At 36.5% G+C, this 72,089-nt stretch overlaps 3 protein-coding genes across 3 annotated transcripts; 1 reads left to right on the forward strand and 2 right to left on the reverse strand.

Moving 5' to 3' along the window:
- Positions 1–11,296: 11,296 nt before the first annotated feature.
- ABCG8 (ATP binding cassette subfamily G member 8) lies at positions 11,297–26,532 on the reverse strand. The gene is given in 13 exon segments (XM_072410468.1): positions 11,297–12,246; positions 13,249–13,376; positions 14,099–14,366; positions 15,061–15,137; positions 16,393–16,592; positions 17,736–17,773; positions 18,693–18,886; positions 20,108–20,377; positions 21,043–21,175; positions 22,250–22,488; positions 23,782–23,932; positions 24,083–24,187; positions 26,437–26,532. Coding segments are annotated over 13 exon segments (2,001 nt in total). The 5' UTR covers positions 26,497–26,532; the 3' UTR covers positions 11,297–12,108.
- A 249-nt stretch (positions 26,533–26,781) lies between these two features.
- Positions 26,782–44,389, forward strand: ABCG5 (ATP binding cassette subfamily G member 5). Its single transcript, XM_072409775.1, has 14 exons — positions 26,782–26,862; positions 30,209–30,345; positions 31,992–32,113; positions 32,848–32,984; positions 33,178–33,276; positions 36,055–36,187; positions 37,219–37,358; positions 38,578–38,707; positions 39,623–39,836; positions 40,716–40,921; positions 41,889–42,027; positions 42,115–42,300; positions 42,770–42,882; positions 44,146–44,389. Exons 2-14 carry the CDS (start codon positions 30,251–30,253, stop codon positions 44,337–44,339), a joined length of 1,908 nt encoding a protein of 635 aa, XP_072265876.1. The 5' UTR covers positions 26,782–26,862; positions 30,209–30,250; the 3' UTR covers positions 44,340–44,389.
- Positions 44,390–46,736: 2,347 nt separating this feature from the next.
- Positions 46,737–68,076, reverse strand: DYNC2LI1 (dynein cytoplasmic 2 light intermediate chain 1). Its single transcript, XM_072409776.1, has 13 exons — positions 68,034–68,076; positions 65,330–65,447; positions 64,647–64,681; positions 63,773–63,842; positions 62,340–62,428; positions 61,003–61,189; positions 60,515–60,583; positions 59,189–59,266; positions 57,706–57,782; positions 54,161–54,231; positions 53,982–54,079; positions 52,030–52,122; positions 46,737–47,070 (listed from the first exon to the last, which is right to left on the reverse strand). Exons 1-13 carry the CDS (start codon positions 68,045–68,047, stop codon positions 47,002–47,004), a joined length of 1,068 nt encoding a protein of 355 aa, XP_072265877.1. The 5' UTR covers positions 68,048–68,076; the 3' UTR covers positions 46,737–47,001.
- Between the last annotated feature and the right edge of the window lie 4,013 nt (positions 68,077–72,089).

A 72,089-nucleotide genomic window follows, 5' to 3' on the forward strand; every position in this document is an offset into this window, starting at 1 on the left:
ATTCCATAACCCTTCTCTTTGACATGGAGAAAATATTAGCATTACCGGAATATAAGTATTAAAAAAATATCTAGTAACTGTTAAGGGATACGCCTGCACTATTACAGAATAATGGAGATTTAGGCTTTTACAGATGCCAAATAGTGACAGTTTCTCTTTAAATTTCTAGTCCATCTAAAAGATCTATTTTTGTATGCTAATCATGCTTTCATGTTTTTGTATTTTTTTTTGTTTTGTCCCCCTTTGCCCAAATTTTTTTTCTTGACAACCCCCCTTCTCACACCTTCTTCTATACACAGGACATCAAACCCGCAACAAAACACAGATTCTTGCCGTGTTTATGGAAAGAGAATCAGACAAATTGATTTGACTTCCGTACTCTGCAAAAGTTTTAACCTACTTTCCATTCAAGCTGACAATTTACCATTTGAATGAAGGCATGCATTACACTTCAATTAAATGATCACAACAGCAAACGTACATATAGTTAAAAGCACATTCTTATTATGAGCCCTTATAAAAAAATCTGTCTCAATCATATGTTTTTTTTTAAAGGTCTATTAGATAGCTCGTCTTGCAAAATACATTCTCTCTCTTAGACGGCCCATTCAACTGGTAATTGCAAATGATGATAACAATTCGAAATCTGTAATATATTTCAGATAAAATTGTAATTTCCCGAATTACATCTATTGTTAATTTCACTGAGCGATGCAGCCAACAAACAAAGAGGAGCCTATAATTTCAGATCTAATTATATTACATTTGTATTGAGCTTTTATTTTAAGATTTTTTCCAATGACACGTATATTCTGTGAATTACCTGGACTCCTGCTGGCCTGCCATTCTCAAATGGTAATAGTGAGATTTCATTCAATATAAGTCCAAAGAGAGCACAATCAGAACACTAGAGAGGGTTAAGATGAGAAAATATGCGAAACGTGACATTAACCTGCATTTCTGTAAAAAGAAAAAGAAAAGGTCACTGGTAAATTGAAGCAAGGAAAATTTTTTTTCAGTGCTTAAAGGGGCGAAGAACAAAAAATGATTTGCTTCTTCTCGTTTTCTTTTAAAATATTTCAAAGTGGGCCAATTTGCAAGAGATTAGACTCCTTCACAGAAGTATATTTTCAGCAAATAATTGGCTGGGATTGGAACTGGTTTTCAGGGACATGAGCTTAAAGGCTAAATGCAGTATTATGAACAATTGCAGGGTTTGGGGGTCTGTAATGGGCAGACCCGGATGGTTTACACTGCCTAGCTTATAGGGGACAACTTGGGTCCTATGGAGCAACTATATATATATATATATATATATATATATATATATATATATATATATACCATGTATTATTATTATTATGCTATGGTAAAATGTTTGTTCTTGTATTTGATTTGTAGCTACTTTTTTTTCGTTTTGTAGACAAAGATATATTCTGCTCTTATTTCTTAATACATATCTCCAACTGCTCCTGATGAAGCTGACTTAATATCTGTGAAACGGGTTGAGTGGTTGTCAAGATATTTGAAATATTGTATTGCACAGTATTGTATTTTATGGAATTTTGTTGTTGTTGTTTGGTTTTGTTTAATAAAATTTAGATTTGAGCGGACTTGTTGATTAAATTTGGTGCTTTAAAAGTCCCATTGACAATACTTTCTATCCTATTGCGAACACCCATGGCTATGGTACCATAATGCAATTTCAATAAAAAGAAGTATGCCAGTTAAGACTTTGGTTTTCAATACCTTGTGCCACCAGTACTAATTCCTTAATGTCACACCCTGTTTGCTATGGTCTGTAGTTTGGGGACTTCCGTCACATCTACAAAATATTCAACCAAGGCCCCATTATCCCCAACCTACCCCTTATAATATATTGGTTCAAGAGCTGGACATTGCATCTAGAAACTCCCCACAACATCTTGTTCTTCTTCCACATCCTATTACCACCCCAGAATAGACCAAGCGCATGTATGCATTAGAGTAATGCGGGGTAAAATGTGCAACACAAATGACAACACATTGTAAAAACATTGCATACAAAATAAGAAGGAATTTGATTTATTGCCAAATATTATAAAAGCAATCTTGCCTTAACAGTATTTAAAATCTTAGATCCAGAAAACTGATATTATTGTCCCAAATGGTTTCAATAACTATGCTCTGAAATCCAGATGGACTTTGAGTTTAAGTGCCATCGATAAATGTTCCAGAAGAAATAACAATATTATGACAACAATCAAGAGCAATTTAAGGTTAAGGCATTATTATTGGTGCCAAGGGTGTCATCACACTTATCTTACCTGGTATTGCAACATGGTTTACATTGGCAAGACTGCATGACTGATCCCAATTTATTCTGGAGCATACAATATACTGTTATCAACTTTTACAACTTGTATAACCAAGTTCTGTTATTACTGCTCTTCAATATCAAATCCACAGTAAAAGATTGTACAAATGCCATTCCATCTCAGTAAGCTGTATAAAAGTAATACTCCTTACTAATCGTATAAAAGGCTAAATACAGATCTAGGCCAGGGGTTCTTAGCCAAATATTGGGAACAGAAGACTGGATTGCTGAAGAAATACTAAACATTGACACTAGACTCTGTTTTATTGAACCTGGAAAAGCAAATCATTTATTATTGGAGGGTAAAGTTATAACTTGTATGTTTGTAATTGATTATTTCTAAAAAATTATAATATCTCTTTATGTTTTACTTTCAGCTGTTCTGATCTTAGCCATCTATTGGTAAGTATATACCAAGCCATGTTTTAGATAACCTTTTGATACCTTATAGGGTTAAGGGTTTGGAACAGTCTGGTGAAAAGGGGTTTAGGACTAATATTGGACAATGAATTTATGGTTGGGAGTGTGAAAGTCAAACCAGAGAAGCACAGACACAATTACAGGAATTATTGGGGGGAGTTATGTATAGGTGCAATAGATGCAAGATACCCTATTTTTGCTATGACTAGTATAGGAAGTACACAACCTCTAAGAGCGAGGGAGTACCTCTCCAACTGTACTGTGGATGTTAACGAAAATGTTTGGGTAACTAACCTCAAGGGAAGAGGAAGTACCTCACACATCTGTATTGTTGTTATTATTATTATTATTATATTATTATTAATATATTAATATTTGCTTTTAATACACTAGAGAATGTATTAATGAGTTTTGTTGAATACACAAGAAATTGCTGCCAAAAAACCTGTCTTTGGACCATATTTATTTTGATATTACACTTTTCAAGGGTTGGCGGAAAAAAATGTACTTTCCCTGTCAGGAACTAACACATGAATCCTAAATCCATTGTTCCATATCTGTCCCCATTAAAAAATCACCTACATATTTATTTCCTATGTAGTCAAATGTATCGTGAAAGGTTTCTTATAAGACCATGCAGAAGTAATCCTGGTTAGAATGTGAGCTTCTGCAAGTCAGTTTGAGGTTTACATGGAGCTTTCATTCCAGGTCATGGTGCATGAAAGGGGAATATATGCTGGTAGGGGGTGTAAGTTGGATAAGTGAACTTTTTCATTTGACCTGCATGGGCTACGGAAATTTCACTTTAAATAAATAGACCTGACCATTTGGGAGTTTGGGGCACAGAGTTGGCATAGACTAGTCAAGTGTTTCTCAACCAGGGTTCCTCCAGATGTTCCTCAGGGTTCCTCGACCAATGATCAATGGACCTCTGAGATCAATTACCACTGACACCAATGGTGGCTACCTGTAATGGTGACATTCTTCCCAAAGGCCAGCAATGTAAGAGGCATTCTTCCTTTGAACCACCATGATAATGTACTGTGAGCTGTGGATATATAATAATTATACCAGGGGTTCCTCGATATCTGAAAATGTTAAAAAGGTTGGGAAAGGCTGCCCTAGACCCTTGTTGATCAATTATGAAATCATTTAAACACATTGAGATTTGCTAATTGTAAGGTAAAGGTTTATAATGAAATACCACTGATAAGATCAGCTACTTGTGCGTTCAAGGTAGATAAAGTAATAGCTATCACAGGCAACTGAGTTTACAATAATTACCCACTGTAAAGTAAAGGTTATAAAAAAGGGTTACTAAAGGGCATTTAGCAGTAAGATCCTAATTCCGTTCAATGTTAAAAGAAAGAACGTTCAAACTGAAATATTTCAAGATTTGGATTCATGAAAAGCTCTGGACTAAATCCTATTGTTCTTATAGTAAATAAAGTTGGATCCAGCAATTCTAAGGTCATTTATTCTGGAATAACTGCACTATATAATATTTTACAAATATTCAAACCTCCAAGTAGAGGTTACTACCAGTTGGAGGTTTGGGAAAACTTAGAATGTGATTATTTTGCCCTTATCCTGGTATTTGTGTTTATATATGGTTAAACTTTGCTTATTGTTTTTTAAAAACTTGTCTGTAATGCTAAAGCATTTCTAACACTCTTTGCTGGCCTATAGTCATAAAGAGATACTGGTGCCAAGGTACCATACTGGTAGTGTGGTCATGATGGACCCCCACCTGCAAGGGTGGTATGGTGATTATATGAGGGGTCAAAGAAGGTCCTTTCTAGAGGCATTGTTGCTTTGCTATGCATGGTCAAGATAAAAGTGTTTCACACCAGAGGTGAACTTGTTTGCATGTGTTGCCTTGTGGTTGTAGTCCAATTCTTCCTCCAGAGGAGGAACGGCAACTTGAGGCGACTTGATGCTTCTAGTTAATGCTGGGATAAACTGCAGCCTTGTGGAAACACATGGACAAAATGGTTCCCAACCGTTCTTATTGAGTTGAAATGGAGATGTTGGAACTTAGCTGAGTCTGCTATGAAATTCTGCAGCCAATCACAAGTTTGAAATGTCCATAAATATGAGCTACAGAGAACAAAAATTCAACTACAATTTGTCCCTTAAAACCCAATTATAGACCTACTGGGATTTCCTAACCAAGGTTGTGTGGCACCACAGGGTTCCTCCACAAGTGTCTAGTGTTTTTTTTTAACAATGGCAAATATATTTACCTATAAAGACCACCAATGGGGGATCATTTGTAAGTAATTTACATTGTAAGGAGACATTCCCTTACACAAACAAAAGGGTTCAGTTCTTCAATGAATCCTGGGGTGGATGGACAATTGTCCACTTTGTAGGTTGTGAATCGGGTTTAAATATTTGTTATACAATTAAGATTGGCTTTAAAACATTATGACTGTGCCGTGCTTGATATGTCTTGTATAACAGACAAGTGTCTTGATCCAAGGTCAGTAATAAAACACATCAGAGTCTTAATAGTTCACCATAAATAACCTTGACTTACACTTTGTAAAGATAAAAGATAATGACTGAGGAAGTAGGTGAAAAGTTTCAATAAAGAAAGGTAATCAAGTTTGTGGAAATCACATTTACTCTTGCCTCTTAAAGAGACTGATCACATTGAACTGCAGTTACCTGAAGTATATCTGGATCTGAGAACAGCAATGTAATATAATACAGCTTACAAGGAAACCTGGTTAGTACATTCATTTTTCTATGGTGAAAATAGTATTTATATGTAAAGAAAAATTAATACAATAACAATAACAATTGTCAATACCTAATATACAAAACTGCTACCATATCCCATATAAATCCAAGAAAATCCAAAGAAGAACACAGAACAAGTTTATTCAGTCATATTTTAAAATCACATGTTGATAGCAAATATAAAATCAAAACCTCCAAATGCCTCCTTTCATTGTACAGTTTTCACCCAAGCAGGGTAAACACAGATAACATCGTAGGTATTAACAAAATGTGTATAGCAAACACAAGGGTGTACAACAAATGTGGTGTATCAATGAAAGATGTTTCAACGCGTTTCGCAGATGTAAATCTGATTCGTCAGGAAACAATTACATACAAGAAGGAGGTGAAGGCTAAAATAAAATACAAACAATGTTTTAATAATATTGTTACAAATGTAGACTTATATCAATTATGAAACAACAAAAAGCAAACAACCATATTGATCCATCACTACTATAAAATACAGTAGGGTGAAAATTGTGCAATGAATGGGGGCATTTGGAGGTTTTGATTTCATGTTTGCCATCATCATGGGATTTTAAAGTATGACTGAATAAACTTGTTCTTATTTTACATTAATTGTTTGCTGCCTTAAAGTGTACCTAAATTCTGAATTTTCACTTTACATAAAAGGGTAGACAATCCTTTTGAGTAAGGTAAAAATTTTGTTGTTTTTGCAGTGCAAAAAAAGGGTGCAGCACTGCTCCCCAATTCTCGATTGCCTAGGCCCCCATTCGCCTACGTGAATAGGAGTGCAGAGCCTCCTGAGACACCTACGTCATGTATCCCGGGAGGCTCTTGGGTGCTCCTTCTGTGCATGCCCGAAATGCAGAACGAGCCTTTTCATACAAATAGAAAAATTTGCCGATCTCAATTTTTTTTTTATTCTTTGTGCCTGGGTCGGGTGATATAGGATGAAGAATCCAGAAGAAGAGGAGAAGATTTTGGTGCCCGGAGTGCCGGCTCCGGGACAGATGCCGAGATGATGCAGGACTCGATGCAGGAAACACCCGGATGGATCGCACTTCCCTGCGGGATTAAAGGTAAGTGTATTTTTTGGCACTTTTGAGTTTAGTTCCTCTTTAAAAATCCACATGGAACTGTGTCCTTTTTTGGACTTCTAAAGAAAATGTAAATCTAGTGGCCTTGTAGCATCTTGTGTACCGAGCTGAGATCTGAATGTTCTCACCAAGTTATCCTGAGTGAGTTACACAACCTCTTTTAGTTCCAAAACATTTCCAGTCTTAAACCCCGCAGACATCCAGTGGACATCATAGGATTGTCATTGAAAATCATCTTGAATTATTGTTTCTGGTGACAGATGAATGAGTGAGCTCTGTACACACATCCCTGGTATGTTACATGGAGAGGGGAGCTGGGAGTTGCTCTGTAGCGTCAGATTTTTCACCTAACACAACTGTTGATCTCGGGTGAGAATAATTTCACGAATTGTACTTGTATGCTTAGGGATTGTGGTACGTGTTAAAATGCCTATCTATTAATAACAAAAAGAAAACAGAATATGATTGGATAATCAACTGGGTGTAATAATTGAATAATCAATTGAATTTCCTATAATTTGGGAAAATATAAATTTCAGTCTATACTACCCTGTTAGAAATACTAAAATTCCAATTTGTATGCTGGATACCCAGAATCTCTTATAGATTCCACAATATCCACACACAGTCCCATGGGTAGTTATAAAACATAGCATGAACTAACTACTAATCACCTTCTGTGTCACATTTTTATAAGTATACAACATCAATATAATATGCTACTTGTACGTTCAAAGTACAGAAATGTTATTGTAAGCCACTGAGGTTATTCCAGTTGCTTGCTGTAAAATAAAAATAAATGAGGTTACTGTAGATCATTACATGGTCTAGAAATGACTGGACAATATCATCATCCCGGGAGTTTTGGGGTCCTCATTGTTTCACTAGGAGGATTGTGACTTTACTTTCACCTCATTCGTGATTTCACTTTCATTCCCATTTTCAGACCAGACAGTTTTGGAGAGTTTTTTGAGTACTGAATGGGCCCTTGAGTTGGCCTAAAGTAGCAGATATGGGAGGAGGGTATAATGAGAAAAACAGTGTGCAATAATATTAATGAACTGCTTTAAAAGCTGCGGCGGTAAAGACAGAATGGGAGCGCAGAGCGTCCTGGGATGCATGACCTATTCTCCTGCTGTGCATGCCCAAGATATGGGAATAAAAAAGAGCAAGTTCACACATGCACAGTCAGATCGGGACTCTTTTTTCCCCATTTACAGCAGGCCATTTCATCCGACCTCGCACCTACGCAAATGCGAAATCGTGGAACAAGACTGACGTGGCGGCGCCCAGCTATCCAAGAGGCCATTCTGGAGGATTCCAGGATGGCACAGGACCCAATTCAGGGAGGGATCAAGGGATCTGTGGAAGTAAAGGTAAGTTGTTTTTTTTTTTTTAGTAATGTTCCACTTTAAGACCCAGTAATATATCTACTGGGAGTTCCTCCAGAGATTGCTGGGGTTTTTTTGAACAATGACACATACTGTATATCTCCCACCTATAAAGACCACCAATGAGCACACTATTGTAACTGATTTACATTGTAAGGAGCCACTCTCTCACTGAATACAAATGAAAGGGGTCAATTCTTTACTGACTGCCAGAGTAGGTAGACAATTCTCCACTTTGTAGGTTGTGGACGAGGTTTAAAATATTTGTTACCAGATTCAAATTGGCTTTAAAACATACTCTTTTGTCTTGTACAACTTACAAAAGTCATCCATGGTCAGTAATAAAACACATCAGAGGCTTAAAAGTTCACAATAACTATAATTCCGCAAAGAAATAAAAAATTGGGAGCAGAAAGGTTCATTTTTGCAGAGAGATGATGTCCCTTCAACAATAAAACATACTTACCTGCCTGCTCCCTATCTAAAAATCCCCTGGGACTGCCAGTAATGAATGACGCATGAACATGGAAGTTACATCACCCAACCTGGCCAATCGAGATGGCCGAAGATCTGAACCAGAAAAAAGGAAATGATGGCCTCGCCCATGTCGGAATGGGGACAGGTGAGTGTATTTTGAAAATTGCAATCAGGCAGGTAAGGTTATCTTATTGCAGAAGTAACATTGTATGTGCCTTCTGCAAAAAGGACTGATTGCAATTTTTTAAACTAAGGATTTAGTTCTGCTTTAAGTGTTGTTCCAGCCAAGGCATGCTTGTATAATGTAGAGAGGTCATCACATGAACCCCAGGCAGCACATTTCAGCAGAATAGAGGACAAGGTATTCTTGATTCGGAACCTTTGTTTCTAAAGTTTATGTTTACACTGGTCTGTCAATCTAGCCAAATGTGCAGCCTGATAATAGAGAATGGGGTTGGGGAACACCATGCTCATTTCAGACTAAGGGGGTCTGAGTATATTCATTCTAAGTTTAGCATCAGACACATTTTTTTTTAAATAATGTAGAATATATAATAATAAACTGAATATAACATTCATCTTTAGTATGTTGCATCTGCTGAACCAGGAAAAGGCAATCTTTCTGTTTTTAGTGGTAGCGGGTTCAAATCCATTAGAAATGCATGTGGAGAAATGCATATCTTTAATGTATACGGCTACAATTAATGCTCACTTTAGAATGTGTTCATTTGTAGATTTGTAGCCACTCCATTGTGCTGTATGGAGCTGAGACTATAAATATGACCACCCACATTCATGATATACAATGCAAGGAATCATAGGTTATGTAGCTCTGCCCCCCACAGATTTCACCCCCAAAGGCTCTTTCCATCACTGCTTTTTCGGTAGCAGGCCTTTGATGTCATCACGTGGAATGACACAGCCCTGCATTGTTATAAAGAATGGACAGAAAGAATGCTGGTAACTCTAACATCAGCTAATGATAGGCTGATGGGCAGTAGCCAGAATCCAGGTGGCAAAGGTAATCCTAGGTGTATCATATATCCTTTATACAGAGTTGCATAACTTTATGGTTGTGGCTACAATTCATGCTCAAGTCAGAATGTGTTGATTTGTAGCCACCCCATTGTGCTGTATAGAGCTGACGCTACAAGTGTGACAATCACGACACACAAGTAATAACAATGATGTACAGCAATATATTACTCAAGTATGATGGTATAATTCTTATTCTATGACCAAGGGTTGAAATAGAGAGGTGCAAAATGTGCTACTGCACAAGCGCTGCAGACTCTTCTCCAAGTCAGTTCTCCAAGACATTTCTGCACAGGGGCCCACTGTTGAACACCTCCCTTACTGGTGAGGACAAGGGGCCTGATTTATTAAAGCTTTCCAAGGCTGGAGAGGATACACTTTCATCAGTAAAGCTGGGTGATCCAGCAAACCTGAAATTGATGTCTTCAAAGTCATTTGCTATTTGCTAGCAAATATTTTGAATCTTGGACCAGATCCATTCCAGGTTTACTGGATCACCCAACTTTACTGAATAAAGTGTATCCTCTCCAGCCTTGCAGAGCTTTATTAAATCAGGTCCAATGACTAGATTAAAATTGAACATTTCTCCTTAGTAAATGAACTCCTTCGTGTTTCTCTTGCTGATGCTTAACTACATGAAAAAAACTGTATTTTTATCTATGGACATCAGTGATTTTTCTGCATGTTTTATGAACTCTCAAAACATTGGGGAAAAAAAACAGTTCACAAAATACACAGCAATGAAAAAAGTACATCTTTAATATTTGTAATTGTTGGCCTGCAACAAATATAGAATCATACTGCCCTCCAGTGGCAATCAGATAAAATACATATGTAATGTTTTCTATATAGATAATTGCTGTAAATACACTGCTCCTACATACACATATTACAGATCTCTCACCTCTACATGCAAGTATTTCAAAGACAGCAGCGCATTACAAAAATTCTCAATACATTTCTGCCAATTAAGGTCCAGAAAGTTACAATATCTTTTGTTTACTGTGCAAAAAGATGTAAAAATAATGTAGATGGTGCAACATTCTAGTAAATTGCAATAATCTGTTTTTGTTTGGTAAAATATAAAAATACATTTTCATACAAAGAACAGTAATGCATGAGATATGAAAACTACCATAGGTAAATGCTTATTTTTTTCAAGGACGGCATCAAAAAACATTTTTATCTATCCTATTCTTTGCAGACTTCTTCTTGTCCATGTGACTCGACACCCAAAGCTTCATTGCGTTGATGGTTCATCAATATCAGGCCTTTGATGGCATCGCTTACTGCCAGCAGTCCTGCATTGTTATTGAGAACATGGAGGACAACTTGGGGCATAAAAAGGAAGAAAGGAATATAGGGTTCTTGGGGCTGATGGATAAGGTAAGTAAATATGCTTTATAAAATTCCTCTAGATTAGCCTTTCTCAACCTTTTTAACATAGGGGAACCTCAGGGGTGTAGTGGGGCGGGCACGGGTGGAAACACCTTGCCCTCACGTTTTTTGGGAATGGGAATGCGTGCCCACTTTTATTTTGCAAAGAATTCTTTGGTGGTCCGTGGCTCTGGCCGGTTCACCCCCCGTGGGTCAGGAGAAGGACCACGTTGGGGGGGCGCACTAACCAGAGCCAGGGACCATGTCTCCCGTATGGAACTGCAGGCTCAGGGCGGTTGGCGGGTTGTCACTCTAAACACAACCCACCCAACCCACAGGACTGAGCCTGAGAAGGGAGAGTGGGCAGGTTCTGGTATCATGACCTCACTCTGGGGGAAGTTTCCTCCCCTTTGACACATAGGCAGGGTTGTAGTGGGATGGGCACGTGCCCCCTCTTCTTCTTTTTTATGGCTAGACCCCTGTGGAACCCTTAATATATTTTCAGGTCTCAGGGAACCACTTCGAACATTTACATTTTTATTATTTATTTAATATGGTGGTCAATGGGATGAAAGTCTTTTACATTGTTAAACAATAGGAACAATGTCACCTTTACAGATTGCCAAAAAGATCGTTGGTGTCACTGATAACTGACCTGAGAGGTACAAATTGCTCATAGCTCAAGGAACCCCCAGCAACCTCTGGAGGAACCCTGGTTGAGAAACACTGGTCTAGACAAAAATTGGCCATCCCACCCAAAAGGAATAAGTTAAGTCTGTCGGGTGAAGTCACCCCCTGTATTTTATATCTCTCAGGGACTCTTGGTTGTGTTGTTGCCCACCTAAACATTTTGGGCATCCCAGTTCCTATTGCATTCTCAACTATACAGAGTAATAGGTGATAATATAGCTTAACAGACAGAGAAGAAAACCATTCTAATACCCTTGTTGACCATTTGTCTAACGTATAAGAACAGCTCTGCCCAAATAAATAATCACAAATCAGATTCCAACTTTGGCAGGTTTGATGGTTGTCACACAACACTGAACAGATATGCCCAAAGCCAGGTTTGTTCTTTGCAATTGCAAAGTGTTCATTCTGTCTTGCAAGACCAATGCCAAAGATGATCGCTTTTATTGTTGCATTCACGGCACACAATGCAGCATTGGTTTGTATGTCCATAGCTGGGTCTTATTGTTGATCACCAGTCCTGGCTGGATTTTTGCTTAATGAACCTGAGACTCAAGTAATAGAGAAGAAGAAAACCAGCACTGATACCAATGAGTGTAAGAAAGGAGGCGTAGAGCGGGTACGCGTCCATCTCCATACTTTCCACAATCTATAAAGAACAGAAAACAATGCTTAGTATTACCATTTACCAACCATGTCATCATGTCATTGTTCACTCACTATAGTTTCAATCATTATATCTGAGGATCAAACAACATAATCACGGGCTAGATGTGTTTGCAACAAGATTTTGTATATCAGGTTTCTAGGAGTACAATAATGTATATGTGAAGCCCAAAGTTATGTTTCTTTTAGATTTAAAATTGTAACAGGAACAAAAGGTGAGGTGATCTTTCAATGGAAATACATTTTTGGTGACAACTTACTTGGGAGAGATTTTCTTTGACTGAATTCTATGTGTAGCTTACGGTGTAAAAGTTCCAGAAAGAGGCGTGAAAGGTTCAGAAGGTAGGTAGGTCTTACATAGCATGATGGAAAGAATGATTCTAGAGTGGGGTATTTATTAAAGATACCATGCAGAAGTCCTACTCTGCAGAAAGGGTAGCAGCTAGCTTTTGGTGTATTTTTTAAAAATGTTGTTTGTTTTTGTTTTTTTAAGTGCAACATCCCTTTTTTTAACCACGGTGATCAAGAATTAATACCTACATCACGCATCCTGGGAGGCTCCTGGCTGCTCCTTCTGCACATGCCCAAGCATCTAGGTCACGTGCAGAAGGAACCCTTACATCAATAGAAATAAAAAATTGCCGATCTCACTGAGCATGCATGGGGCAATTCTTTTCCTAATCTTTGTCACCTGAATTCATGCCTGCACAGTGCAAGATCGGGTGACGCAGGAAGAAGAACACAGAAAAAGAAGGAAGACAATGTCCGCCTGGTGCTACCTCTGTGCCTGGCCAAAGACAGATACCGGGACAACGCAGGACCCGATGGAAGAAACCTCCCGACAGATATACTGCTTCGTGGGATTGAAGGTATGTGTGATTTTTTTTGTTTTGGGTTTACTTTTACCGCATCAAACTTTGTATTTAGTTTTAGGATTTTATGATCTTGTGACGGTAAACTTCAAATATTTAGGAAGATATCTTACCAATTCTCCAGGAATCGTGAGGGTAATATTTTGCAATTGGACTTTGTATGTTGTATCTGTAAACTGAACCTGCATGAGTCCTGCAAAGCTCCAACGCATGAAGGACACAAAAGAGATCCAGAAAGGCACTGAAAGAATTTTTAACAGAATCAGTGTTAAAGCTTCTTATGTCATCATCTATTATTATCATCAAAATGATTCATCTAATGTATATTGTTAGCAAACAATATAATTCATTCATTGTTTTCCTTTTTGTCCACAAAACTGTAGGACGGAATTCCAAGTCATCTTGGAAAGACTAAAATGTTATTAAAAATAAAACCCAGTGATGGGGCATTTCCTTACAGGTATTATGCCAAAGTCCTTTAAACTTTTATAGAGGTATTATATTTATTTAGAGGGGAATTTAATAGTAATTAAAACTCCAGTTGAAAAATTATCTTTTGTAATTAGGCGGTGAAAATATTACACCTAGATGTACCCAATTAGGACAATACCCCATTAGGACAAACCACACTGCAATTAGGACAACTTCCACCCATGCCACCCATAACTAGATAACCTAGTTTCCATCCTTGATGTAATTCAGGTGCTAGGAAAGGTAGGAGATAGCTTTTTATTGGATGATAATTCCTTTATGCTACACTGAACCCTTCTATTAAGGAAACTACAAAAGTAGGCTGCAAGCTGAAAGGTGGACTACATACCAATTGTAGCATGAGAAATACACCCTGTCCACTCATCTGCTCCCAGTCCTACAATTGTAGCTTCAGCTGCAGTTGTCCACCATTAAATAAATAAAAATTATAATGATTTATAAGAATTCTTCCCCGTAGTGGTATAGACCTACCTGTCCAGAGATTATCCAGCCTGATAATGAATCCTCCGGTCAGATAGCTAGCTGTGAAGATGGCATTACTGAGGAAGGAGGATATCTGAAGGGTGGGGAACAGGGCAGACATCCATAGGGCCATAGTACGGCTGCAATAAACCACCAGCCACATAAGCAGGAAGTTCATTAGGAAGTTTTCTGGTAAGGGGTTCAGATTGGCCAGCCAGTAAATGGGGACACTGTAGAAAACAACAAAGGCAAAGTGTTCTGGAAGCTCACCAATGACCTAGAAGAAAAAGTGGAAAATTATATCAGAAAACGTTGCATTTCATTGTTTGTTCTGAAGATATTGGCAACCAACAGGGAGCTAAACAAATATTGGGAATATTTATCTCATAAGCAAAGAGTCCTCCACCCTTTGTTTTTTCTCTTACTGTACATTGGTGTTTTAATACAGCATGCTACAGTGCATAGGTGAGCCAACAATACAGACATGTGGTGGTACCATGGTCAACTGTCTACACCAGAAACTGCAAATCCAGGGAAATTAAAATTCTACATTTTGCATCACTTCTTGATGATATTATAACAACATTATTCGTTACTAAATCCCATTCTATGCTACAACTAATAAACAGCCGCGGGCAAACATCAGTTTAGGTAAAATTGGTGTAACATTGAACATAATATTTAGAGTATTTTGACCATGTTTGGATAAAATAACAGTTAGGTTCTGTGTTAGGTTTTATCGGTGTCTATTTCTTTTCTGGAAACATGTACAGACTCCATTTCTTCTGATATCTGGGTTAGGTAGAGATGGCAAATTGAAATTCAGGACAATAATGTAGGACACTCAGATGTTCTCATGGGTTCAGTTTTATATTCTAATATCTAATTGAAGTATACATTAAAGAGAATCTATTTGTCTATTAAATATTGCAATTTTCTAAAAATGTATAAAACAATGGAATTGAAATTACCTTAGCAAAAAAATAAGGAGTAATAGAATAAAGTCCATCTTCCAGCTCATGATAAAGCATAGCTCTTTCTGAATGACCTGAAACAAATGGAAAAAAAAAATGTAAAATGATGCTTGTATTGTTTTGTTGTGTTGAGTTTATTATTTAAAGCCAATTCATACTTAAGTGTCCTGTTGCTGTGTGTAATGCAAACACAATAATTGTGTTTTATAGCATGCTTTAACTTGCGTTGTGTTAAGGCAACCCCTTCATTGTGAATGGGTGGTTACTGAACACCCACATGACCAGATTTCAAAATTAAGTTCACCACATGGCATGGTATATGTGTTATTGTGCACTGCCGTGTATTAGGCTCTCCAATACAATGCTTCGGGGTATCAATTTCAAAAGAATGGTTTGCACTGCACCACACAAAACAGGTGTGTTGCCTTGTGTTATGCTATTGCACAATAATGCCTTTTAGTATATATATTTAGTCAGGTTGAAAAAAGTCCATCATGTTCAGCCACTAGGGAAATAAACATATCAGATATAAAATAAATAAACATGTCAGATATAAAATTCCATGGAGATAGTTGATCCAGAGGAAGGCAAAAGAAAACTCTGATTCAATTTGCTCCAACAAGGGAAACAAATTCCTTACTGATTCCATGAGGCAATCGGATGTTCTCCGGATCAACAGTCTCTGTTATCTTTACTTTAAAGCCTTAATACCCAGTTATATTCTGTGCTTCTAAAATAGCATCCAGCTTTTTTTTAAAGCAATCTATAAAACTTGCTGAAACTATTTTCTGAGGGAGCCAATTCCTATATGCTGCCACAAAACTTTATTTTGGCCCCTAAAAGTTTTATTTAATATCTGGTCTACATGTAAAAGGCTCAGTCAACAAGATGTTTGGTCAGCAAAAATGCTTTATTAGAGCAATAAAAGGGCAACATTAAAATAGGTCACGTAAAAGAAGGAAATAGACGGATAGTCAAGAAATGGATGGTCCACACGTACATGATAGGCAAGATACCATATGTATGGACAAAGCTACCACTTAACACTGAAAACTTATTTATATAAAAGGCAAAAAAAGAAGACTGGGGTTGTGTTTCACATCTCCAACTTCATAACTTTTAACATTAGGATCATATTCTTTGTTAAAAAAAAAAAAAATCATTATTAGTGCCAACTGCTTACTTAAAGTTACTTACATTACTGCTTTTAATGTTTCACATTTCCAACTTTATAACTTTTAAAAAAATAAGTTCACATTCTTTTGTAAAAAAAAAAAAAAATTTAACTCGTGGGAATAGTAGTACCAACTCCTTACTTAAAGTACTCACATTTTGCAACAACGTCCAAGACAACAGCAAAGGGTGTGAGCGAGCCTTTCATGAACAGCAGAGCCACAGTATCTTGTATGGAGAGTGGATTTGCACCTTGTCCATAATATAGAAACCCAATTAACAGCGCCATCAAAACAGCTTCAGCACCATGGATGATCAACGTTGTCAGATCCCTTAAGTCATTGGAAACATGACGACTAAGATGGAAAAGAATACAAAAGAAAAAGCTTTACAAACTTTGTATGTTTGAATGTCTTTTTCAGAAAAAAAGCTTACCTTGCAAAAAAGGTAAATGCCACTGAAACTAGTACTATACAAATATCTGTCCCCAATCCTCTACAATTGTTATCTATTATATAATTTCAGTGTATTGTAAATATACAAGTCCTTTAATATATCTGACCATACAAAAACTTTATTGCATACCACATCTTAAAAAAAGTCAATTATAAACAAAATCTTTAAACATGGATTATGTTCAATTTTGCAATATATTTGCTCATTTTGCTCAATAATTTCCTTATTCATTCATGTTGGTTCTCTACTATTATATTCTATTTGTTTTTCTAACTTGAAATGAAAGAAGTGACATAAAGGATTTCCCTATTAACGTTTGAAAAAAAAATTAAAGTCAGGATTGCCCAAAATTGTTATAGTTTTTCTTTTTAGGTTTAGGTTTTAGGCACTAAAAGTGTTCTGAAATCTTTGGTGGATATTTATTGCTATCTGTGTTTATATGGAGTAGGTTTATTCTTACTTCTATATCAAAAGCTAAAAAAAAGAAAATTTCTATCTGTAATTACACCTAAATGTGTTTTGAATAGAGAGGTGGTAGGTTAGGACCAACAAAAAAAGATTTAACTGCTGTTTGTGCCCCTATTTGGAACATATATATTAAATATTTTTGTTTTTTAATTTAAAAAAATTATTTAAAAAAAATATTAAATTTTTTTTTAAATGTATTCAATTGAGTATTTTGACATGATTTTGTGTTTCATACTTTATTAAACTCATTCTATTATATTGTACTGTAAAATAAATTTTCATGAAAAACAATGTACCACTTTTAGACATAAATCCGGACAGAAATGAACGGCCCAGAAGGTTAATACAGTCCAAGGTCAATTTTACAGGGAAGCCAATTACCCTAACTGCATGTTTTTGGAAAAGTTGTTAGTGAAATGGGAAAACAAGGGAAATCTTCCAAACAAAGATTTATTTGTGGAGTTGTTAGTAGACATTAGGCCTCACGTTGTTATTATTATATATTACCCACCTTTTAAAGAGCTGATAATAATGCTACATAATACTAATAAGAATTAGACTCCAAGGTGACCTACTTTAGCAATACTGAAAATTGGTGAATTCCTTTAGGTAGCTCATCCTTCTCATGTTTCCCAATAGTGATTACTTTATCCTTTGTAGGTGTTTGCACACTAACAACAGAGGAAAAAAGAAAGCAAATTAATAGTAAAAAACAGTATTGTAATGCAAGATGTGAACACCACCCAAGACATCCTATTATTACCTCAATAAACACATAAAATGGGTCTGATTTAATAAAGCTCTCCAAGGCTGGAGAGGATACACGTTCATCAGTGAACCTGGGTGATCCAGCAAACCTGGAATGGATTTCTTAAAGTCATTTGCTATTTGTAAGCAAATATTTTAAATCTTGGATCCATTTTAGGTTTTTGGCATAACCCAGGTTCATTGATAAAAGTGTATCCTCTCCAGTCTTGGGGAGCTTTAATAAAGCAGGCCCAGTGTGCCTCGTGAGTCAATAATACAAACTTGTAAGCAATAAACAGTCTGCTAATTGATAAATATCATTATTATTTCAACAATGCAATATGGTTAACATTAAGAGATCAACATCCTAGCGTCAGGTCCAGTACTAATCTTTTCCCAAAAGGCCAATGGATCATAGCTTAGCTAAAATCATAGACAAGCAAAGTTTGAGACAGCAACAGATAGATAGATAGACCTTAATTAAATATTATGCATGGGCTGGGATATCTGGAGGTGACCATTAAAGTGAGCAGGGGTGGCAAGAGTTCAGTAGTTATGTAGTTGAGGGGTGCAGGATGTGTTAGGTAAACAAAGCTTTACCAGTAGTTGAATGTAGAGGGTCGGATTCTGAGAAGCAGGTTCTAATAGCATTGAACTTGGTATAGACATACCAGTGTCAGCTAAAGCTACTCTAGTTCTATCATGAAAAGCAAACAAAACATATGGAGACAAAAAAGCAACCCAACAGACCCTCAGCTGGACCAGACCCTCAGAGGCCTGAGGACTAGAAATGGTACAATTTAACACAAAACATACCTGGTCTCACTAGAGGTTAGTTCTCTGTTTTCATCCTGTGCTTTCCACAGAAAATCATCAAAATCTTTGACTTTTTGTTGGAAAATATCAGACAGAGATTTGGTTCTCTCCAAACATTCCATCTCCTGCTCTCTAGTTCGTTGGTCAATGCTGGTAAGATCAACTAATAAAGACAAAGAGGGAGATCACTGTATAGAAGATGTTGGGGAGCACTGAGGTCTGTTTAAAAAATATTATATAATAATATGGGAAAAAACATAATTTGTAAAGAAAAAGTATAAGGGTGCAACAGTCATATAACCATGTTCAAGGAGGAGACCTCTTCAGGATGTGAAGGTTGACTTTCATTCATGAGTAAAAAGTTTTACTCTTTTTCTTTATTTAGGCCAGTCCTACTTGATCATTTTAACATGAGGAGCCCTTGAAAAAACTTTTGGATATTCATGGATCCCCTGCTATAGTTACTATGTCTACACCATACATTACACTAGAGTGGGGTGGTCAGTGGGAAGAAAGACAGGGGCATGAATGTCACCATTACTGATAGCCAAAAAGATCATTTGTTTCCCCTTAATTTGACCTTATAGGCATAAATTGTTTTTTGCTCGGGGACCCCTAGCAACCTTTGGAGGAACACTATGGCCCCAAGGAACCCTGGTTCAGAAACACTGATTAAAAATGTCCAGGAATATTCTTTATTTTACTGTCCTGTTGACACAGTGTTCTGTACTGACACACCGGTATCACCAGAATAAGAACTGAGCGAGATCTCTCCCAGACATGGACAGCCAGTTTGGATCTACATTGAGATTTCCCTCACTTCGTTTCCCAATGGCAAGGAAACAAGTGTGAGAAAATATGTTTAGGATTCACGAATATTATAAAAAATTGATTACAAAATATGTATTCTAGCAGCCAAAAGTTGATTGGTATGGATTGTTTAAAAAACAGTGTAATAAAAAAAACAAATTATTTAAAAATTCATATAAATAAATATACATATATGTATATATATTTATATATATATATATATATATATATATATATATATATATATATTCAATATATGTAACTGTCTTAATATTATTTCCTTGACAAGCTAACACAAGCATCCGTGAAACGCGTAGAATTCAATTACATTAGGATACTACATACAGTTGATCTTAGGCTGTGATTGTTTATGTGTTTTAAGGTTGTTGGTATTTGGTTATTTTGTACCATGATTTTAAAGATATATGTACAATAAAGTTTGATGGCATTTTAATATTATTTAAACTTCTTGATGCCTTAATTTTTTTCCATGATACATATACATGTTTATGTCGGCTGTGGTATCGTTTTGCAGAAACAGCTATATTCTGTTATAGATTTTAGACTAACTTACCGTAAAAATCAGCAGGGTTGCTGTATCTTGGGCATGGATAACCTATGGAAGTGAAATACTGCACCATGTCTTTAGCTGTTCCAGAGTAGATTGTGGCCCCTGATGACAGGAGGAGAACCAAATCAAAAAGCTGGAATATATCAGATCGGGGCTGATGGATTGACAATAAAACCAAACGGTTTCCCCTGGCGAGCCTGGACAACGTTATCACAAGATTGTGAGCTGTAAAACTGTCCAAGCCAGAGGTAGGTTCATCAAGAATCAAAATGCCTGTAAGAAAAAAAAAGAAATTAACCTAAAACATATTGAGTTTTGGGTTTTGGGGGACACTGTGACTATTTTTTTTACAATCTTTTAGTAACAAAGTATCTATAATAAAAGTCTAAAATACTATAATAAAATATAACAAAAGTTGATAATAACATGAACATAACATATTGTCAATGTCCTATATTGGTCGGGCCACCTCCCTTATCTCAAATCACCTATTTTAAGTAGGTGAAAATGTACCTAAGGGTCTTCCCACAAGATTTTGCCCTCTGTGCTTTACACAAGACAAGGACAGTGACATCATGCCCAGAGGGAAATGCTAGTAAGGTAAAGTTACCCTTAAGAGCTTATAGTAAGTAATCTGCAAAGCGGAAGGGGGCATTGCTAGTGTTAGTAGACCTACCATGTAAGTGGTAGGTCCATTTTAACTAACACACAAACCTTTCATACAACTATATTATTGGATTTATGTTTTCTTTTTTTGGAAAAAAACAGTACAAAGAGTTGTGAACACATCTTGAAGATGACTTGCTCCACAATGGCCACAACTACAAATGTCATTGGCTTGTTTTGAAACTCTCCACTGTTTGTTAAGAATATGTAAAAACCTGAATGTCCTCAGTCTGGCAACAGATTTACTTAAAAGCTAATTTCATGCTTCTTACCAGGGTTCCACAGAAGTTGGACTGCAATGCTGACTCTTCTTCTCTCTCCTCCAGAAACTCCTCTGGTGTACTCATTCCCCACTTTAGTGTTTGCACATTGCCGTAACCTCAGCTCTGCTATAACATCTTCTACCTTTCAAAAATTAAAATAATAGGCTTACAAACAGCAGGTAAAGATTTAGGGTATATTGTATCAAAAACAGCTCAAGATTAAGGACGAGAAATAACATTGTGGTAGAAAGTAGAAGCACTGGACTATTAGCTTTGCTTGCATTTGTTTTAAATACCTTGATGTTCCTTGTAGATTAGTAAGAAGCTTTCTAGTCCCTAGGTGCTTTTAGGACAATCCTTATGATTGGTAGATGAAAGGCAAGTAATGAAAGTGCCAATCCACTAGTATGTGGTCAGAATGAATTTTGTACAGTAAAATCTTTCACGGCGTTTAGGGGGCTTCATTAGATCCCCCTTTAACAATGCTGTAAAAATAGACCAAGGTCTGGGCTGAAATGATACATCTGTTGAGATATGGCTGCAAAGCACCTCTTTAGGCTTTTCATTCCACGTGCCTTACAGGGCTGATCACAGTTCAATCAGAGTACTGTAGTGAACATGCAGAAAATGCCATTTTACAAACACAAGGAAGGATGATTCTTCTCCAGCTTACCTTGGTATATTACCAATATTGTCCTTTATTCACAAAAAACAGCAGGCATTACAATTTGACAAGTAGGGTCTCACGGAAACCTTTCTCTCTGCCAGCTTGTGATGGCTGCTGTTTTATGTGAATAAAGGAAATGAATATCCCTATACCAAGCACTGGCACAAATTCCTATTTCCTATGATTGTTGATTCCACTGAACAAAATAAAGGAAAATTGAAAGTTGCCATTAAAAGCCAGTAACCAATTCTATATGCACATACTTATTCATGCCACAGCTGTGTATTTGCACAATGCAAATATATTTGATTTTTGGTTTTGGAATATGTTTTAGGAACAGCTCAGCCAGGTCCACATTCTTTTTCTTGTGCCTGGTAATTTTCACATGTATGCCACTGCATTGAATGACATGGTATTAGCATGTATTATAGATCTGGTACTAGGCAGGTAAGAAAAAGAAAACATTTGGTCTGTAAAGTTTCTTAAAATTAATAATTCATAAAGATGAATAAATCTAATTTATTGTATTCATGTAAATATGTAGCTCACCCGCTTTTGCCGCTGCTGGTCTGAGTAGGATTTAGGCAGGCGGAGTTTGGCGATAAATGACAAAGTTTCTCGGACTGTTAGATGTGGCAACAACTGATCATCCTGACGGACATGAGCAACACACTTCTTCACCAAATGCTTTGTGCTGAGTTTTCCATTAATAAGGATTTGTCCTGATTTAATCTTCCCACCTTCGTCCTTACATGTGATGATGTCCAAAAGAGTCGTCCTTCCACACCCTAAATGGACATTATTAATTTATTTTGATACATTTACGGGCTTGGACACAAATTACAGAAATGTCTCCAATTATGAATTGGCCAACCTCAAAATTGTTATGCTTATCAACATACAAATCCTAATCATTGACCTCAGGGGTCAGTTACTAAGTATCTCTGAACATACTTTCAACTATTTTTTATATATATATTTATTTAAATACCATTAAAAACATTAAATTAGGATATACTCACTCATCATATTTTGCAGTTTTATTACATTTTAACAGTTCTTCTAGATCCACCTCAACATTGAAACTAGCTAATGTTTACCACTTACATACAATTCTCCCTTGTGTTAAATTAGTAGCACTTTTGTTTTCTGTCTAGCAATCCTCATTTATGTAATATTTGATATTATAATAATAACAGTGTTAAAAGTTAAAAAATATGAAAGTTCCAAATTAAGCAATATGTACAAATCAAAACTCGAGCAAACATCCATCTGTAAACATCTGTGTATCAAATGTAATGTCTTAGTAAGTTACTAAATAAATAAATAAATAAATATTAATATTGTTTGTAATAGACGTTATCTTCAAATATTCTTGGAATATTGTGGAACAGTCACAGACATAACTCATTGCATCTAATCTACTATGTAGCAACAAATTAAATGTATATCTTTCTACAGAGATAATACAAGGAAATGTAATAAATCTAATTTTAGTATTGAGTTTACATTCCTGCTTTACAATATGAAATGGTACCAAATGTTGGAATGATTCCATAGTGGAAAGAAGATAAAGGAGTAAACAATGATTAATAAAGCAGGAAAAAAAATTTAAAGAGGACAGACAGGCAGAAAGAATGTAGGAAAGGAATGAAAGATGGATGTGAGAAAGGCAGAGAAGGCAAAAAGGAAGACAGGTCAAAAGGATGTAAAGAAGGAAGATGGAATGCAAAAAGGCATGAAGTAAGATGTAAGGAAGAAGGAAGAAAAACAAATAGGAAGCATTAAAAAGGAAAGACAGAAGGCAGACAGAAAAAAATGTAAAGAAGAAAGGTAGGCAGGCAGAATTTAAAGAAGAGAGAAAGGCAGAAAGGGAAGATATAAAGAAGGGGGGAAAGCAGTTAGGACAGTTGAAAGGAATGAAGCAAAGCGAGTAGGAAGAATATAAATAAGGAAGAAAGAAGGCAGTCAGGAAAGATGAAAAGAAGAAAGGCAGGCAGTAAGAATGTAAGGAAGGAATTTGACATTTAATAATTCCTCCCACCTAACCAGGAAAGATCACAAAAAGAAAAACTTTTTACCTGAATTCCCAATGACTGCCAACATTTGTCCACTACTGACTCGTATATTTAGATTTGTCATTGTTGCTGTTTCAGATCCTTTGTTCCATTCCCAGGGCATTTTAAACTCTGCAAGCTTTTCATACCATGGGATCTGAGCATTTAAATTAACCTTGAAGGAAATATTTGATTCATTTTAGAGATTTTTTAGGGTAACTGAACATGTGAATTATACAAATTCAAAGTGGTGCTCTTTTGCTCTAAATATCAGGTTCACAATGTCAGAAATGACACTGCATTACTTCCTCCCCCTCATTCTTACCTGATAGCTCAAATCTTTAACTTCCAGGATATTTGGTGGTCCTGAGTATGTAAAATACAAGCTGTTGTCTTCTTCAGGTACAAATAAGTCCGGAACTATGTCTGACTGCAAAGGAAAGAATGCACCCATTACTCCAAGGAAATGAAAGCGTTCCTATATGAACAGCATGGGAAACTGAACTTAAAAGTCAAAGTGTTAAAATATTAAACCGCATTTAAACCCAAAAACAAAATGTTACTCTTACATTAACCTGATCCTGCTAATGACACACTTTCACAATTTCACCAAAATGATAACTTCCAACTACACACATTTTGCTGCCTAAAATACCTTCAGAATAAAATCTACTCTATCTATTTCTTTAGCAATGTGTATTGCTAATTTGGCTTTCTGTATAGAGCTCTATTTATAAAACAGGGAATCTGACATTCCCTGAAGCATTCCCTGGTGGGAATTACTGCCATTGAAAAACATGGACCTAGAAGATTCCCACAAGGGAATATTTAAGTGAATGTCTGATTCCTTGTTTTATAAATAGTGGCCTTTATTTGTATTTGTGTTATTTGTATTTTTGTTTTTTTCCTGTATTCAGTATTTGTATGTAGTAGCTATTTATGTAAGAACTTTAGATGGCAAGCTTTTTTGGAGCTGATGTGAATCTTGGAGTATTAGGAATAATGCAATGTTAGATTTTGGTATTTCCTTCTTTATTTGATTTTTTACTTTTTAGTGAACTCAGAAAAGATAGTTGTATATCATTCAATGGCGACAGCAATAACACAGTGCAAAGTAGATTCAAAGACAAAATTCATTATTGGAACGTAAAACGTTTTAATGTTTATAAAACATGTATGAAACATTTACCTTTTGCTATTTTTTGTTTTCCCTTTTTTGCTCTTTGGAATAGTTTTCAAAGTCAAATCTATTCTCTTGGCACTCCCAACTGATTTAAAAAAAAATGATCCTTAATTCTATGACTGCCAGAGATTCCTGAATTAATTTGTGTCTTTAAATGTATATTTGCGCACAATGTAGCTAGAAGCATTAGGCTATAGCAAACATTTTTAACAATGCGATTAAACTGCTGCTACTAGACATTAATTGTAAAGATTTGCATTTGATTGCTGAAGTGTTGTAACAAAGGACTTTACAGAATATCATAAAGTTGCAGTCAATTACACACAATTGGAAGATTGTGCTATCATATGAGAATAATTGCTACTACAAACTAGCTTTTCGAATAGTTAGCCTTTTTTTCTGTGCTCAGTAGCTAGAGATTTTAGTAGAGTGCATGAACTGATAAAAATCTCATACCAAGACAGAACAAATCTAGCCCAGCCTGTACCAGAAAATATGGTGGCCAAAAGTTTTCATCAACTGCACTGTAGCCAAGTGTAGATTTGTTGCTAATATACTCTGATATTTCCAGTCCTTTTCTATTTGGCTGCGGCTCCATAACTTATGATTGGGGTGCACTTATTGAACTACAGGACAGCTACCATTTATTTAACTACTGTTCATAGAGTACAAATGCCACAAGTTTATCCATGTTCATTATATCAGCCATGCAAGAACACCCGTGTACTACTGACATATATCTGGATTTATCTGTTTTGTTGGGAAAGTTAACTTACGTTGGCAGCATTACTAATTTCACAAAGTTGCTGTTTCTAACTTAAAATGTTTTAGTTATGACTAATAGACCACTGCTACAAAACTCGGATTTTAGGGGGTACGGGAAACTTTATGTTTGCTTTTGTGTATATATGTCCAAAACGAATATTCTGGAGATTTACCCCATGTGATTTGTTCGATCTCTCAGAGAACTTATTATTGAGATCTCTGTTCTGAGATCCTGGGTCTCCACACCATCTTTTGTCATTATGAAGGATTTCTGTATTCCCTAGTAAAATTTTTAAATTATATACAAAGGAGCTTGAGCACAAAAAGTGGGCACAGACATCTGGAACTTCCAGGTGGACAGAAGCAGATTTGGAAACTATGGCAGGGAGATTCCATTTATAATGCTAAAAAACTATAAATCTCAAACTGGAATTTTAAATATTGTTGGTTACTGTTTTAGTTCATTTTTGTTTTTCTTCTATTACTCTCCTTTACACCATGCATAACAATATCCCTGCTTTGTGATAATGTTATATTTTGATAACACTAATTCGCAAATACAAATTTGCAGGACTTGATGTCAAAAATTGGATTATTGTATGTACTTCCATCTATTTATTTGTATTGTTTCTTTTTTTCATTGCATAAATTAAAAAAGAAAGTTAAGATGCTAAAAACTGACTGATGTATAATAATCACTTTCATTTATAATAAATAAAAGTTGTACGTACCTTTACAGACGGAAACCGACTTTGCCTTTTCACCAGCTCCATCTGGCCATCCCCTTCCATTTTGTATCCTACTCTATGAGCACAAGTCCTGATCCCTTCGCCAGTGTTCTTGTTGCGTTCAGCTCCCTCTGAGAGGTCACTAAACTCTGCTGACTGCCTGAATAGACACTAGTAGGTCATCCCAGCCCTGCTGTATTACACACGCCCTTTTCAAGGTAAATGTCGCTTAATAAATTGCTTTGTCTATTTAGATATAATGTACGAGTCTAAAGTATTATCAGATAAGACAATTACACTTCCCAGCCAACTTTGTGTTTATTAAAGATAAATGCATCTGCAGAGGAATAGACAGTACAAGCTTTAGGAGCCTTCCCTGGGTGATTTCATGAAGACGGCAGAGGATTCCTTACTTAACCTCCATTACAGGTGAGCCAGGGGGTTACACCCCACCAATTCAATGTGCGGAGTCAGTGGAAGGGAACCCTATGGGAGTTAGATGGGGCTTGGAATATTTCCAGCTTTAGTACATACGACATACACAATTGTATTTCTGCATTTGACAGAAAAATAACTAACATAACAATTAATAGATGTATAGATATAAAAAATTACCAACTATTAGACCTTCTGCAGATTACTAAGCAGTGCTATACAGACAAAGTATCAGGTCACCTGAACTATAACATATGCTGCCATTGTATACATTAAAATTACATACAGAGAATTGTTTTTGCTGCCATTTTTCTTAATACAGTTGCAAAACTGGACATAGATTTGTATGTGAATCAGTCTCATCATCATCGCCAACATATTACACAGCGCTGTACATTAAATAGGGGTTGCAATGACAAACAGATATAGACAGTGACACATGAGGAGGAGAGGACCTTGCCCCGAAGAGCTTACAATTTAAAAAGTGGGGGAAACAGCACACAATAAGAGAACAATACACTCTAAGCACTGTTTTCTGTTTTTCTGGTCAGGAAAAACTATATAACACAAAACGCTGACGTTGACCCATTTATCTCAGCCTAGACTAAGCACAATGTACGTTTCAATCCAATTGTTTAATAATTAGGTAAAATAAGTTTTTTTATTATTCTGAGCTTTTTTTAACATTATTATCATAGTTTTATTTAAATTGAAAAAGAAAACAGGTTAAAAAATGATCCTGTGTTTTCCAAATTGGTTGTGATGTTGGTGGTGTATCTGTTTTTATTCAGTATTTTGCATCATGCATAAAAACTTTACTGAATTAAAATTTTACTTTTTTTTTATAACTAACTGCAAATGCACTCATTGCATTGTAATTAAAATAGATATGTCGTTTTTTTAAATCAGCTGGTTGCCACTTGGGATGCTGGCTTGTTATCAATCCACAACCATATCTATACGTTCACCTATAGGTTTTGGTTGTGATAGTATGAGAACCCTCTATCCCTATCGTGGAGTCGGGAATTTTAAGTTGTTGCCTTTGACATTAGGTTACTAATAGGAAAATATCACGTGCTTCCATATCTCCTGGAAAACAGGATCCTCATATGTCGTATGGGCACCTCTGAACCGCTGCTTATAGATTGATACTTACCTGTAATGTCTTAAAAACAAAATCAAAACTTTCCAGCAGTAAAGAGGTTGCGGTGTAACCATATTGTACCAGCAATTATTAATAATCTTAGCGACTAACTTGGTATACAATATTTTCCCTTTGTATGTATTATTTTTACACATTTGTATGCAGCATGGTAAAAAACTTTGGATGTCTAGCATGATCATTGTTACAATGTCATGTGTCTAAAAAATTTTGAGGCGTCCTACCGAAACAGAATCTATTTTTTGAATACTGCATGTGATTAAAAGACAATGATGACTGAATAACAGGTGCATGTAATAAAAACACTAATGTTATTTGTGGCCATTAAGGACTAGATGGAAGTGAATGACATACAAGGCTTATTCAAAAAATGAAAATCAAGACCTTAGGATTTTGATACCGACTTGGCTACAGAATGCATACTTTGGGGAAACAGACCAGTATCCTCCGCATGTTTATCCTCGCCTCCATATTCCTATTTTTTGTCTCTTTCATCTGCTTTCTCACAATTATATTCTCTTTTCTTTATGCTATTTGTACCAGGGGTGCTTTGCCCACAAAGAAGAGAGCCAGAATTATGAAATAACACATTTATAAAATAAATTACCCCCTGAGACTGATGCACTTGGTACAACGTAGTTGCAGCTTTTCTAGACCGTTCAAATAAAAGTCCTTTGGTTGGGCCGCAAACCAGCTCTCAGCAGCATCTTTGACGTCAGAAATGTCCTCAAAACTTTGCCCCTTCAGGTGTTTCTTCAAATTTGGGAAAAGATAATAGTCTGAAGAGGCCAGGTGAGGTGAGTAGGGGGAATGGTGGACCAATTGGAAACCCAGAGTGTTCAATTTGGCAGCCACAACGTTGGACATGTGCGCAGGTGCATTGTCCTGCAAAAAAAGGATCCCTTTGGTTAACTTTCCTAATCGTTTGTCTTAATTGCCTCCTTCAGCTGGTCCAGGAGGTTAGCATAATACTGTCCGGTGATACTAGAGCACTGAGGTAGGTAGTCCACCAACAGAATACCCGGCCTGTTTTATCAAAGCTCTCCAAGGCTGGGGAGGATACACTTTCATCAGTGAAGCTGGGTTATCCAGCAAACCTGGAATGGATATGGTCCAGAATTCAAAACATTTGCTAGCAAATAGCAAATTACTTTGCAGAAAACCATTCCACGTTTGCTGGATCACCCAGGTAATAAATCAGGCCCACCGTCTTTGTCCCAAAAAACGGATGCCATGATTTTTTTTGAACAATTTCTGGGTTTGGAACTTCTTCGGCTGCAGGGACCCGGTGTGGCGCCATTCCCTTGACTGTTCCTTGGTTTCAGGATCATAGATGTGGAGCCAGGTTTTATCCTCAGTCACTAACCTAGCCAAAAAGTCCTGTGCAGCTTCAAAATGGGCCAAAACGGCTTTGGATGCTTCAACTCGTTCCTTCTTCTGATCACTGATCAAACATTTCGGCACTCACTTCGCTGAAAGCCTGCGCATGTCTAGGATAGTGGTGATAACAAATCCAACACGCTCCCGTGAGATGTCAAGTATCTGGGCTATTTTTTTTGCGGATATTCGCCGGTCCTCAATAATCAGGCTCGTTGGGGCTCATCTTCATTGGTGAAATGCCCAATCTTGAAACGAGATATCCAGGTTTTGACAGTGCTGTAGGAAGGACACTTCTCCCTCAATGTTCTCATTCTCAGTGTTAATTTCCTTTGCTGACTTTCCCTGGTGAAACAAAAACTTCATGATGGCCCGTAACTCCAACTACGTGAAACTTGCTTGTGCCTCTGCCATTACAGCTTCTCACTAAAAGAAAAAACTGTTTTAAGAATCGCAAAGACCTGATATTTGCACAGTTACACGCTAAGATATTAGGCTGTCATATGCCCCCACACTCATTTTTCTATTTCATCTGAAAGGGGGCAAAGCCAGGCACTTCTCAGCACCTCCTTGTGTATTTTCATTCAATTATAGCCTATTGTTCTAACTATAAATGCTTATCTAAAACACAACCTGATTTATTATTGTGTATGTATATGTTAACATGGGAAGATTTGTTGCACTGTAACAATTTAAGAAACTGAGTTGTACTTCTTTTGTTGTATATATTTTAATTTATATCTAATATAAAATCCTCAGTTCTATGGCAGGCATAATACAGTGATATTATTTCCTTCACAGGTAAACTTGAAGAAAAGCTGCTGGTTTGTACCATCTAAAAAGATGGAGGTCGTTGAAGATGCTTCCAGTGATACAACAATATCAGGAAAAGAAGGAAGCTGCAATATAAGTGTACAAAACATTTGCTACACAGTCAGGTCAGTGATCAGAAAATGACATTTTCTAATATATATTAAACTAGGAGGAACCACCTATAGCTATAGTCCTGGTATGTATTCTTCACAATAGGGACATAGAAATTAAAACATAAACAAGGCTCTGTTACCCAAGCTGCTTATATATTAGTTGGATAGCTTACTACTTTTTAATATGCCATTGTTTTATAGATCAGTTGTCATCCAAAGCACTTTGGCTTTATCTTCAGAATAAAGATTTTACTTCTGATTTTCCTGGTTTATTTTAACACAATAGTAGACAAATCGTACCCTTGGCACGATGGATGCCATATAAGCCTTATGCAGTGTTTCTCAACCAGGGTCCTCCAGAAGTTGCTAGGGGTTCCACGAGCAATCAGCAATTTGTGATTTTCAGGTCATTTTAACTTATACCAATGATCTCTTTAGCTATCTGTAAAGATGACATTCTTCCCAATCGCTAGCAATGTAAGATGTCTTCTTCCCACTGATCATCATGCTAATATACTGTGTATATATAGTAATTATAGCAGGGGGTCCCTGAGACCTGAAAGTTATTTCAGGGGTTCTTCTTTTTGAAAAAAGGAAGGAGAAAGGCTGTCCTAACCTGTCAAGCAAACTATGAGACTTATAGCTGTAACTAAAAAAAGTTTTATATACCCAATACTTTTATATTTCTATTTTGAAATACATCTTCTCAACATTTTTTGATTTTACTAAGGATTAGAAAATTGCATACAAAGCATAAGATCAACCTAAGCCCAAGGAACCCTTAATTTCCCTCCTGGGGTCTAAATAGTCTAAATCTAACAATCACATACTGTGTCTTTAAATGCCACTTTAGTTAGTTAACCTGAACTTTCATCCCTGGTTTGTTATGTATGTACCTAGCCGGACATACACTCGCCAGATGATTGTGTTTGTCTATATAACCCATACTGGACAATTTATTTATATAGTAGAGTCCATTTCAAAGCAATCCAGACTTATCACCCTGCCCGCTCTTCTGGAATAACCCTGTTTGGAATATGCTTGGACTTTAGATGTTACGTTTGTTGTATATTTCAAGGTTTGATTGTTTCTATATGAGAAAGAGGACATAGGTCATATGGGCACAATGTATATTAGCAGAAACAATTAGACATTCTGAAAGGGAAATGATAATGTTTTCTATGATAATTTTTTTTTTCAGTGATTACCTTTGGGTATTTTTACACTGCTTTTACATTTTTTTCCACAATTGTGTATTGCTATTGTGTTACATTTAGATTCTTGCAAGGAGCCCCCAGATGCTTAGAGGTCTATTCATAAAGCAGTGAATCAGGCATTCACTGAAACATTTCCCGGTGGGGACTCTTTCGTTTGTGTTAATGGCAGAAAGTCATTTCCCACCAGGCAATGATCCAGTGAATGTCAGATTGACTGCTTTATAAATAGGCCCTGCAGTTTAATGCAAATTTCCTGAAGCTAAAAACAGACAAAATTACCAAATTATATGGATTCAATAATTGTTTAATAAAGTTGCTAATCTCATTACACACATTTATAAGGCTCACATGCTATATTCTTGTACATTCATGACACTCAAACTTACTATCCACGTGATATATTTGTAACTTACTGCTATTACTTCTTTACTCTGTTCTTAGGGAGCGAGTTGGGCCATGGTGGGATGTACAATCATATTACAACAAATGGACAAGGCAGATTTTAAGGAATGTTTCCTTTTATATGGAAAGCGGTCAGATTATGGCAATATTAGGCAATTCTGGTAAGTAGAATGTTTTTTCCCCACTGCATTTGTTTTTGTTTTGCAAAGAATTAGGATTGAAACCTCAGATTTGTATTGCTTAATGTGTCCCTACTAGAGAGGGTATTCTTTTTCTTTGTACTGGTGACCACTATTGCTAAGTAAACAGGATTTATATAGCGCCAACATATTACGCAGCGCTGTACATTAAATAGGGTTTGCAACTGACAGACAGTGACACAGGAGGAGGAGGAGAGGACCCTGCCCAGAGGAGATTACAATCTAAAAGAAACAATTAAAGGAAAATCAAAAATTTTAAAGAACAAGAGGTGAGCGCAAATCCTACAATAGGCAAACTGTCAACATAAGCGATTACAACTATCCAAAACATATTTATTGCTTTATATGTGCAGTACTAAGTATAGTGCTTACTGGGGTATTATAGGGGGTTATCAAAGGTAAGTCTCTTGTGCAGCCCAGTTTTTTTAGAAGTGGTACGCTTTTGAGTCTATGATAGGAAAAAAGGGAAAGGGATTTTACTTTATTAAAATGTATTCATAAGGTGATTTTCACAGAAGGGCAGCACACCATAGGTGCTGGGCCAGGCCTATTACTATGGAAGCTAAATCTCTAGAAAGTCCCATCCACCCAGAGCCATATCTGACCTCAGCACAACAGTTTTCTACAGAATAATTATAAGCATTTTTTGTTAGTTTCATGTTATACTCCTAATAAAATATTTTTACTTTTTTAAGGCTCTGGGAAAACAACACTTCTTGATGCTATCTCTGGAAGGATAGGAAGCAAAGGTACATTGCTCGGTGATGTTTATGTGAATGGGTCCCAACTGAAGAAAGAACAATTTCAAGATTGTTTTTCCTATGTCTTACAGGTACTGCTCTATGTTGGAATTGTCATATTGTGTTTCAAATACATTTATAAAACAGTGAATTCCCAAAACTTCTTGCTGCTGCATGTGCTTTAAAATACAGGGATTGGTGAACGTCACATTCACTGCTTGATATATATACCCCGCTTTGGTGTTTTAATCATGAGTTTATTTGTTTTATGGTTTCATTTTGCAGCATGATAGCTTACTCTCCTACCTGACAATTCGTGAAACTTTGACCTATACGGCACTTTTGGCACTTCAGAAACACAGCAAAGATGCCATCAAGAAAAAGGTTGGTTTCTGGTATATAAGTATAAAACACTACTGCTTACACAGAGAAAGCTACATGGGGCAGGATGCCCATTAGGAATAACTTTTATAGTTTTTAGGAAAACGGAAACAAATTGAATGCTTTTTACCCCTTATTGATGTCAATTTGGCACAGTGAGCATATAGACAAAAGAGTTAGTATTTCTGACTTAAAAGGACTAGTGAGCTTGTTAGTCGCCTGCTATAATGGTAGCTGCCATGTACTTGTCATTATTGGACTGATGGTCCTATGGTCAAGTAAGATTAAAAACATCTGCAACGCATGCAGAATTCTGACATTGGAGATGTAGTAGGGGGAGGTCATTCATTCATCATTATTCTTTTTCTTTTTTGTTTGTTGTTACAGGATTTGCCATAATATTCATAATAATAATAAAATATATAATAATAATAAATAATACAATTAATATTGCCATGTTAATAATACCTGACACAACATCATATTGCAACGGTCAATTGGCCAAGTAGCTAAAGATGAGGTTGACTTATATCATGATTGTCATGATTCCACACACATATATATATATATAAATTACTAAGTATGAGTTGGAATGAAAGGTTGCTCAAATAGGCCTATAAATAACATAGCTAAAAGTGGGTCTCCACCTAAACAACTCTACCTATAGCCATTAAACTATGGATCATTTATAATGCCTTTTATTATTTGAAGCAACAATCCTTATTGGTATTGCCTGACTTGCAATTCAGCAGTTACTGTATATTACTATGATAAATGTATAGAAGTTTTTCTGTGGAGGGGATTCAATGACTTCCTTATCACAGATATATTACTCAGCCAAAGGTCAGTGTTCGGAATGACAGATGGCAGAGTAGCACATGCTATGGACAGGAAGGGAGTGTTAACAGGCAGGTGACTATCAGTTATGTTGTAAATGATCTATAAACAATACTGTGAATTCATGTGCTTTAGTCGTAATTCACAAGTTTCAAGGAAACCTGTCAGGAGAAAAAATATGTCTGAAATCTTTTTTTTGTCTTGTGCTGAGAACAAAACCCAAGCATATATTGCTTGCTGTCTTTGAAAAAGCTAGTTGCCTGACCATACCTTTCTACAATACTTCAATACATAACCCAGGGCAAGCTTACAGCAAGTTATATCAAAGCGAAATTACAACTTCTAATCCAAGTCAGTGATTCAATAGAGATCCACAGGGTCAGGGAGTTTACAAGTTCTCCCCAACTCTATGACCTCCCAGCACCAAATAGTCCAAATGTACATGCAGAAGGTGGGCCACCAATGACTCCAGGAAAGACCGGCCTTGCAGGACTGTCCTTGACCAGGCTGTGGTCTGGCTGTTAGCCCCATCTGCTGCAGCTGAGGAACAGACTCTCATTTTGGACCTTCGTTTCACCTAATCTGCTGATTACTCAGTACCCATGGAAATTATACCTGACACAGAAAAACAAAATGTATATTTAGTGGATCCATTGGTTCCGGTTTGAGCGTCTCTCTCTCTTGCTGCTGGAGGGGGGCTGCCTGTTCCCCATGACTGCATCCCATGCCAGGCTTAGTCACACGCAATACTATACACTGTAGTTTTACACCCTTGTGCATTCTATCTTTTGAGGTCTTGTATAATCCCTGATGAAGCGGAATTAATTCTGCGAAATGCGTTGGATTCACAGAATCTATTACAACATCTCAATGATATACACAATTGTTTGGTGCTATGTACTGAGCATTTTTATGGAATTTCTATCCATTGTTTTCATGGCTTGTGTTTAATAAAAGTTTTTTTTTATATTTGAGCCTATTTTAATAACTTAGCCCCTAATTTAGGGATGTTGGCAGTATATATCTATTGGTTTGAGTTCAGACAACTCATTAGCTAGATCAATAGAAGCCAACAACCCTTTGCAAAATACTTTCAACAAAGGTGCAAAGGTGCTTCAGAGGTAAATGGACACCTCCAGTCTACCATGGAGGTCTGGGGGGCTAATTCTAATGAAACCCACCTCTGAATTACCTTCAGCTGATGACCTTTTTATACAAGATTCCCTATACTGCTTTTCTGGAAAAACTATTTTTCCACACTTGCTAGCTGATGAGTAAATATAAATCTACCTAAAACTTCTAGAATAAAAACCTCTGGTGACCGTTTTAAAAGACCAGTGATCAGTTTGACCATTTTTGTTACAAAAAAAACATAATTTATTTGTGGTTTTCTCTCATTGCTTGGGCAGTTCTTCACATGCTTGTCACAGTCAAGCTGTCACCCAGTGCACCTAGCAATGTGCTTCAAACCCTTGGAAAGCATTGCAAGCATAATATGCTCCATCGAAAAAGTCATTCTTACATTGAGACCCTTCCTGCATGTCTTTCTACTCCTTCCCTGGAGGAACTGTTGACATCACATCCTCCAGAGTCCACAGGCCTATCCATTACAGGGAGTCCATCAGAGTTTGTTAAACCATTCCAAAATTCTGCTATCCTTTAAGCTGACTATACAACATCAAGCTTTCAGCATAAAATAAGAACATTTTGAAACCATTACAACTTTCAAGTAGAATGCTGTCGAAAAAAAAAAAAACGGGGTCTGGGACACTTAAAGCCCACATCCACCAAATACAGAAATGTTCCAGGGTCGGGAAATGTTGTGCCACTTAATCTATTAAGTGGTACCAAAAACTTTGGTTAATCATCAAAAAAATCCAGAAAAAAATGCCTACAAAATCATATTTTCAGGATAATGCATTGGTATGCTGTTGTTTATTTCAGGTTGATTCAGTCATGGCAGAGCTAAGTCTTACTCACTCGGCAGACACAGTGATAGGAGGACGCGTTTTCAATGGCATTTCCAGCGGAGAAAGACGCCGCGTGTCCATAGCAGCCCAATTAATCCAGGACCCCAGTGAGTTTATTATACCAAATTGTGTTATTACCTAAAACTGTAAAAAATGTAAATTTTTTTTTTAAAAGGAGCAACCTCTAGAGGTTCTTTTTCTTTTTTTTAAAGAATTCGAATTATCTTTCTTGTGTACTTTTACTGCCATTAAAACTGTCACTAGCTCTCCCCTAAAATCCCCAAGAAGCCTATACCAGCGAAATGCATCGGGCACCGAGATCCAATTTTACTGCCTATTTATATGTGTTTATTCCAATTTTTCGTTGGCAGTTGATTTTTGTGTAGAGGTAAGCCCCTGTAACCCCCCTTTATTGTCAAGGACCAGGTACAGCGACATGTTTTACTAATACCTTTGTTTAATACTGTTCATTTATCCATGACTTAAATGTACCTAGCCATAAATCCCCTGCTTTTTCTTATCTCAAACAACCTCCAGATTCCTTATTGTATGTATTATGTAATGGATACTCTTGATAGTTTACTTTACTTTCTTTGATATTGTTCCTCCCCAAACCTGAAAGCCCTGGGCAAGTTTAGTGTCATGTTGGAACTTACACAAAGCTTGTGGCCCTACCCCTTGTTCTCTAGGTGATATTTCTCTAGCATGGCAAATGGCAACTTCATGGCCATGTAATACATCTTGGGAAGCAATGGCAGCAGATCATATTATACCCCCATACTATTGTACTTGTATTGTATTTCTAGGAGTTCCAGTAGACAAATGAAGCAGAAAGACAATGTGGGGAAGCTATCACTAGAAAGGCCCTTACCTCATGCTCCTAATGATCAAAAAACATCATATTTTGAGTTACACATGTATTCATTAAAAAAACAGCCTAATCAATGTGGTATTATGGCTGTGATCCAGTTAGCAAATGAAACTGTTACTCATTGTCTGTCTTAGTATTTTTTTAATTATGCTAATTGTGGCCGAAATAATGTAATCACACTGCAAAATACGGAGTATAATGAATATTGCTGATTTCCACATATCCCATTCCCGTTATTTCAGTCACTGACTCCCCTGTCTCTCATAGAAATCATTTTACTTGATGAGCCAACTACCGGTTTGGATGCAATGACGGCAAATCATATCGTGTTACTGCTTTCTGAGCTGGCTCGAAAGGACAGGATAGTGATTATTTCCATTCACCAGCCACGATCAGAACTGTTCAGAGTGAGTAAACACCAATTGTACATTTCCTGCCCTGATTCTGCTCTACACCCTAATATTACCATTCATCGTGAAAGTGTTATCGGGGAAAAGCCAAATCACACAGCAGCTAAAACACTATTCTTTGCTATGTCTGCTTAATCATAATCATAATAATAATGCTATATCTTGCTTTACCACCATTATTATATATATTTTGGTGAATATTTACGTAGTATTTTCCATGGCAACCAATGCTGCAACTAAAATTTTTATTCACGTTGTTTAAGAGCATCTTTCTTGTTTTTGCATGTGGAAACTATAATGTTGGAATATAATAAATGCTTTTTATCAAAAAACTAGAACTTGATTGTAAACACGGTTAAAGAAAAAAATAAAAAAACAAGACAAGAGAAGGAGGAGGAATGTTGATGGATGTGGCACTGACTGGCTCCATAGAGGTGTTGATTTACTAAAGAAATGAATTGTTCACTTTGTCTATTTGGTGTTCTATCACATTTTTCTACCTATCAGATTTTGCTAACTGCGGTAAAAAATTGCATGGTTAGCTGCTCCCAGATACATAGAAAACTGCTGATATACCTCGGAAGTGTCAAACCCCACTGCAGGTCAACACGTTTGCGCATTTTGCTCTTGCGTTTGCAATGTGGTTACTCATTCAGAGGAGAGAAAGCAATGGCACGGCTAGAAGAAATATTTTGCTTTCAGGAACCATACCACAACCTCACCACAACTGCAACACAAACAACAACCAAATGCACAGTGATTCACACGCTGCAGTTTACTGCAAGTCTGTAAGAGGCTTTACTTTAGCTTATGGGCTAGGTTCTGAATAGATTATCTTTTGTTAATGTTAGGCACTTGTCTGAGGGTAAAGGTTAGACACCAGGAAGGGAGGTTAAGGTTCAGTGCCAAGTATAAAGGGGTAAAGGTTTGGCACCAGGAAATGAGGGATAGGGGCCAAGGTTTGGCAGAAGAATGGGATATCTGGGTTTGCATACAGTTGATTTATACCCTGGATGTGGCAATTGAAGAATATTTTTAACATACACCAATAATATCATTAATAAAAATGCTTTCCATTAGGCTGATCTCTTTAAAAAATATATATATATATATAAATATATATATATATATATATATATATATACATAAAAGACTGCAACTTTTTATTTTTTTACGTTTTATCTTTTTCTTATGTTTCTAATTTGTATTTGAACAGATTTTTGATAAGATTGCTATCATGAGTTGTGGAGAGCTTGTTTTCTGTGGCAATCCCCAAGAAATGATCACGTTTTTTGATGACTGTGGATATGAGTGTCCAGAACACTCCAACCCATTTGATTTTTTTGGTAAGAACAAGGTTTATGTATTAATAAATTTAAGAATTTATAAAGATTTATATATAATTACTTAAGTTGAAATTTAACACACAGCCGACTGGGACTTTTGGCACACGAGGAATGATCTTTGGTGCAGAAAATCCTGGTGTAGTTGAGAAGGCAACCAAAGGCTTAAAGCGAACCTAGATTTAGGCAAATTTTAAAACAGCACAAGACAGCTGGATTCTATAGATTAGAAGGTATTCTGCAGCTTCGTTTTTAGCCTAGGCAAAGGAAGCTGATGGTACTTAATGTTAATTCTGCATATTAACATGGACAATTATTTCATACAACTGTAAGTTTATTATGCAGCCATTAGACTACTTAGTAGATGGCCTTGAAGGAAATCTGTAGTGGGGACACATGGATATTTCCTTTCTGAAAACATGTTCCTTAGCTATCATGCTGATTCATTGGCATCAAAACTTTGAAACACAAAGTTCTGTATTTTCCAAACTTTTTTAGGTTCAAGTTCGGTGACTTGACAAGTAAACCAAAGATAGCCAGGCAACTAGAATGCAAAATGCAGCCTTTTGGCGCAGGTTTCCTGATTAAAAAAACTTTTGCAGAACAGCTGATTTTAGGAAGCTAAATACAGTTTGCTTTTTTGTTTCAGAATATATCTAGTTAGTAAAGAAAAATATAGGTGACAAGTTTGATTGCAAACCTTTACCTCTTAAAACAGGACTGACTCTGGGCTGAAGAAGCAAATTCACAGGAACCTATTTTAGGCCCACTGCAAAAAAGCTTTTATGGTTCTGTGTATTTTCCAAGTGCTGCCTGTTGTTGTTCAATATATATAACTGATGCCATGGTTGTTATATTAAATATTGTTTGCAAATTTATAAAAGCTCACTGACAAATTAAACTGCATATTATTTCCAGTCGATCTTACATCTGTTGACACCAGGACCAAAGCGCGTGAAATGGAGACATATAGCAGAGTGCACACCATAGCTTCTGCCTACAAGGACTCCAACCAGTTCCAGAACACCTTGCAGCTTATGGAAGCATCAAAGAAATCTAAAGTGAAGCAGAGCATTCCATTTAAACAAAAGGAAGCCCCAAGTGAATTGTCAAAACTTTTTGTCTTGTTCAGGTAAGACGTGACATGATTGGGTTATGCTTGTACAGTGTCCAGAGATGAGCAGTCTTGCTCAGTATGGGCAGGGAGTCATAGGTTTCAGGCTCCTCTAATATGGTGCAGATTCCAACAAAGGGCCTGATTTATTTAGGTTCTCCAAGGCTGGAGAGGATACACTTTTATCAGTGGAGCTGGGTGATCCAGCAAACCTGGAATGGATTTCCCCAAAGTCATTTACTATTTGCTAGCAAATGTTTTCAATCATGGACCAGATCCATTCCAGGTTTGCTGGATCACCCATCTTCACTGATGAAAGTGTATCCTCTCCAGCCTTGGGGAGGTTTAATAAGTCAGGCCCAAAGTAAACGACCAGGTTGTTCAGATTTTCTTTAGGTCTGATGTGATCAGATTATGTTTTCTTACAGAAATCATAGAAAATCATAGAAATACTTTTTTATTCAATTTAATAGTATAATGATTATACTCCAATGGACAATTGGTGGTTTTACTGTCCCATATCAACATATAGAACAAAAATTGGAAACTGTTGCAGTTACCAGCATACAGCCAATTGACTTAGGCTCATACTAAGGTGTATCAAAAGTCAAACCTGTTTTTGATTAGTTTTCTAGATGATTAGTTCCTTGCTAGGAAGGCTCATCCTCTCTTTTGGTCACTATTGACACCAAGACACAAAACGAATAAATCCGAACATTTAACATTTATTACCAGAATGCAATTATGGGGCAATTGAATAATAATAGTGATATATTTCAATGTCAGTAGGAATTTCTCTCATGTTTAGGAGAGTACCTCTTTTAAAAGGCAGAAAATGAAGTGAGAATTCTCAATTACGCTATGTGAAACCATTTATTGTTTGATCTTTTTCTGTAGGAGAACTGTAAGAAATCTATCAAGGAACAAGTCTGGGATCATTATGCGTCTCTCTCAGAATTTGATATTTGGCCTTTTTATTGCTTTTTTCCTAATTCGATTTAAGAATGATGTGTTAGAAGGAGCCTTACAGGACAGAATTGGAGTCATTTACCAGTGTCTGGGTGGAACAGGGTACACAGGACTCCTTAATGCTGTTGCATTATGTAAGTAGTAAATGCTTCTACAATCCCTAGACATGTCTTATTTTATTGTAGACAAAGCACTCTGGTGTGTTAGAAAATACACCCAGAGATGATGTAGCAGGAGCCTGATCAAGGTATTACAATTAGCTGGTGAATCTACTGCAACAAGTATAATTCCATGCTGCCATACTCATCTAGAACATATGAAGGTGGAATTGCTCTTAGTCACAACATGCAATGAAAGGCTGTCTCCCAACCCCTTATCACCCATATAGTTACTTATCCTACCTGCCTTAAATAATGTCATCTGTATAACACACAATTCCCCTATTTCACACTAAAGGAGGTGCAGCCATTATGCATAAGGTCATACAAGTAACTCCGAATGTGAAAAAAATAAATTTATATGCTGCTTACCATTAGTGCGGCTGACACAGCTTCTCCATTTACCATTGTGGACCAAAGCTTACCTACTATTCTCTATACATTAAATTAAAATATCCTCACAGCGGGAAAGGCAGAGTGTCGACACCAGAGGAAATAGACTGTTTTAAGTTTTTTCGGTACTTACTTCTAAACAGGATTTTGTTCTTAGAAATTATGCTGGTGTGGCAAATTGTTTGGAAGTTTTGACTGTAATTGTACTTTAAAGTAGACAAATAAAAAACTGAAGATAGTGGACATCTAAAATTGTTACTTGTGTCAAAGCAGGACCCTAACTTTTTTTTAATTTCTGAAAAAGTATTGTGTACCCGTATGTGAGTTTGTCTAGGCACTACTGTATCCACATCCTCATAGCTTATCCCAGATCTCAACAGAACAGCAGCAGCATAGGGTGTCCAAATATGACAGCGTAGTCCAGCATTTTATAGCAAAAATAAGGCACAAATCATGTAAGTCATCATGTAAGTCTAAAGGACAAAAACAAAGGATTGGAAACATACATATGATTGTAACAAAATTGAAATAATTATTCTTTTTGCTTTAGTCCCAGCCCTGCGTGCCATCAGCGACCAGGAAAGCAAGGACGGTTTATACCAAAAGTGGCATATGCTTCTAGCTTACATCTTCCATATTGTGCCATTCAGCATTCTCAGCGTTGTAATATTTGGAGCTTTTATATACTGGTATGCTTACATTTCACCATCATATGTACAGTATAAATTAACAAGACCATCTACATGCAGAGTTAACTTTGCCTTTTTTTATTACAGGACTGTAGGACTTCACCCAGAGCTGACAAGGTTTGGATGTTTCATTGCAATAACTATACCTCCCCACCTTATGGGGGAGCTACTCGCTCTTGCAGTTCTTGGTTTAGTGAATAATCCCAACATTGTTAATGCTGGAGTGGCTCTGCTCAACATTGCTGGGATCCTTGTGGGGTCAGGACTTCTAAGGTAAGATTTTTGTTTTCACATTACATTTAGCTTACGGTTGTTCATGTTTTTCAAGTCCCTATTTGGTCTGGTCCTACACACTTATTTCAGGTCAATGTCTCAGTAGGTAATAAGGACAGATATAGGATGACAACCCCCAGAAACTGTATACTAAAACAAAATGCAGTTGTACACTATTAATCAGGTACCAATCAGTGTTATCAGATGAGATAGACGTGATGACGGCTGAAGCCAAAATGCTTTAATATATAAAACATTGCATAAAGAAAACATAAAAGGTGTTATAAATATTATTTAAAAATTGTAGTGTAAACTGTGCAGGATAACAAAAACATTTTTTTACATTTGTCCATGCATTATTTAATAAGGTCATCAAATAAACTCCTCATATGTCCTAAAAAATGTAAAATTAAAAATTTATTTGTAAAACATTTTTTTCCCACTAAAATCAATGGATTTCATTCTATAGGAGCTTACAAGAAATGCCTCGGGTTTTTCAACTATTAAGCTACGTTACATATCAGAGGTATTGCTGTGAATTGTTGGTGGTCAATGAATTCTATGACCTGAATTTTACTTGTGGTAAGTTATCACATGAACGCAGAATTATGGCTATAGGAAGCATCAGTTTTGTGTAATATTTTATCCTTAGGATCATTTTCTGTATGATATAACTAAAGAATATGTATGGCTACAATGCAACAGTCTGGGGTCATACTTATTTAAAATTTTTCCACTGGCCATAGGCTTAAAATCAGCTTATGTGACAAAAAAAAAATCAGTTAGAAATGTCTGTACAAACTTTAGTCAAGGAACCTCTCTATAATTATTACTTCTATCTATAAAAAAAAATGTTCATAGCGAACAATACAGCCAAGCTGCATGTACATATATGTTCTGTGTGAATGAAACCAGCATTTGCTCTTTAGTTTAGGGATTTTGTGCACAATAGGTCATATTTTTTAAAGCTCTCCAAAGCCTAAGAGGATACACATATCAGTGATGCTGGGTGATCCAGAAAACCTGGAATAGATTTCTTCAAAGATAGTTGGTATTTGCTAGCAAATGTTTTTAATCCTGGACTAGATCCATTCCAGGGTTGCTGGATCATCCAGCTTCACCGATAAAAGTATATCCTCCCCAGCCTTGGAGAGCTTTAATAAATCAGGCCCAAGGAGCGCGTGACTGTTGTGAAAATGAGACAAAATTAACTCTATTTTAAGGTATTTTCTTTTTTGAGTGAATGATCTTTTTCTTCTCCAAGAATTTAATGTTTTAAGGGTTTTTTCTTTTAGTAATTAATGTTAGCCTATTTTTTCTTAGGACCAACTATGTTAGGATGATATTGCATATTCTCACATGTGAAAACAACTCATTATTAAACATTAGAAAATAATATTTTGTACGTCCTAAGAACATTCACAAAAGTAATATTTTATCTTCCTAATCAGGCTTCATTTACCCAAAACTAATATTTTCTGTTTGGTTCGGTTGCAGTCCTTATAGTCACGCACCAGATTTTTTTTATTGCTTGTCAAATCCAGTAGTAAGATTTCAATGCCAGAAAAAGTTCTTTACTGTGCTCTGCTAATAAATAAAATAAACAGCTATAGGTGGTTCTTCAAAGTAAGACAACCTAATAAATAAAGGAATCAGGTGGTAAAACTGGACGGGGGAACGCAGACATTTTAATGCTGAAGACCCAATTGGATAATTCAACCAATCATCATCCAACGACAAAAGGAATATCAGTTTTGAATATACTTAATAACACAATAAAAAGTGTCATAGAAGTGGTTTTCATATACATTCTGTAAACCAATATTATTTTTTTTTAATTCACAGGTGGTTTAAGCAACTTAACTGGACCCACATCACAATGTCCATACACTAAGGGAACGGACTTCATTGAAAGCATCTACCCAGGAGCCACTTCCAGGGTCACATTTGACTTTCTGATGCTTTATGCCTTTGTTCCTGCAATGATCATTGGCTGTGTCATAAGCTTTAAATTCAGAGACATTCTAATGCGCAGATAAAAACTCTCTCCAGATGTTTGGTGGTGGTGACGATGGCTTGGTGCAGTGGTGACGATGGCTTGGTGCAGTGGTGATCATGTCAAGATGAAATTTGTGTTTGGCCAGACCAACCCACAAGTGTTTTAGCCCTGAATGTTTTTTTTTTCTTTACAAGAATGTGTGAGTCTCAGGAGATTGTCAAAGTTTTAACTCCTAAAACTTCAGAAAATCACAAACCTTGATATTTGTGTTTATCTGCAGTAACACTTGAAGGTAAAATTTAATTTGGAGAGCCCTGGAACGTCTGTACCAACAATGGCACTTTAACCATGTTGGTTTTAGACCCACCAAGTCTGTCAAGCAGTGTAAACAACAATAATTTAAATATTCTGGTGCTAGGAAAAACAAAAATTTGGTCAGGTACCCTTTGCCTCACAACTCTCAGCCTAAAGCCATAGCACACAGCACTATGGTTTTTTGAACCCTTATCAGCTCCAACACTCGGCCTGTATAGGACATATAGGCTGTCCCAAATACAAATCAAGGAAAAAGAGAACATTGGACACTGTCTTCTTAGCAACCTTTTTTTGTAATAAATTCTGTCCTAAGCACCTGAAATTTCATTGTGAGATGTGTCTCCAGCTATAATCTCCCCTGAGGAAGCCCTACATGGGTGAAAAGTATCGGGTGCAGAGACATCTCTTTTATGATCTCAACTTGATGCATATAAGGACTACAGGAAGTTTTTCTGTAAGATAACAATGGACTTTTGAATTTTTCGGTTTGTATAAATGTTTGAGATTCTGCAACAAAACTCCTTTTTTGTACATACTCACCCAGATTTATCTTGATTGAGTAACAGAACTTTATAACATACAATTAGAAGGCAACAAAGGCTAAGTAACATATTCTGCATCATCCTGTTCATAATACATGCAATTCTTGAGAAAATCATTAATCAAAATTTACTTGGATACAATTAGATTGCTAAGATAGGGAGAAGTCCTGATGATGCGATCCCTATATAATCATGCAGACCAGTGGTTATGCTCCTATCAGTATCTGATTGGGTACTGACTACAAAAAAAATAATAAGCATAAGTTGAAAATTTTACAAAGCCCAATAAATGTAACATGGATAAGAAATTGTCTTAACAATTAAGGCTTGACTGTTTTGATGATATTATGGGCACTGACACCTACTGCTGATTTTCATTTCCTAACTTTCTTACCTAAGTTGTCATAATCATTTTCATCTTCACTACTTAGTAAGTCATTGGCCCCAAAGTCCTGCATGGGACTCAAAAAATATTAAAACAAAAAGAGTAAACATAATAACCAGTTAATTATAACAATAAAATAGACAAACAAGTCTTTTATTTTTCCACAACAAGTTCACTTGAAAGCTAAACCTCAAATGCAATAGCACAAGAAGCAACTAGAAGAAGTACCTTAGCTTGCCTTGCCTTGAGATCACCATGGTAGAAGGAAAAGGTAAACAAGGAGGGCAGAAAGACAGAAAGATGAGCTTATGAGTCTCAAGACCAAGGATATGTGCACACGTCAGATAATCTCTTCAGGGCTAGTATGGGACGAGAATCTGACGCGTGTACAGCGCTCAATCGACATTGTTCATAGATCCTGGTTGATCCACAAATGACGAATGATTGTAATACAAGTGGAGAGCGTGCAGGAGGGTTCTCCCAGCTCCCCTTTTTTAGAGCAGAACAAGGCTGTATGCACAGTGCTCGTTCATGCATATTTCAGTCTTTTGTTGTGAAGGATTCTTTCCAACAACAAAAATCTAACGTATATGTACGTAGCCCAAGCTATACTTCTTACCAGTAGTAAGAAAATATAGTTCTCCAGGCTGGCTGTGCTACCTGGCAAGACTGTGTACAGCTCAGAGCTTAACAAGACATTCAAATCTTTTGGCAGGTAAACCAGTGCTCATCCATACTTGAATTTTAAGCTATGACATTAGTTGTTTGCCTGATGTTCAGCTTTAAACATGAGGAGAGCTGCTTAAAGTTAATAGGTAACCGTAATGATTTTATTTTTACAGAATGTGAAAAAAATCTGTATTGCTATGGTTTTTTGGAACCACTGACTTAACAATGCAAAATATTTTAATAAATTATACCTAAAAAGGTAATAAACTGTATTTAAAAGGAAAGCGTAAATCAAGTTTATGTTTACATTTTTTTAAACTTTATAAACTAATGTTTTATATATTTTATTTTATTTACCTATTTGCATGCAATATTTTACATTTAAATTAATGAATAAATGTAATAGTAAGTGTGCCTAAAACTGTATATTTATATCTATACACATATCCTCCACAACAATAACATACAAAAAAATTATTATAGACATTAGCACTATATCCTTACTGAACAGTAACATATTACAAAATACTTTTATAATATTTTTATTTAATTGGTTGCTATGAACAACAAACTCATTCCTAGGCTTTATTTTTATCTTTTTATACATCATTTTGTCAGACATTTTACCAGTTCAATATGTATATAGTACTACTGGGTTTGTTTCAAAACAGATAAACAGAACATAATTTATACAGAAGGATTTATTGTACATATGTAGAAAAACAAACATTTCTTACAGACAGTATTAAAAAAAAATAGAGTTAGCCTATGAGTACACAACCCACAAACTCTCATGTATGAGATCCAAGTGACATCGACTTCCAGGACTTGTCAGTGTTTCTTTTGTACTGTTCAAGCTCCTTCAATAAAAAAAAAAGTATTAGACATGTTTTCCTACTGGGGATAAAACATATATACTGGAGGAATTTATTATGTAGAGTTTTAGGGAAAGAAGAGAAAAAAAGCATGACTAAAACTTTTAAATTGACAAAGGGTGTGATTTTATTATTTATTTTTTACTTATAAATCCTTCTGAAACCTTCACTAACAGTATATGGTGCATATACATATATATACAGTGTGTGTGTGTGTATATATATATATATATATATTATATATATATATATATATATATATATATATATATATATATATATATATATATATATAATTTTTTTTTTTATCAGCTGCCAAGGGGTAGCAATGGGGAAGCCCCTTTTGTCTTATTCTCAAATGGAAAGGCAGATATTTCTTTTACATCAAATTATTCCATTAAATGTAAAAACAGGCCTGGCATATATGGGGGTTTAGTTTCTTGGCAGTGAGTAGTTAAAAAAAGAGAAATAGGGGTTGAACCAGGTTTCCTCTATCGCTAATGTTTATTTGTACTACACCTCAAATGAATAGGTAGGATATGAATCAGCGATAAAAAATTATATTATTACGAGAAAAGAACTAACACATTTATGCAGAAATACCAGAAAGAAAGAAAATCGTCCAGGGGTCAGGCAGCCTAAATTATATGCTCTCCCTGGCTATCAGGGTAACTAATATTATTAAAGCCTGCTGGGAAAATATAGCTTTACTTAGGAAGACCATGCCTTGTAGACTTGCAACAAAGCACAGCCAGAAAGAAGAGCCTGATATATAAGAGATCAAACAATATATATAAAGATCAAACAATAATGGGAACATTATTTGAACATACGCTTAATGATAAAATAATTTACAGTAAGCTGGTCGTTTGGCATGCTATCAAGTTTAAAAAAAACTTCACAATGTATTACCATAATACAATCTGGCTGCATATACAGAAATCCATATGCAGCGCTTTATTTATTATTATTATTACACAGTATTTATATAGCGCCAACATATTACACATCGCTTTACAGAGTCTATAGTCATGTCACTAAAAGAAGCTCACAATCTAAAGTTCCTATCATAGTTATATGTCTTTATTACAGTCCAAGGTCAATTTTGGGGGAAAGCCAATTAACCTATCTGCATGCTTTTATAATGTGGGAGGAAACCCATGCAATCACGGGAAGAACCTGCAAACTCCAGGCAGATAGTGTCCTGGTCGCTATTCGAACCTGGGACCCAGCACTGCAAGGGCCAGCTAACTTGTGTGTTAACTTCTGAGCCACCATGCTGCTTTATTTATTTAGATTTTTTATGTTTTTAAATGCTGAAAGGGTTTAACACCCTGTACTTACAATAAATTAGAGGGTCAGATTACTGCTTGAATACACAAGCAGCAATGAAGGTCGTTAGTGGTCCAAAATGACCCCTCCACACTGCTCCAATTAACAGTACAGCTCCGGGAGCAGAAGTTCTGTTGATTTGAGAACTTTGTAGGTTAAGACCACAGATCTCCTTTAGGTATATAAACCCAGAAGTAAAGATTTTTTTAAACAAAAATAGTCAAATAAACCAAACTTTCCATAACTTTAGACAAATCACAAAATCTTTCTCCATAAAGAACACATCTGAAAAGCCTCTGATGACAGGGTCCTAGCAAATACAGGTAACTCTGGTTCGCTGTACTTTGAACATGGCCTAAATTAAAAAAGGCCTATTTGTGTTTTTTTTTTTTAAACTAGCGTAATATATCAGTACTGTTGTTCTGATAAATTAATTTTACAGTACTGATATGCAGAGTGACACGTCAGCATGATTCCTAAGAATAGAAGGCAAGGATGGCCAAGTTCTTAGAGATGTCTAGAATCATAGCCATGTCTGAGCAAAGGGCAGCTGTACTCTGTCTCTATCACAGATGTCCTTATCCTGCTATCTAAAGAACAAAAATTAGTTCTATAATTAATTTACACAACAACTTTCTCACCTAGCAAATTACTCACATTAGGAGAACACCTATTGATATGCATCATTAGGTTAATGGTTGCAAGCTATTAAAGAATATGTAAACTAATTAAAAATTAATTACTTCCTTTTTGTCTGTTAACTGTACTATTGAAAGCATTTTGCCATTGCAAGTGCAAGAAAAAACTTGTAGATTCTGCAAGAAATTCAGCACTCTTCTAACTTATGCTACGTTCACACGTCCAATGCCTCAGAGCTTCCACGTACGATAATCTGGCGTGTGTAAAATACTTGTCTTCCATCCTGGGGCATCCACAGACGACGAACGATCATTAATGAAAGTGGAGGGGAGAGAGTGCAACGGGTGCCACCCTGTCGTTCTCCCCCTCCCCTTTCCATAGAGCAGAAAAGTGCTGTATGTACAACGCTCGTTCATGCATTGTGAAAGATCCTTTCCACCAACAATTATTACAAGTGTGTACGCAGCTTTGTGAGCTCCTAAGCCCTGTCAAAGACACCCACCTACTATTTTATGATTATGAGGAGAGGTTTTCTGTAGCTCTGATACACTCCCATTCTTAGGTAAAAGTCATGCTGGGGTAGGAAGCGTATTACTACTACGGTAAGATCATCAGGTGAAAAAATCAAGTTAAATTGAGATACTTTAATCTCCACAATGTCTATCGATAAGAACTACTTTTGCATTCCAGCTGTTGCTCACATAATTTGATCTAGCCAGCAATAGTCATATGTGTTCAATTTTTTCAGTGCATCGCCCAAATTTATTCCAGTTGTAGCCAATGTACTGGACTAAATGTGCAGTTAACACTTCATAAACTCTTCATTGAAATGGAAAGGGTTGGAACGGCAGCAGAAGGTTTAACCGAAGGCTTTAAAAATTGCTTGAACGTCAGACTAATTTAGTATGAAGGCCAGATACTTACACAAATGTTGTACCAGACAATGGAAAGCAGAATTAAGCTGTTTATAGCCATTGAAACTGTGTAGGCATGTATACAGCTTATGAGTCAACGGTAAAGCTGAATCTATCACACAACACACTATGACTGGTTCTAAAAGGAATTTGGTAAACTTTACTTGGTAAACCAATTATTATTATTATTATTATATGAATGCTTCAGAATTGTTTCGACCATTACAACAGTCACCCCCTGGCTCCGCAAATACCGATTCTCATCCAATTGTTTTTTTTTTATTAGTTTCTTAGATGCTCTTTTAGGTAAGTATGACCTTAACTGTGTATTTTCTTTTACTGTAATATTTAATGGCATCAAATTGTTTGACATTGATACCTATTATGTCTTGTTTGGTCTTAGAATGAAATAAACCCATAATAAGTGAGAAAAAGCAAACAAATATTTTGCATTTCTTTAGTAATACCAAAGATAATGCAACTAATGATAATAGTAACATTAGTATTACTTCACTTAACCGTGAGATGATCAATGAATCAGAGCCCTCACAGTCATTGTCAGCACCATTAGGAAGATCATTATTTTACAAATGTATTCTTTTTTTAAAAAAATCATAATAATTGGTCCATCGGATTTAAAATTATGAATTTAGTGGTCGGTAAGGTACGAAAGGTTGGTAACCATTGCCTTATATTATATGTTATTATACTGAACTTGTGGCTCAATTAACAGGAAAAATGTGGTACATAGTAAAAAAAGGGCCTCATCTGCCATTGCCAGGGAATTGGAAAAGCCTGCTCAGGGTATTAGCCTAAAAAAAAATCTATTTTAAATTAATTGATGTCTAATAAAGTTTGACTGCTATACCTGCCACAGATCTGCAGCAGATAATGTGGACAGACTTCGTAACTCGTAACATAATATCAGTTACAGGTTATTTGTGGTTTTTCATTGTGTATGGTATCCTGCAACTGGCAGTCAGAGACAGACTGATCTGACCAGCAGCCACAGTTAACAAAGCACATGCTAGTGATGATTCTCTATTTGCACTGTTTAAAATGGGATCCCTGAACACATAAGACAGGTAACCTAAGAGGTAACTATAGGTCATTAACCCTAACAAACGTTTATCATATGTGGAGATGATGAACACTTTACAGTAAAGGTAGTACTGCATAATATAGCACAAACCTATCAGTTACATATGCTAAAAGCAAGTTTACTGATAAGCAAGCAGTAAAAGTTTACCATGGGGTAATTACTGGTCCATTGCTGAAGAAAGGAAATTTCTTTTTTTTTTCTATACGACTAACATTAATATTGGTCCGATGCTGATATAAGGTAATATATTTTTTTCTATCTATTTAACATTACTAGCAAAGTTTGAACACCATGTAAGCTCTACTTGTCATTTGCTTGTGGACTGCACCACAACCACTAAAGGAGCAGATTAAAGTGAACCAATTACCGGCTAAAAGGTGGCAATCACGTAGCCCAGCCTGATTGCCACCCAGCTGTCACATTTTGCTGATAGGCAGGACAGGGTCCTCTGTTCCTCCTGTGTCACTATCTGTGTCTGTCATTTGTAACCCCTATTTAATGTACATCGCTGCATAATGTGTTGTCGCTATATAACTCCTGTTTATTATTCATAAAAATAAAGTCCCACCTGAAAATTGGTGATCATGCAGGTAATTATAGCAGAAAGGGGCAGGCGATGTTCATTTCAAGCTCTGTATATTTAATATTTTTTGGCAGCAATAAACACACACCAGATACATCTAAAAAAAAACTGTTTTTTTAATATATATTTTCAACATAAAAACATTTGCTGTCCCTCCTGCCATTCCCCTTTGAACAAGCTTTCAGACTTGAATTGGAGACACAAGTTCATACTAGAATGGTATGTAAACTATTACACAATTTATCTGTGGCTGATAAGACAACATCAGTGCTAAAAACATTTATTTCCAGTCCTGTGCATGGGTGTATAGATAACCACAGGTGACCGATAGTTACCTCTACTGGAAATCTACATAGGGTTATACTGACACATACCTGATCCTTTTGGGCCCTCATAGCATCAACATCTCTTTCGGCATATTGTGGATCTTTTCCTGGATCTTTTATGTCTTTATTGTCATCTGTTTTCTACAAAAAATGTGTGATTGATATGCATATCTGTGTCACTATTGTTTTACTGGTACACTTTAAATCGTCTAAAATGACATGAGACAGGTACTTTGAAGTGGCTAAACATTCTTTCAGATACCTTGCAGAGTGCATTCAGAGGCTCAAGAACTTCAATATGGTCTTAAAGATGTGTCACCTGTCCCCGTCTGCCTCCGGAACCTTCCTAATTACAATGGATGGTCGAAATTACCAATAATGAGACATGGTGGAAGGAATAGGGATAACTATGTTATGTGTGTTCCCAGTGCTTTTTTTCTATATCCTATTCCCTAAGTTCCAGGGTGTTCCTTTCAGAGAGGCCTCGATTCTGCACCTTATACTTTAGAGCTGACATAGCGGGATGTTCATAGGAAATAGTTCATATGACTGGCCATTATTCAACCCAGAAGACTAGTAACAACTAGTGGAAAAAAGGAATCGCTGCAAAAAACAATCCTGGATTGAAGGTGAGGATTGTGGCAAAATCTGTGTAAATTCACAGTTCCTGAGCATTTGTTACTTTTAGGAATTCAGTTTAGGGCAGAGATATAGGGAAACAAGGAACAATATTGTTCATGATTTGTATTCTGTGCCTGTAGTTCTGTTGAAATCCAAATGTAATATATATATTGGCAAATAAATTACCATAGAAAGTCATATTTTGTGTTTTAAGGCAATGAAAGTAATTTTGCAACAATGATTGCCCATGGAGTTGAATACCTTCTCTTTGCAGACAGACACAGTTAACAGAAAAATGTCCCCATATTTTAGCACTGTTTTTATTTTGTGTCTTAATCGTGAACAGCCTTGAACCTCTGAAACGTGTCAAATTGATATTATTGCATTGTACTATAAAACTGCAATAAAAGTAATCACTATAATTACTGATAAGGTTACAATCAGATCCATATTTGGCCCAGCAACAAGTTTTTTTATAATTATTATTAAAGGACTTATTGAGCAGAACCTGGTATATGATTAATGCCAGATGATTTTGTCTCTGCCATTTACATTTTTTTTTTTTTTTTTAAAACTTGGTTTCTAAGATATTAGTTGTCATTAAATTGTAGTGAATGAGTCCAAGTACTGAATGATTAATCCTTACAGTGACATTGTTGATGTCAGGTGAGTATTGTGGATTTAGTTCAATTTTAAGGGACATCTAGACTTAACCCCCCCCCCCTAGCGTTCTAATTCTGTCCGTGTTTTCACGCAAAAAGCGTTACTTTTTTTTGTATGAAAATTTATTTTACATTGTAGACCTATAATACTTAGGCATAACTTACCCAAATATGTCCAATATTTAATAAATTCAATAATACATTTTAAATGAAAAAAACACAAAAATCTGTAAAAAAAATATAAGTGAAAAATGTTATATAACTGTACAGTAGCATGTATAATAAATATTATAATTATATATATATTATATAAAGATTTTCAAAATATTTTGAATTTCCCACCGCTCCTTCCGCCTGCCCTGATGTCACCTGGAAACCCCGGAGAACGTCTCTGCATTCGATGGCTGAAGATCGAAGAAAGAAGACGTGTCCCGAGGATCTGCAGGACTCCGGGGGATGCCAACGGAATAAGGTAAGTGGATTTTTTTTATGTTTTTAGAGACCCAGAGTGTGACTCAGGATTACTGCTTTTTGCAGATAAAATCCACCCCGAGTCACACTCAGGAATAACGCTAGGGGGTTAAGAAGAACAATGTACTATATTGCAGCTTTCCATACATAGATGTGGCAGCTGCATTTGTTTTCCTTCTTAGGGCATACAGACGCAAGTACCTATGATCTCGGGAAATTCTGTTAATGAAAAAAGCTGCAATTTACCTTGGGAGGAAAATGTCTTTCATAAATCTTCTTCCATAGCTCCATTGGAGTGCGCGCATGAACCTGTCTGAGGTCACTATCAGATGCAGGGGGTGATCCTACATATCAGGCAAAAACAGATGATTTAGATTATACCTGGTTAGAAAGGAAAGGTAAAAAAAAATACTGACATAACTTACCAATCTGACTGAAGGAATCCATTCCTGCTGGAATGACCAGTGGCTTGTTGTGGTCAACTGACACAAATTTGCTGAAAATTCAGAATTATGAAATATTTTATAAACATTTTACCATGCTAGAACAATAAACATGAAAAAGTAGGCAGTTTCCACAGGAAACAATCAGCCCCTGTCAATCTTTTCAGCACAGTGACAATGAAATAATAATAATGAGTGCTAAAGCATTAAAATCTCTATTCAGTCCATTGCTAAATGCAAGGACAAAGGCTGGCTACCTATAAAAGCTGTCAAATTCCTGACTACTGGATTCAGGAGGAAATATAAAAAGATGAAGAAGTAAGCTTAAAGTGAACTTGTGGCAAGGTTTTGGAAATTTAAATTTTAATTAACTTTAACAAACAGCTAGTAATTTTTACAATGCAATCCCAAAACCCTATCTAGCTACAGACACTGTGGAATGATTCATTTACAAAAGCTACAGCAGAAATACTGAAATCATCCAAGTTAATCTCTGTTATACCAAGCTTCTTTCTGGCATCATCCCCTCCAGTTCCAGCTCAGGGTTTACTTGATATTAGATTGTTAGGAGGAGAAGCTGCTATGTAAATGCTAGGAAGGGGAAACACAGTAAAATGAGCTTGTTAAAACACTAAAATCTTGCGAGAATCACTTTTAGTACAAACTTTGACAATGCATTTATTCCCATTGTTAGGGAGGACTGGTTGTAAAACATATTTACTGCATACATAAATATTTGAATACCCACAGTCTAGTCACTGGTTCATTGTAACCTGTCAATACCTAGTGTCTACTATTTTAAGTTACTCTTTAACCATTGAAGCAATTTTTTTCCTTTTAGCACTGCTTTAATTTCTCCATATATCCATCCAAAGATTCCAGGGTTGAGATTTTGAAATCACAGTAAAGTGTTAAAGTGTTTATTAATATACAACAAGGAGGAGCATGACACCAATGTGTGATTTTGGTTACAACTATTAGGTAAAACATGGAATGCCACTGGCAATAAAATACTGAGTCCCCAGGGAATTCCAGCATTGACATAGCACTGCTAATTGTGGATGACTAAATTGTTTTATAAATGTGTACACCAACCATTAACTAGTAAAATAGTAAAACATTAGGTAAAAGTTTGCCTTGATAATTTAATTTTAAAGACAAGACCTGCAAAGTAATGGTAACCAACAGTCATCAATATAATATAACAAACACTACTACACGTATAGGGACATGGGCTGATATCAGTGTATGGAAGCTTATATTTCAGATACACTCTGTGCAAGGCAAAAGAACAATAGCCACAGTTACCAGAATACAATGTAATTTTAAATCCTAGTGTTCAGAAAGTTTTTTGCATTATCAAGCCTTACAAAATTTTAGCAAAATATAAGGACCTGCACACCAAAAGAAACCAGATTTCTTATTATATAAACTGCTTTAAAAACAAGGATACAAAAGGTTGTTCAATACTAAATGGTAGTTTTTTATGATGTCCTTATTAGACAAATGACAGTCATTTCAGCAAGGAAAAGACCATAAGTTTGATTCTGTATTTGAGTAACTAAAAGTAATCGATAAAGAATATAAAATCGAAGGAACCTTGATTAGTCAGGTTAGAAAAATTGATTGCAAAAGTAACTCGTATCAGGTTTTTAGGACCTCTAGCATAACTTTTGTTTTTTATTTTTTGAGCATGTGCACGCTTATTATACTTGCACTTCACTCCATTGATTTTTTTTTTCACTTTGATGTCAAAGAATAATCAATTGATTTTTGATTGTGAATCAACTTTTATGTAGAACAAATTGACCAATCAATTCAAATTTATATATGGCCAGCTTTACTGAGGTGAGAATTGAAGGTATGTTTGAGTACTACTGAAAAAAGTACTAAAAGAACCAATGTATTCAAATAAATCCACACTGAAGGGAATATCTGTTCTTCTTTCCTCTATTGTATTGAATAACTCTCCTTCCCACCATAGACAACCCTCCTTTTCAATGTACATTCTTGGCAAACCAAACTGTGTTGCATAGTAACATAATGACTGAAGTCAGAGGAAATCCTTCAGCGCTTACTGCCCTTCACTTAATCCCTTTTCTATTCTACAAGGCAAACAGGAAAAACACTAAACACATTAAACCCATTTCTCTTTGCTCTGCAGATTAAATCCATACAGACTCAGTTGGATTTCCCCAAGGCTAAACTTGTTACCTTCCCAGACCTCCCATTATATGAGAAGAGTCAAGCACTTATACATTTAGCTCTGCTGGAAAGAAATCTCCAGCCTACTTCTAGTTTGCATTTGCTGCTGCCTTTTTTGATCACTTTGTTTCTGTAATGTATAAGACCCAGGCTATGACATGTTACATTATGTAAATAAATTACCATAAACAGCCAGTGGCAGTTTCTGAAAATCGGCTAGGTTGGTACAGATGTGTTAAAAATGGAAATTTTAGCACCTATTTTCTTTAAAAAAGAATGATTATTTTACAACTGAAAATATTTTCAGTTAAGTGGAAATTTGAAAGAAAAGAACAAAATAGCTTTATATCACATGCTTAAGTAAAAGCAGAGAGTTCTGAACAGTCCCATTGAACCTCTATGATAACAGAAGATGTGGATGAACATAAACTGTGGACTTTTTACCTTTAGTACATTTGCAGTATTTTGCTGGAAAGGTCACTAATTAGCTCCAATCATTGTATAAAATATTAGCATCATTTAGTGACCTTTGATCTATAAGTAATCTCTATACTTAGGTCTGGACCAGAACCTAAACCCCCACAGTTATCTCTTAACCTAATCTTAAACCTCACAGGAAATTACCATTATCATTTATTATAAAAAAAATCATATGAAATTGAAAATATCACACCAAGAAAACTACTGCATCTATTAACAATAGGTCTGATTTCTTAAAGCTCTACAGGACTGGGGAGGATAGACTATCATAGAAGAAAAAAAATTAAGAAGGATTTCCCCCCTCGTTTTAGTTTCAAATGTGAGCGAGGATGGTGAGAAATCTGGCACCTTAGTCTTTAGGTTTTCTGTCTGTATTTTATTTTAGAACTTCTAAAGGAGTGTTGGTTAAATACTTACTTACTGTTCATGTGATTGGAGTAGACGCAGAATGCATTCAGAAAAATCTGGGTCACTGCACTGGGACGGGATTTTAAAATAACAGATGATGGCTGTACTTATTCAATTAATTTTATTATCCAATAAATTTTCTTGTATTTTTAGGTAAAAATAAGTACTTCTGGTTTATATTCAAGTATATATGGTACTTTGCAGAGCACACAAGCTGCTCACATCATGACTTAATCTGAAATTTCACTTGATGCCATACAGGAGATGAGTAACCCTCATTTGTCTAATTTAGATTTAAATGTTGTAAAAAAGACCTGAAAGGCAGTGGATCTAATTTCATAGTCCATGCAGGCTTTTCACAGTAAATGCCAACTAATAAAAATACAGAAGTACTATAAACACATATTATTCACTTTGGAAATTTTTTTCTTTACCTCTTATCTTGTCCAAAGGCCAAATGATTTACAAACATACGCAAAACTCCTTTATGGGTTTCAGACTTGCTTGTGAACTGAAAAAGAAAATATATTAACTATACATGAGTTGATTGATGCCTAATTTGATTGGCTTGTTTGATACAAACTTTGACTGCTGGTCAGAAATCAATAACTAGTAATCTAGTAAACTGCAATTGATGCATTGTCCAACAGAACACCAAAGTTTAGATAAACATATGATCCAAATTAGCTCAAACAGAAACTAATGGAGGGTTCCTAACAACCAATCAGGAAGTTATATGACCAACAGAAAATTTCTCATCTGACTGATCGAGGTTTGTTCTTTTCTATGCTTGATGCTAATTCATTTGGTCAATCTAATTCTGAATTAATTGATGGTCAATAAGATTATATTAAATAATGGACTGCTCCATCAAACAGAAAAAATGGACCTTTATATGGACAGCTTTAGCAATTCAACTGCATCAGTTTATATTATTAACAATATTAAAGTAAGATATTGAAAGCTAAAAATTATAGGGGGGATTCCCCATTATGATTGTAAGCTCTAATGGGCAGGGTCCTCTCCTCCTCCTGTGTCACTGCCTGAATCTGTCTGTCATTTGCCACTCCTTTTTAATGTACAGCGCTTCATATTATGTTGGCGCTATATAAATCATGTTTATTATTATTATTATTATTATTATTATTATTATTAATAATAATAATAATAATAATACCAATACAACAATATTAGTAATAGGCTTATGGGAAACATACCACACACACCACACAAAATACATATAATTAAATATAATAAGTACATTACAAACCACCCATGATTCATAAATAAATTTTTTAAAGGTTTGCTAAACCGCTACACCTAACATAAAACGCAGCGAGTGTTTATTGTAAAAAGGCTCAATATCAGAGCTAAATTACAATAAATGTAAATGTACAATAAATAAATTTCTGTACCTTTACAGCCTGTTGCACTATGTAGGGTACAAAGGGTATCAAAACATCAGTTGGTCACTTACCCTCTGTGGGATAACTTCCAATTAATTAATTCAAATATTGCATTTCATTATACCACTTTGATTTCAGAGTGGACTTTCCCCTGATCTATAACTGCATTTTTTTAATCAAGAAACTTTGAAATTGAAGTATTTTTAGCTTTTATACACATTGCTGAAAGTAGAGTGCCTTTTGATGCCTCCTGAAAGTTTGACATATACATGTATGTTATGTATTTATTTATATATAATATGTGTAATGCTCCAATTACTGCATGAAGAAGGGACCAGGAATTCCGTATACACTATTAGATGTAAATGGTGATACATTAGCGCATATTAGGGATAGTTAAGATAATGTGACATGCACTAAGGGCTGTCAAACATTTGCTTTCTTAAAGAAGAAAATCTAACATAGATAGAAAACATTTTCCTAACCCTGTAAATCAGTTTACAATACCAACCAACAGAGAAGCTCCATAAAAGTGAGATACAAATCGAAGCGTTTTGCATATGATCTTTCGTTTTTCAGATTCAAAATCCTGCAAGGAGTAGACAATATGCTGTTAGACCAAGGAAAAAAACACCCATAATATAAAATCATTTATTTTATAAGAGAAAAAATAAGCCCCTTTTTTTGGTATGAGTACAGGATAGAAAAAAATAAATATTTGTACGGTACAATCAGATAAAAAATACACACAATAGATTTTAGCTACAGTATCGCCGGTACATAATTAAGCATACAGAAAAAAAATTTCAGACATCTCGACTCAGGATGTCAAGATTACAGATCATAAGGACATTGTGTGGATTTGCCATTTGGTTGTGTGGTATCCTTTTCTTTGAATTACAGAAATCCTTGTATTTTGTGAATGGCCATGGAGATTGCAGGCGTGAAACCTCACTGTTCCAGCTCCTATACCCTTGGAGGGCGGAAGTACAACAGAAGTATTACTAAGAAGGAATAAAACTACTGATTCCAAAGAATTAAAGGGTGATCTGGACATCATGGCCCTGATTTACTAAAGTTCTCCAAGGCTGGAGAGAATACAGTTTCATTAGTGAAGCTGGGTAATCCAGAAAACCTGGAATGGATTTCATAAAAGTCATTATCTATTTGTTAGCAAATGTTTTCAATCCTGGACCAGATCCATTTTAGGTTTGCTGGATCTCCCAGCTTCACTGATGAAAAGTGTATTCTCTCTAGCCTTGGAGAACTTTGTTAAATCAGGGCCCATAACTCAACAGAGGTAACATTTAAGTAATGATCTAAGAATGTGAAAGGTGCATCTAAACATAAATAAACACGATACCATCTGCTATGTTAAACTCTTCCAGTGTACCATTGGTAAGCAGATTGGGCCAAAACTGGACAAAATAGATCAGGTGGAAATAACTTTAAATAAATAAGTGGCACACTGATAAAATTATATGCATGAAATGAATTGAACAACAGACATTTTATAGGGATTTAATAAAATGAACCAGTGCATATTATATGATAAATATTAAGACTTCTGGCTGAACTAGGAGCTGTAAACCTTTTTGATATCATATGCACTTTCCCCGTGTTAATTTTAAATACCAGTGGTGTTAGATGGCATCTCCCTGGTTGATAATAATAAATATCTATAGGATATATATATATATATATATATATATATATATATATATAGATGGCCATCTTCCTGATTGAGATATATATATTTATATATTTAAAACACATACAAAACATGATGTGCTACCCTGAAATGCTTGAGTATTAAACACTATAATACAAAGCTTACCTGAAATATATCATATTTGCTTCCGATAATTAATAAAGGCAATGGAAATGGATCAATCAGTTCTCTGTCCTGTTTATTAAAAAGTAAGTAAATGTCAAGAGAGCCAACATACTAAAATAGAGAGTTTACCTGCAAGGTAAGGTTTATCAAGGTTTAAGAAGAATATAAAGTATGTCAGCTAGTACAACATAGTAATACCTGAATGTCTATGCAAATTAACTTAAAGACAACTTGTCACAAACCTGAACATTTCAAACAGAGAATATAATGGGAAATATTCTCACTGATAGGTTTTCCTAACTCACCCAAACCCCATCCCTGCAGCATATTTTGGTGTGCAGAAACATTGCAATTAACTCAAAGAATTGACTTCAGTTATAGACATGCACAGACTGCAATCATAAATACATTTTTCAACGTTACAAGAAAATGTCTACAAAATACAAAGCAAAGTATGATCCAAATATTTAGAGCCAATATATACTTACTGGATGGTTATTGGGAAAACTTCTCCAAACATTTTGCACAATCTTATTGGCTGTCTTGGAGTTGGATTTTCTAATATCAGCTATAATTTTATCTACGTGGGTCTTGATAACTGGTAATAGCTTCTCTATTGTGTGCCACAGCTCAATAGGCATCGAGAGATCAAGAACCAGCACTATAGAAAATGTCCTATAGAGGAAAGAAAATTGTTTTAGAAAACCTAGATATGAGAAACACTTAAAAATGGTCATAAGGCAACGAACCACATATGTTAATCATGCATCTGGTATGCATTAGCATTGCTGTAACTGACAATTCCTTAGGTTGCTCCTTACAAGGCCTGGCACACCTACCTCTTTAACATAAGAACAAGGCCAAAGTTGTCTGAGGACCTTGGTTTACTGTGCTGAGTAAACCAACACAAAAGCTTACATCAGGGCTCATCCATGATCTGAAGTGTATGAATATAACCTGAAATTTATTGATTGGGGATTATCTGAAGTCCAAGTGTATGGTTTGGGGCTCATCCATAATCTGAAGTGTATGAATTGAGGATGATCTAAAGACCCAAAGTGTATACGTTAAGGCTCATCCAAGGTCTGAGGTGTATGGATTGGGGCTCATCTAAGGTCCAAGTGTATGGATTGGGGCTCATCTACGATCTGAAGTGTATGGATTGGGGCTGACCTAAGGTATGAATTGTATCGACTAGGGCTCATCTGAGGTCTGAAGTGTATAGACTGAGAGTGATCTGAAGTATGATGTGTTTTGATTGTACCCGATAAACAATTTTAGCATTCATAGTTGTGTTGCAAATGGTAAGTTCAACAATTATTAAACAATAATTAACACATTTACTTTGCTAATACGACTATGAGTGCAAAATTTGAAAACTAATACTACTATACACTGTTGTTTACTGGCATGTGAGTTGTCTAATGCTTGTAAAAATGAAAATGTTGCAAAGGTTGCTGGCACTTGGTCTACAGAATATTGTAAAAGTGGGAAGCTGGAGTGCCATCTACTGCTCCATTCTATTTCTCACTTTAATACAGATTACCATGCACTTTATAGACAAGACTTTTTTGTTTAGGACCTAGAAGGGAAAGGTTATAAATGCATAAGTATGTATCTCTTGCTTAGGGAAAGGGTAGGGAAAATGCAGGATGGATTTGAGGAGAGTGAGAAGTGGTTTAACATTTAATTTTGAAATAGATGAGGAAAATGTTCCTAGTTTACCTTTTTAGCTTTATTTAATTCCTGAAGGCTGAATGGCCAGGTTCACATGTTTAACCTGCTAAGCATCTATAAGAACAACATAAAGCATTGCACCGCTTACCGAATGTTCTCGCTGTTAATGGGTATGCTTATTAAATCCATTAGAGAAGTTCCCCCACCTAGTTCCCAAAAATGAGCAATGTCTTTGGGCTAAAAAACAAAAAAGAGAATAATATTACACCAAACCTAACAACACCAAAAATACATTACTAATTTTTTTTTTGTTATTTGAAGAAAACAACCATGTTTGTCACATTATTCAGTTCATAAAAGACAGTAAAGGCATTGCATCTATAATGTCACACACAACAAATTGCTCAATCTTCTGAACAAAACAAAAACTTGGCACTCAATAAAGCTTGTCAGCACGAATGCCTAATTATAGAAAGTAGTTTTTATTTTTGCCTCTTTGCTCCTAAGAACATAATATCCTAGCACTTTTATGGTAATGTAGTTAGCTAATGGAACATGTGCATAAAAGTGCAGGCTGGACTAAGATATCGAGTAAGGAGCGAAGTAGTAAATGACAGAGATGAAAATCATGGTGCGTCCATCTCATAACATCACATTTAAACAAAATTGTCTCTTTTTACCTAAAAAGGGATCAAGAACGCGGCAACATCCTGCTCGTATCAGTAAGGCTAGGTTCAGACCTGTCATAGGATCAAGCGATCCTGTGCAACTCTCGACGGCTAACACCAGAATTGGTAGCACTCACTGCCCCTCCTATTCATTCTCTATGGGGTTCCTGCATGTCGAAGACATTTGTAGTGTCTTACCTGAGGCAGTGGCTTGCTGCCATGAGGAAGCTATACCGGCACTGCAACCTTGTTGCGAGTCTAAACATGGCCTACATATACTTCTTTTTGTTAATTGTTACCCACATATTGTAGTTTTTTCAACCGTTTACAGGTACATTAAAATTCATAAAAGTTACTGAACCAGTTATTCCAATAAAAACATCGGGACAGTGCAACAGGTTTATCAATAAATATAGAATACAGGTTCAAAATTATCACAGATTTGCAGAATTCCCATCCTTATCTTATCCAGCAAATGTTCCCGAGAAAATATTATCAGTTGTTCAAGGTTATGGGTATACTATGTAACATATTCCTTACTATAACATTTTTTGTCTAGATTGTAAACTTTTTTTACACAATGAACTCGACTTCCTTCTGTTACCAAGACATACATTTTTAAGATATAAAAAAAAATCTATATGGCTATACCTGTCAGAAATTCAACATTAACAGATGTTTGGTACAAAAGAACCTGCTGGAAATGTATTACTATTATGACCTGGTGTTTTCATGACCTGCCAGCTCCTGCCCAATACACTTAGCAGATAACAGACCCTGCACAATTGGCATGAGTATTAATGTTGGGCTTCAATACTCATGCCAACATACTCATAAAAACAACACACAGAGCCTCTACTTACAACAACATATCTGTAGGTGTTTGGAAACAAAGATTGCCATTAATACTTACTGTATTGTGTCCTTTTGCTCTCCTGCCAAAGGTGTATTCTAATGCTAGGGTTGGTTTAGGTGCTTCATCCCTAACAAGAAGAAAAAATACATTTTTATAAATATCCCACAGCCTGCTATGATGACTATTAGTACACTGGTTGTGTAAATTTTTTGTATACACAAAACAATAAAAAGTACTAGATACAAATAGGTACATAAAATCCACTAATTTTACCTTTAAACTTTTATAAGGTCAAATTTATTTCATATTTTTGAAACTGACTGTTTAATATCTGATATTATTATACCATTTATAATAAATCTTGTTTTTTCAAATAAACAATGACAAAGAATTCCCAAAGTACCGGGGGTTTTCCAAAGAGAGATGAGAGCACAAACCTTTATCCTTTCTATTGACTGAAACCTTCAGATAGATACACATACAGAGGGAGGAATAGATGGGGGGATCAGCCACTGCTAAAAGTGCAACTAACATCTCAATTTTACAAATGCTTGATCAGACAGATCAATATTGCAGAAAGGGACAGGCGATGTCACTTCTGCAATAATGTATCTTACCTGCTTCTGAGTTTCTGGCGACAAAGGTGAGCTGCACATGCGCAGCATTAGCTTTGGTTGGCAGGGAAACCCAGCTATTCCAGCTTCCCTTGCTTTTTTTCCGGGGATGAATAAACTCCCATGCACCCGTTTAGTTCCACTTTAAGCCTTTCATGTTGAGCCATTTACTTATAATTCAATTTTTTTAACGGAGTGCAGCAATTTTTTTTTTTTAATTTTTCCTTTTAAAAGGAATTTGAAAATCATGCTAAAACAAAGCTAGCTAAAAAGGAGAAGATTATTGAACATTAAAGCAATAATATGAAAACATCTACCTGTCAATACATCGAAGAATAATAGTTGTCTTTCCCTAGAAAGGAAACATGAGATTGGTTATGATAATGCAGGTGAGACAGTACGACATACAATACAGGAAATGTTTGCTTTATTCATACATATATTATAGAATTAGTTTAAAACTCTTGGTGAGCATCATTTAGATGAACTTAGAGTAAAGAATGTAAATGATGCCAAGCCACAAATGTAAAAGTTTATTATTAAAATCCACGGAGCTAATACATGGACAAACTGGTTTATATTGGAGTCACACCGCTAGATGGCGCTGTATCTTCATGTAAAGTGTAAATCAAATATTTCCATCTGAGACATTAGCGTTTGTTTTACACTTTACATCAGAACAAAGCACCATCTACTGGTGGGCACAATGTATTAAAAAGATAAAGTGACCAACCATAATCTAAATCAAAAGTTTACAAAATACTTTAACTTTTAAAAAAAGAAAGATGTATTTAACCCCATTAATTTTATTGGCATTTCTGTTAATTACTGTTTTGAATGTTAGTAGTGATGACCTAGGTTTACACTCAAGTCAGTGTAGTTTTCCTGTTTTTGTAGTTAAAAGTAGGTACCAAGGTCTACATTTAGGTCAGTTTATATTCAAATATATACATGATGCTGTACATGCTAAGAACAGAAATGTTGTGCGATTCTGCTTTACCCCATTTTTGTTGCCTATAAAGAACAAGGATCTCTCCGAATCAGCAGATGCTTCTGTGTCATCTTCAGAATTTTCTTTCCTCTGCACATCGGCAACTGCAAGGTCCCAAAGAGTATCACTACCAAAATAATAGAAAAAAGGCTCATGTATGGATAGAACGTTCTCTGTATTACATTTTCAGTAATATGCAGTCCAGTTTTGGTCACCAGTTCACATAAAGGACATTGTGGAATTGGAGAGAGTGCAGAGAAGGGCAACTAAACTAAAGGAATGAAGGAGCTCAGCTATGAGGAGAGATTAGCTGAACTGGAACTTTTCTCCCTTGAGAAAAAACGTTAAAGGGGGGATATGATCACCCTGTACCCGGTCCATATAGAGAACCCTCTTCCCTATTATTCACTTTGAGATCAATACAAAGAACAAGAGGGCACTCTTTGTGTCTGGAGGAAAAGAAGTTTAATCTTTAATTCTCTTGTTTTAACTCAACTATGTAACTTTGTTTCAAGACTTTTTTTTTTCTTACAACTAGTGCATTGACCAACCTAATAGACAACCTATAAGATTAGATCATAAGCGAGTGAATAAAGAATGTTCACGGGGTAAGAGAAGGGGGAAGAGTATCAGGGGGTGGGGATGGGTTAGGTGGGTAAAGGATTGGGTAAGGGAGGATGAAACTGGTGGTGGATCCAAAACATTGGGCCTGATTTATTAAAGCCCTCCAAGGCTGGAGAAGATCATCTTTGAAGACTATCATGGAAGAGCCTGGGTGATCCAGCAAACCTGGTATGGATTTCTTAAAAATGCTTTGCTGTTAGTTGTTAAATGTTTTGACTCCTAGACCAAATTCATTTCAGGTTTGCTGGATCACCCATATTCTCCCATGACAGTCTTCTCAGTCTTAGAGAGCTTTAATAAATCAGGTTCTATGTGTTCCATTGCCCTAGTAGGCCAAGGACGGTCAGGCTGGGTAAGAAGGATTAGATGATGCTGGGTGTCCTCCTGCCAGGAAAAATGCTGGGCTCTATTATTATTATTATTATTATTATTATTATTATTATTATTATTATTAATAAACAGGATTTATTTAGCATCAACATATTACGCAGTGCTGTACATTAAATAGGGTTTGCAGATGACAGACGAATATAGAAACAGGAGGAGAGGACCCTGCCCCGAGGAGCTTACAATCTAGGAGGTGGGGGAAGTAACACACAATAGGAGGGGGATATGTAGTGGTGGGAAGTGGTGAGAGTTTTAAGAGAGAGATGAAGATAGGTAGGCAAGTTTGAAAAAAATGGGTTTTGAGTGCTCTTTTAAATGTACAGAAAGAAGGAGCAAGCGGAATAGGACGAGGAAGACCATTATAGAGAGTCGGGTCGGGGCAGCTCTAGAAAAGTCTTATAGCTGTGCGTGTGATGAGGTTATGAGTGAGGAAGTCATTAGTAGGTCATTGGAGGAGCGAAGAGAGCGGCTAGGGGAGCATTTATCTATCAGGCCAAAAGGTAAATTGGACAAGAACTGTGGAGGGATTTGAAGGCAAAGCACAGGAGCTTGAATTTTATTCTCAGATAAAATGGAAGCCAATGAAGAGAACTGCAAAGAGATTCAGCAGAAGAGGAGCGGAGGGAAGGATGGATGAGTCTGGCTGCAGCATTCATAATAGATTGTAGAGGAGAGAGTCGGGTTAGTGGAATATAGAGAGGAGGAGGTTACAGTAGTCCAGATGAGAGATGATAAGAGCGTGTACAAGGAGTTTGGTGGTCTCAGGGGACAGGTAGGGGCAGATTTTTTGGAGATGTTGCGTAGGTGAAAGTGACAGGACCTGGAAATGTTCTGAATATGGGGGGTAAATGAGAGGGCAGAGTCAAAAGGTGAGACCAAGACAACGTGCCTGAGGGGAGGGCCGAATAACAGTGTTATAACTGTTGGATTTATGTCAGGGGATGATGATGAGTTCTGTTTTATCCAGGTTGAGTTTCAGGGATTGGTCAGACATCCATGATGAGATGGCTGACAGGCAGCATGAGATCTTATCTAGGACTGAAGGAAACAGGTTGGGGGTGGACAGATAGATCTATATGACTGGCTTCAGTTTCTAATGCACATTATGAGAGGCTCACAGTGTGCAGTGAAATAAGAATAAGCAATTCCAGTCTAGGAGAGTATCCGGTACAACTGTACACAGCGAAAGATAACTACACCTCAATTCCCCTCCTTACTTCATATCATTTATTCCCAGATCAGCTCACGGTCACCGGGATATAAAGTGAATAGAAATTCAACTGCTACGGAGAGATTTCTTTCTACTTCCTGTTGAGTTTTTGGGACAGGAAGTGAGGGAATATTACCAGTTATTCAATGACAGAGAGAAAAGCTAACAGTGGTTTCAATCCTTTCTTATTCTGTCCTATCATACAAAGCATGCAGCAGCTTTTGTTTATCAAAGGGTCAGACTCAACACATCAATAATGACCAGCAAGGTGTAGACCCTCATAGCAACCAATCAGATTTCAGCTGACGGAGGTCACGTGACTGGCTGCAGAGTCTCTGTATTTTATTGGCTGATTGATGTCCCCCAATGACAGCCATTAGTAAAAAATATACTGTTTATGTCATATGCACTCCTGACTAAGGCAGCCAATGAGGCTCCACCTCACACTGCCTTATATTTACCACTACTGCCCACCCAGTATTGCCCCAGTACCTGGAGCGGGGCATGTCTTCTACCCCACCACACTCCTGGATGTGACGGCTTTCAGAGACTCTCCCGTCACCATAGCAACGCGGTCCTTCCAGCGCCCGGTGATGACATTGGAGGCGCAATGCATGCCGGGCATTGTAGTTCTCATCTTTAAAACCTCAGCGATTGCTCTGTAATGTTATTCTGAAAGGATAGTAGCAATGCTGCCCTCTGGCGGTTGTTTATAAGCACAGCTACTAAAGCTAGCTGTGTTTACAAGCGATAATATGCAGTTTTGCAGTGCCAGCCTATAAACAGCTTCTAGTCAGTCCCCATTGTAATCCAAAGTCCCTATTTTCTTCTTAAAAAGGGACCTTTCAGATGTGCAGAGTGAAACCGCAGCATTTTTTGCTCCCTAGTATACAGCAAACTGCTACTGTTCAGCTGGGAGAGGCAAACCGCACCACAAAATGTTCAAATCTTTCAATGAATACAACAAACACACAGCCAATATTGTCATGTTGCTTTTGGGCATTGCTGTCCTCTATGGCTGCAGCTGCATGCAGAAAATGATTCCCAAACTCCTCCATTTACTGCAATGGGACCGTGATTTAGACCGTGACACAATTATTATTATAAAGAGGATTTATATAGCGCCAACATATTACGCAGCGCTGTACATTAAATAGGGATTGCAAATGACAGACTAATACAGACAGTGATACAGGAGGAGAGGACCCTGCCCCGAAGAGCGACACAATGCCGCAGGGCCGAAATGCCACAAAGATGAGCAAATTTGCCCATGTATGATTTGCAAAGGGTTTAAAGTATCTACAAAGCAGAATTTAAAGCTGCCATGAGGGATATGTACCACAAAAATCCAACCTATTTCTAGGAATGGCTTGGCCAATGCTCCAGGGAAGAATTAGACCATTAAATGGCGCCATGTCTGGAACAGGGTCACATAACTGTATTAATGTGACCCCGAAGAACCAAGCCACCTCCTGCTCTAACACAGACACCAGCCCTCCTGACCTAATCCTACCCAGAATTCCATTGCCATCTAAAGCTGGTGCTACTTTGCACCTTCACCCCTCTCTCCACAGATTCTGTAATGTGTCCTCACAGATGGATGCATGAACCAGAGAACATTTTTTTTTTAATCTTCTGCACAAACTACAGTTTCATTCTAGATTACCATAACATAAAGTTCAGAACCAATCTTCCAACACGTTGCAGAATTTCAAATTTCACATCTTACATTTTTGCACAGTTTTGTAGGGTTTTTCCCAGGAGTGTATTCACAACCTGGGTGAATATGGTGCAGTTACCATTCTTCCCAAAACCCAGGGGAATAGTCAAAGTTCTTCATACTATCCGACTCAGCAGCAAACATTTTTTGATGAACACTTCACCTGAATCCTATCTATTCTTTCAGAACTAATTTTTCTGTCCCAAAGTATTTTTATCAACTACACTGAAACCACTTCCTAGAAATTATAACTTAACATGAATGTGGGTGGTAATTGGTGCGGGTGAGCTTTTGGTATATTTATTTACCAAAGCATCCTTGCACCCCTGAAGCCGCCAGGCTTGCTGCTGACTCTTTTAGATCCACAGTGATCCACTTGTGTGGATTTCACTATGCAGCTACTGATGATGTAATGTATTGGGCCTGATTAATAAAGCTGTCCAAAACTGGAGAAGATAGACTATCACGTGAGAATCTGCATGATCCAGCAAACCAGGAAAGGATTTTTAAAATATAATTTACTATTAGTTGGCATACGTTTTCAGTCATGGACCAGATCTATCCCAGGTTTGAGGATAAATATTAAATAAAGAGAAGAAAGGATGGGTTTCTTGGCTAAACACAGTAGATCTTCAGTTATCCGGCACCAACGGGAAATGGCTGATTCCCGAAAAGTATAGTTTCCGGATAACAGGTTTCCTTTTCCCAGCCATTCAGCACTAGACTTGAATCAGAAGAGTTGTCTCCATTCACCTTTAGTGCTGAATAGCTGAGAAAAGGGAAACCCTGATGACGCTTGAGCGGAGCTCTGATGATTGCTCCACTTTCTTGGTTGTCAAAGAACCCTGGTTATCCAGAACTCAGGTCTCCGAGAATTTTCTGAGTTTCCCGGTTATCTGAGTTTTGGATAACTGGGGTTCTACTGTATCCAGCATATATTTTCAAATAAGTAGATAAGTAACATATACAAATACAGATTTCAAAAGGTTTTTAGTCCACAGCCCATTTTTTTAGATTGCTTAGATTGCTAAGCACTGAAAATATCTAGTTTATACTTGGTGCAACATCTAGTAACCTGACGTGTTTCCCCTTTCTAACTTTCCTCAGGGGTATGCACGAGACGTGGAATATTTTCAAGATATAGCTAGGGAAATAATCATCGAGGAAAATCCAAAGATAGGGCTAACTGGATGATCCAGAACTGTTTTGAAATCACAGAGGTCCTCGGTATGAGGTTGAAATAGTTTAGGGGGGAAGAGGTAGATCTGATATCTACAGTCTACTGGAATTTGGAGGAGTAGTAGGTTAACGTAAAAAGCTTCTAGTACGGCTTCCAAGGGGTCCTTAGTGAGGGATTAAGGTGGAGTGTAGAGTTCTTGTTGGTATGGATGATGCTGCAGTACAACCTGGCTGTCTTTCTATGAACCCATTGATGCTGCTGTGTTCTGCAAGGGAAAAGGCCAAAACCTTCTACCACCTGGTTACTTTTTCTATTTTGAATTTGCACCCACTTTAGTACTAATATGCAAACTACCATCACAAAAAGGCTTAGGAATCAGAGAGGAATGGGGGATATGTGCCAAACTACAAAAAACAGGGGAAAAAACCCTACAGTGGGGAGAGGAATTTTTCATATAAAGGTATAGACAGACTCTGTGATAGTGTACTCTCACTTACCTGTAATTTCCAATTTTTCACTTTTTAGCGCTCATTTTATTTTTAAGAAAGTGCTACTCTACACCTAATGAGCCCTCTTCCCTTTCTCACCCAATGCTTTTGATTTACTATTCCTGCACAATTATTGAGCTAGATGAAGCCTCAGAGAAAATGACTCCTTCTATGGATAAAGGGCTTGCTAAACATTTCCCCAGGGTCAGCAGATTTATTTATAATTGGAGCACAAGTCTGCCTGACAATGGACCAGCATGGCAAATGGAAATGTTTTCCCCTACAATATTTTGTACAAAGCTAAAACCATAGAGAAAAATGAAAAGGCAATGTATTCAAAAATATATTGTACCCAAACATTTTCCTATAGCAGCGGTCGCCAACCAGTGGTCTGTGGACCACTGATGGTTCGTGGCTCTGGCCAGTCCATCCCCTGCAGAGTCAGGAGAAGGACCCTGTTGGGGGGGTGCATTGGCCAGAGCCGCGGACCATGTCTCCTGTATGGGTCAGGGCGGTCGGCAGGTTGTGTCTCTGGACATAACCCACCCACTCTACCATCGCAGGCTCAGACCTTGAGAGTGGGCAGGTTCAGGCATCATGATGTTACTCTGGGGGGAGTTTCTTCCCCTTTGAGTCTGTAAATTTAGTGGTATGTGAGGTCCAAAAGGTTGGTGGCCACTGTTCTACAGCACTTCCATTTTTTTTTCTTTTACAGTAAGAGTGCCTATTCATTGTCCTGGTTAGGTTGGGGGAAAGCCATAGAAGCAGCTTCACTACACCAATGACAGAACATCCTACAACAGAATCTAAAAAGGCAGCTGGGGACCGCATAAAACATGCCATAGACAACCAGAGGTCTACGGACCACAAAGAAAATCAATGCAAACAATGACTTTTGTCAATTGAATAGACACAGCATCACGCTATGAAAGCTCTTCAATACCCTATTGAAAGATGCTATTACTGTATATTATGACCCATCAGGGCACGATGGGTGGTAGGTGGTTTTTATTGCACTCTGCATACCTGCTTGGGAGATTTTAGTGGGAACTGAAATCTGCAAGCTGTGCTAAAAGGATATGTCATCAATATTGCATGTCATCTCCCTGCAGATGTTCTTTTTCCTATTATGACCTACCATTTCTTTTAGCATTTTATCT

Source organism: Pyxicephalus adspersus, chromosome 4 (genome assembly GCF_032062135.1).
Source record: "Pyxicephalus adspersus chromosome 4, UCB_Pads_2.0, whole genome shotgun sequence".
NCBI classification, from domain to species: Eukaryota; Metazoa; Chordata; class Amphibia; order Anura; family Pyxicephalidae; genus Pyxicephalus; species Pyxicephalus adspersus.

Bases quoted from the DNA above. Each gene is read 5' to 3' on its own strand.
- ABCG5 (XM_072409775.1), top strand. From the start codon at position 30,251: ATGGAGGTCGTTGAAGATGCTTCCAGTGATACAACAATATCAGGAAAA. The intron at 36,188-37,218 runs GTGAGTTTATTA...TGTCTCTCATAG, and splicing joins CCAATTAATCCAGGACCCCA to AAATCATTTTACTTGATGAG. The intron at 39,837-40,715 runs GTAAGACGTGAC...CTTTTTCTGTAG, and splicing joins AAACTTTTTGTCTTGTTCAG to GAGAACTGTAAGAAATCTAT.
- DYNC2LI1 (XM_072409776.1), bottom strand. The intron at 52,123-53,981 runs GTAAATTGCAGC...CATTTTTTGTAG, and splicing joins AAAGACATTTTCCTCCCAAG to AAAACAGATGACAATAAAGA. The intron at 47,071-52,029 runs GTATGTGTCAGT...TTTTTATTGAAG, and splicing joins TGAGGGCCCAAAAGGATCAG to GAGCTTGAACAGTACAAAAG.